Below are 72089 nucleotides of genomic sequence, written 5' to 3'. Positions count from 1 at the left end.
TCCAAACCTGGGGGAATGGCCATGGCTCAGTGATAGAGTATGTGCTTTGCATGCAGAAGGTCTCAGGTTCAATCCCTGATATCTCCAATTAAAAGGCCAGCTAGCAAGTGATGGGAAAAACATCTGTTAGAGAGCCTCTACCAGTTAGAACAGATAATACAGGATTGGGTGGGCTAAGGGCCTGATCCAGTATAAGGCAGCTTATGTCTATAAATGCATGGGCCATCTGTCACTGGAGTCCTGCATTTTCTGCTTTAACTGGTATTTTTCTGCTCGAAAATATATATTTCTTTTTACATTAAAGGCACAATCCTGTGCATGTTTAGACAGAACAAAGTCCTACAGCTCCCAGCACTCCCCAGCCAGCTGGTTGGGGAATGCTAGGAGCTGTAGGACTTTGTTCTGTCTAAACATGCACAGGATTTCACTCTAAAGCAGGTACCTGGGAAGGTGGGCTCTGAATTTGAGCAAGACCTGTGATGTGAGGAATGGATTACCCTTTTCCCTTCAAACCCCCAGTCTAAATCCCCCCCCCATTTCCCATTGCTATTTAGATTGGGAATATAGGTAGTGAGTTCAAATTAACCCTCCTCAGCACTAGTACCCCAATACAATGTGGAACCTCCCCAGTCACAGAACTCCCACATCTAGGGTTGTACAGATTTTGTGGAATCCATTCTGTTTGTGTTTGTCTCTGCTAGCGCCTGTTCACATTCACGCTAATGCACTCTTACACTCTTGTGCAAATGCACTAATGAACATTAGTTAATGTGAATTAGTGTCAACTCCCCTCCCCCCCCCCCGAAAAACTGGTTTGCAAGTTCATGGAATCTGGATGACTCGGAAAAAGCCGATCCACTATGGAATCCACAGGTTGGATTTATAGATATCTGAACTCATTTAAATGTGTTGCAGATTTCTCCGACATCCCTACCCAAGTTTGATAAATCCCAAATTGAATTTCACAGCCATGTTACATTCTTGCCCTTCCTTCTGATATCATGTCGAAACCTAGCTTTTCTATCAAAACTCTGCTTAACACCCTAGGTTTCATCCCCTGTTTTTCCCGTCATTCCCTTTACTGCATAACAATTCAGATTATTATCCCCATCATTGAGAAAGTTCTGCCAACTTCTCCTCCAGTCAGGTTGTAGGTGGCAATGGCAAAGGCATGCAGAAATGGACTTTTGTGAATCCTTCATCTCTGCCTGGGTTTCTTGGGAGGGGGCAGTTCTGGTGAAAGAGACCACACACTGGGATAGAGCAAAACTCCCAAATTCTCATACCTCAGAGAATGCCACCTCAGTCTGGCCAAAGCCTCCCAGCACCCACAATGTCAGGATTTCATGGACTCAGGTCAAGAATGTTCTGATGTCTCAGTGAGCGACTGATGATTTAAATAGTTTTTACCCCATTTTTCTTTCTAATGGTATACATTGCTCAAGACATCTTGCAATTGTTACAATCACAACAAAACTGTAATAAGATCAAACAAAACATAGTAAGATAATACCTTTAACTTGAAAATACTTGCTAGGTGGTATCTCACACCTGGAAAAGAAAAAGGAGCAGGATTATCCTGGCCATGTGTTGTATTCAGGCATTGTGAATGAACTGTGCATTATCCCCTTAAGAACAGCCCAGTCTCCAGATATCCCCCTCCCTCTCTTCCCTTGGGCTTGGAGAAATTCTGCTGCAGGCCTGTATTAGGAGACCTGCCAGGGAATAAGCCTATGTTATCTGCACCTGTGTGGAACCTGACTCAATAGTCAGGTTCTATTTATTTATTTATTTATTTATTTAATTTCTATACCGCCCAATAGACGAAGCTCTCTGGGCGGTTCACAAAAATTAAAACCAAACAACACACAATAAAACAATTTAAAATATATAGAACATTAAAACCACAATATAACAATGCAACCACAATAAAACCTAGTAGCAATGCAGGAGTTTAAAATAAAGATTTAAAACAGCAAAGATAAAAATTTAGAAAGCTAAAATGCTAAAATGCCTGGGAAAATAAAAAGGTCTTCACCTGGCGCCAAAAGGAATACAATGTAGATGCCAGGTGAACCTCACTAGGGAGCTCATTCCAGAGCCAGGGTGCCACAGCAGAAAAAGCCCTCCTCCTAGTAGCCACCCGCCTCACTTCCTTTGGCAGGGGCTCACGGAGAAGGGCCGCTGATGATGACCTTAAGGTCCGGGCAGGCACATATGGGAGGAGGCGATCCTTCAGGTAACCTGGCCCCAAGCCGTTAAGGGCTTTGAATGTTAACACCAGCACTTTGAATCGGGCCCGGAAATGGACTGGCAGCCAGTGCAAGAGACATCATAAGTTACTTACTAGGCAATCATCTTGGTTGTTGAGAAAACTGCTGCTGTGACTTCCAAAATCCAATTCTTAGTCCATGCATCACTTTATTTTTGGAGTCAGTAAGGGGAACAATAATCCAGTGTCTATGGCAGACAATGAGTTATTGGTTAATTAAAGAAGGGAACATCTGTATCGATGGAATACTTTCATTCATACACATCTAATTAAAGGAGGAGTTAATTGTTTTTAAGTCACACCATCCATCCACCCATAAATGAAAATATATTTTGCTAGCAAACCACCCCTCCTCCAGTTTAGCATTTTAATCGCAAGAGTCTCAACATGGGTTAATGTGTCCTTCCCACCACCCAGACATCAGCCTTCCAAGAAATCTATTGTGACAGCTTCCTTGAATACTTAACTGGCAGTGACAGCCAAGCTGAAGAATCAATAACTAACCCTTTGGTGCAAGAGGCAATCTCGGGCAATTATTTGCATGTCATGTTGAGCCACTTGGAGGCTGAAATATTGTTCCAAGCTATCATTGAACGAGACACCGGTAAATATGTATTTTCAATTGAGTCCCAGTGCCTTGGGATGTACTTGAATTATTCTCAAGTGAATATTCATGAAGTTTGACAGCAGCATTTACCACTCCATTATGACAAAATTTAAGAGCATTGCTGAACTGCTTGAAATGGATATTGCCATGACACTAAGAGAAAACAAAGCTACACCACATGATTGAAACCTTCATTTTATTGATTGATTCAGAAACCACACATAAGGTCAGGTATGGTTCCAGGAAGCAATTTTTTGAGATATATCTTCCTGCCTCCCCGCTTATGGAGCGTGAGGGAAGATAGACCTTGGTAGTTGCTTAGCAACCAGCCGCCAAGCTTCTTTCTGGTTCAGATATAGGAATACATGCACATAGCAAAAAGGAAAGGCTTTGAACTCCCTCTCCAACATCCTATCTGCCAATCATTCTATTGCCCTATGGCTTCTGCCCATGCCCAGTGAAGTTTATAATAGTGGAGAAGCCTTTAGCAACCTCCCAGAAGTTTTTTGGATCTCCAGAGGAATCCTCTAGATTCCAGAACATTTGGGTTCTTGTCCTGTTTAGTTTAGCAGCAGATGGAATCCCTAATCCTCCACCAAATTCCACTTTGAAAAAAAAACATATGGTGGCATTCCTAATTACACCACTGGGGCAATTAGAAGTGTGTGTGTGTGTGTGTGTGTGTAAATAGACAGACAGACAGACAGACAGACAGACAGATTAATAGATATAGATATAATAGATCCTGTTTTGTATCATTTATGCTCAAGACAGCCAACACTCTGGTTAAAAGTCAAAATAATATTTTAAAATTGAAAGCATTTATAAATTGCTTTTCTGCCCCAGAACCGTCAAAGCAATGTAAAATTTAAAACAATACAATAAAACCCACAAAACAATAAAAACAGAAGCAAACCATTCTTTAAAGCAGGCCCAAACAATATGAAGATTTGTCAACACCTTTGCGAAACAGTGCAGTTCTTAGTACCTGTCTAAAACTTAGGAGGGAAGAAGGCAGTGGAAGGCAATGGCCCCGATGTCAGTGTGGTGGTGAATCCACACCAGGTTTCAGTCAGAACCAATCAGAAGAACTCTCAGGGAGCTAGCCATGGTTTCAACGCCCCACTGACATCAGAGCCACCAACCTCTACTGGATCAAGCCAACTTGATGTCCTTTGGGAGGGAGTTGCAGAGTCAGGATTCTGCAACAGAAAAGGTCTTATCTCATGTACCCACCAACCTAGCCTCTCCAGGTGGTGAGATATACAATAAGGCCCCTGATAAAATCACAAATTATGAGCAGGAATATTGGGGAGGAAGGGGGCTTCCAGATATCCTGGCCTCAAGTTGGGGCATGCAGCTATCCAAAACAAATGAAATCTCACAGTTAATTTACAGGGCATGTTGACCTGGGAGTGAATATATTTATCTGAGAGTAAGGTTCATTGAACTTCATGGTGTTTACTTCTGAGTGCAAAGAATCATAGTCTGAAGGTACATGAGGCAGCCACCTTGCTGAAGCTAAGCAGGTTTGGGTCTGGTCAGAGCTTGGAGGGTAGACAACCTGGGAACCACAGGTAGCCACCTTGAGTTCCACAGTGGAAGAAAGGTGGGGTATAAATGTAATGAATGAATGAATGAATAAATAAATAAATAAATAAAAAAATCAACTTGCGAAGCCCCTTGGCCTTTAACAAAAGATCTTCAGCCAGCTGAAATGCAACCTTCAGCTTTCGATTAGAAACACAACCATCTTGCAATGACATGTCACCATTTAGACTGATAGCATAAGTAGGAAGCCCTTCAAATAAAGTAGTATCCATCCTCTGCTTGATTATTTGACTCATTCTATGACTCTGTGGAACTCCCTCCCTAGGGAACTCCGTCATGCCCCCTCTTTAATGAGCTTCCGTCATGCATTAAAAACGTGGTTGTTCAGGCAGGCATTTGGGGTGGGTTAGGTTTTTTTTTTAAAAAAGAATTATGGTAAAATTTTATTGTTTTAAATTGTTTTATGGTGGGTTGTACATCGCCCAGAGTGGCTGGGTGACCAGTCAGATGGGCGATTAATAAATTTAATAAATAAATAAATTTAATAAATAAATAAGACTTCCTCTATTCACTCTGGCCAGGGGTCAGGGGAAGCCTGTGTGCAGCAAAGCCAGCTCCCTGGTCAAAGTGCCAGGTGAATGATCCACCCAGCTCCTTGGCCGAATCAGCTTCACCTTCCCCATGCCTTCCCCAATGGGACAATGCACGAGGCAGACGAAGATGACATGCTGGATGGGTCATCCAATTGGCACTGCAGCTGAGACAGCTGCTTGCACAAACCCACCCACCCACAACAATGCCGGGTCACCAGCCAAAGTGCTGGGTGGATAATCCCTGCGGCCTTCTCCAGGGACCAAATGACATCACAGGCCTGGGCCATGATGTCATTCAGCCCATGGACAGCTGAGTGGGGGGGGTCATCTAGCCCCCACCCCAAACTACTTCTGCACCTCTTCTCTATGGCACCTGTCACAAACAATACCAAAACGTGACAGCCTCGTCACCACCTCATTCACTGGCTGGAACAAGGAGGACGCTGCCAACTACCTAGCTACTCCAGCAGATGATGTCATGACTCTTACTCTCCCCTGCATTCCCACTCCACTCCACCTCTGCTGTCTAGCATTGCACTCTTTTTCCAACAGCTGCCGCCAGGTAGATGCCTCTGGGAAGCCAGGTATGAAGGCCACAGCTCACCTCAGGTTCTTTCCAGAGTATATGATATTCCATGGGAACATAGGAAGCTGCCTTATACCAAGACAGACCATTGGTTCATCAAGCCCAATATTGTCAACATGGACTGGCATCAGCTTCCCAGGGTTTCAGGCAAGATGTTTTTCCTGCCCTTTCTGGAGATGCCAGGTTTTGAACCTGGGACCTTCTGCATGCAAAGCAGGGGTTCTACCACTGAGCTATGGCCCCAGGGGCAACTGAGGTTGACCTGGTATAAGGTGAGTTCCTATGTTCCAGAGAAAGAATAAGCAGTGCCAGCTTAATGGCTTCAGTGAACCTAGGAAGGTGCCTTATACTGAGTCAGACCCTGGGTCCATCCAGCCCAGTATTGTCAACACTGACTGGCAGTGGCTCTCCAGGGCTTCAGGCAGGAATTTTTCCAGCCCTATCTGGAGATGCGAGGGATTGAACCTGGGACTTCCTGCATGCAAAGCAAATGCTCTGCCACTGAGCTATGGCCCCTCCCGGCAATTTGAGCCAGATTGAACCAATATGTTTCCAAAGTAAATTGGCTCAGTCTGAACATGGGGGTTGTATTTAGCTGTTACTGTTAATTGGTGTGGATGGACAGATCCTCCATGGATTTGCTGGATCCTTTTAAAAAGCAATCTAGCTAGGGGCCATCACTACATCTTATGGTAGTGAATGCCATACATTCACAACTTCACAGCGTTATAACATTTGAGTTACAAGAGGAGAATACGCACTGAGCTGAGGGGAAGGAGGAGATAACATTTGAACATTTGAAAGCACACCCAGCCCCCTGCCGCCACCAAAAAAGGAGAGAGACTTGGAGTAACATATCTTTTGGCAGTCAATATGTCACTGAATCCATATGCATGCAGACAGGCAGGTCAAGGAAATGTTACCCAAAGGAGGACACCTGTAGGGTCTCATCCATCAAAAAACCTATTAATAATAGAACAGATTATTCACAGATAATGCAAATATAATTACAGTCACCCAGTAGCCCTGGTACAGAAAGAGTGTATATATGATGTACAAAATATACACTACATACTCCCTCTGACAAAGAGTCTGGGTCATTTTGGTTAAGGGTTTCAATATGGCCACAGCAACCTAGTATTCTTTGTACATACTGGAGAAATACTGGCTTAAATCTATAGCATAAGTATGTTTTGTTTGTATACTTCTGAATAGAATTATATTCAGTCATAAACTGCATGCCACAAATACCAGATATGTGGTAGGAATGTAAGCCTGGTGGTTGTCTTTTCCACTGCTATTATGCAAGGTCTTTAAGTGGAGGTTCTTGGGGTTGGAGCTTGGGTCCCTTATGCATGTTGAGAACCAGTGTGGTGTAGTGGTTAGAGTGCTGGAGATCCAGGTTCAAATCCCCACTCGGCCATGAATCTCACTGGGTGACTTTAGACCAGTTACTGACTTTCAGCCCAACCTACCTCACAGGGTTGTTGCGAGGATGAAATGGAGAGGAGGATCACGTACGCTGCCTTGGGTTCCTTGGAAGAAAATCAGGATATAAATGTAACAAATCAATCAAAGTGTGCAAAGCACTTGCATGCCACTGAGCTATGGGTCATCCCTGAGACTGTCAACAGAACCTATTGAATCTATATCTGGATAAGCAGTAAAGAGGTGCAGAGGGGAAATGCTGAAGGGTGAGGTGTTCAGGGGCTCTGAAGAGCTGCACTGTGAGAAATTTGAAATGGCAGCTTGTACCAGCCTGCCTCCCAGTGCAGAGACACTAGGCATCACTACCAGTTGGCTGGGTCCTGACTCCAGGCCTAATCATGGCTGAATCGCCATCCCCTCAGCACTGGTTAAGAACAATTGTTTATTACTGGTCCATCAGATTTTGAAAGTTGATCCAGGGGGATGATGGTCCTATTGTCCTGTTGGGATCACATAGCGGCTAAAGCTACAATCCTATACACAATTGCCTGAGAGTGAGCCTTCCTGAATTGAATGGGACATACTTCTGAGTAGACATGTATAGGATTGTGCTATAACACTGCAATCTTATACTCATTTACCTGGGAAAACGCCCCATTGAACTGGATGAATTTTACTTTTGAGTAGGCAAGTATAGGTCTGTGCAGTGTAATCCTATACACGAGGGGGCAGGGGGGAGTGTGCCCTAGACTTCACTGAATTTAGAAGCATTGAACATAGGAAGCTGCCTTATCCTGAGTCAGACTACTGATTCATCTAGCCCAACATTGTTGACACCGACTGGCAGTGGCTCTCCAGGGTTTCAGGCAGGGGTCTTTCCCAGCCCCCTTACCAAATAGGGATGTTGGAGAAATCTGTTCGTGGGGTGGAATTTGATGAGATATCATAGGCTTCGCTCCCGCCGCCCGCCCCCCAGACTTGGTTTCAGTTCTACCAAGAGAAATGGTGGCTTACAATCATAACAAAAAACTTGATTAAAACAATAGTAAATGTATTGGAGTGCATTGTCTTAGCCTTGGCTCAAGTTTCATTTCAGCCAGAAACTCTCCAAGTGGCCTTAGGAAAGCCACTGTTCTCTTGGCCTCAGCTTCCCTCCCCCATCTACAATTGTTGTTGTTCAGTTGTTCAGTCATGTCCAACTCTTCGTGACCCCATGGACCATAGCACGCCAGGCCTTCCTGTCCTCCACTTTCTCCCGGAGTGTGCTCAAATGCATATTCATTGCATCACTGATGCTATCTAGCCATCTCATCCTCTGCCATCCCCTTCTCCTTTTGCCTTCAGTCTTTCCCAGCATCAGGGTCTTTTCCAGAGAGTTTTCTCTTCGCATTAGGTGGCCAAAATATTTGAGCTTCAGCTTCAGTCTCTGTCCTTCCAATGAGCAGTCAGGGTTGATTTCCTTTAGGATTGACTGATTTGACCTCCTTGCAGTCCAGGGGACTCATAAGAGTCTTCTCCAGCACCACAGTTCGAAGGCATCACTTCTTCAGCGCTCGGCCTTCCTTATAGTCCAGCTCTCACAGCCCCCATCTACAATATGAGGCAATAATTTTAATAATTATCTATCTTACAGGGCTACTGTAAGGACTACATACACAAAGTCCTTTGAATACTCAAACAACGGGGCCATGGCTCAATGGTAGAGCAGCTCAATGGTAGAGCACCTTTGCATGCAGAAGGTCCTAGATTAGATACCCAGCATCTCCAGGTAGGGCTGGAAAAATTCCTGCCTGAAGCCCTGGAGAGCCACTGCCAGTCAGTGTTGACAATACTGGGCTAGATGGACCAAGGGCCTGATTCAAAATAAGGCAGCTTCCCAGTACCGGTTCCAGGTTTTTGAGGATCTTTGGGCAAAACACCCTCCATGGGCCCCTCCCTCTGTGACTCTATCTTCTCACCACCATTGTCACCAGCTGCGCTCGCTCCTCCTCCTCTTTCTCATCATGGCCACCACTTGCTGTCTTGAGAGGCAGAGAGCCAGCGAGCAAGGAGGCAGGGACATCTTCTGCTCCTCCTCCTCCTCACGACCACCATTGTGTGGGCCAGAATGAGAGGCAGGTGAACCAGCAGGTTGCCATGGTGAAGAGGAGGAGCAACTCCAAGGGGCTCTTGTCAGCAGGCCCCTGCCATACTGTGTGCCCTTGGCAGGTGCCCAACTATGCCTACTGTTGATGCTGTACCTGCAGCTTCCTATGTACTTCTTGTTACGATTATTTGAAGGGGGGATCTAACGTTTGGCATAAACAAAGAAGCAAAAAGCCCAGAGGGCAAACTTTACCATATAAATTGTTATGGCTTAAAAGAGGAATCAACACTTGTATTAGAAACATGGCATATAATTAAGATTTTGAGTGTTTCCTCTTTTACAGGATGTTTGTGTTTGATAAATTCTGTTGCTAGATTTGGTTCATTACCAACACAATATAAATATTCAAGAAGAAAATGTGTTCTTAATGAATTAGTCTGATTGCTTTAATTACATTTACAATCTGTTACTTCTCGTACAGTTTTAAGAAAAAGTAATGGCTTGCTTGATGCATGATTGTTTTCTGCAATGCTGAATATAGGGGACAAAAAAGCTCCCCGGTATCAACTGAATGAAATTAGAAATATGCACTCTAACACCATGGAGATTAGTGAGGGGTCTGCCACTGATTTCAGTAGGAGACAGATTGACCCTCTGGCCATCACGAGGTGTGCACAGCTACCAGTGGCTTCAGATAGGAAAGAAGACATCCCCAGCAAAAGAGGCAGAGCCATCCAGTTTGCTGGGACCTTGATGAGCACTGCATGGGGACCTTCTGTCCTTTCTGTTAGAAATGTGGCGGGTCTGATCCTTTGGAGGGGAAGTAGCATGTCTGATCGGTGGAGGGAACTTAGGATGACTGAAATGTCATGTCAATAGAATGGAAAACATAGAAGTTACATGAAGCAGAAGACAGCTTTGCACATTGCAGCTGGAGAAGAGCTAAAGATGGTCTGACAGAGGCAGGTTTTGCCATGGAGGACATGCATGTTATTTTTATCCCCCACCATTTCTGGTCAAACAGATTTTTGCAGGCTTTTGAAGCACTACAAAAATGGGCAGAACCAATTTACTGGAGAAGATAGTGGCATGCATATGCACACTATGGACAAAGATGCCCCTATCATATCACCTTCAATTTTCTGAGAAAAACAACTGTTGCCTGCCTCCAGTCTCCATCATGCTCTGCTCGTGGGAAGGCTCCACATATGACTTCAGGGATCTATGTTTGGAAGGTGCAGATGGCCTCCTAACAGAAGCGATGGCCAAGTTCATTGTGGTTTGCTTTGGCACTTCTCATGCCCAACCAAGGACACGTCTCTAATATACCCTATAGGGATCCTGTCGTCTATGTGTATGCATATTGAATTGTGCATGTGGGAGAGAATGGATCATGCTGATGGTGTTTAAGACTAACTTGTGAACTGTGCTGGGGGACCCTTGAGGGGCCAAAGTGTAGGGTGGCAATGAATAAATGGTGCTATTCTACCGAGAGTACAACCCTCTTCCCCATCCCTGACAGAAGGATCCATAGACATCAATAGACATCATAGCATCAGATCTACAAATCAATTTGTAGAGAACAACTCCTCTTTAGAAAAAGGAGGGGGCCCTTTTTGTAAGGTGCAGCTGTAGGTTGTAGAAGGCTTTCATGTCCCTTTTAAACTTTCCAAGTTGGCTCAGCCATAACCCTCCTAAGACAGCTAACGTGTTATGCAAACAATGCATGCAAATCCCTAAATATGTTTGATTAGGTATTTGCTTCCAAGGACTTTCCTACTTCTTTATTTTTATGTCTCCCATATCAGGGTGTGATCTGTGCTGGAGCAAGGGTAGGGGAAATTCGATATTGTCAAAGGAAAGACCAAGAAGACAGCCTACTGTGAAGTATGCAAAAACGCTCAGTGTAAGCAGACTGTGGCTTACCTGGGGTTCTATTAGTTTACATACACATATGCATGTGCGTGCACACACACACACACACAGAGTTGCACAGCAAATCAGAGAGGGGGAGAGAGCATCTGCTTTGAATTTATCAGCTGAGCAAATGCAGAAAGCAAGTGTGTTTAGTCTCTAGACCGCCGGCGAATGCTCCAAATTCTCCAGTGGTCTGCTGACTTTTGAACTGCTTGGCACATCTTCAGTAAGAAATTACATCAGTGATGCTCTGGAAATCCAGCCTCGTCCCAGAGATGTGAAGAAAATAAGCAATTCTTCAGTTAAAGCTTTGGCCAAAGCTACTATGCTCAGTTTCAAGCATAATAGCAGCCTAGGGGCACAGCGCATTAGGAAGTTGTCCCTCACAAGTCCTGATGAAATGAATGGAATGCAATGGCTGTTAAATCCCACACTGGGCTTACTGTTAGGGATGTATGCGAAATTAGTTTCAGTTCATTTTTTTACCAGAATTTAGCCAACGTGCACCTCCTGGGACTGAACACAGACCTGAACACAATCTGTGGTTGAAGTGCATGCATTCCTGAATTTGTGATGGTATTCATGCAACAACCAAAAATGCATTTGAAAAATGGGTACATTTGAAAAATGTGCATTAAAAATGCATACTTTGGGGGAAAAAATGTGCACAAACATGCTTTCATCAATGAGGGAAAATGTGTACATTTCAAAAGTGTGCACAATTGATGTGTGCATTTAAAAAAAATGTGCATGAAAGTACACATGATTTTTTGTGTGAGAAGAAAAAAAACAAAGTTTGCAATCTGGCGTGGACATGAGTTGCGAAAAGCTAAGAGATTTAAATAAGAGAACATCGACAAGCCCAAGGTTTGCTGATTCACATATTTCTACTCACTGTGGACCCACCCATTTGGAAGTTAGTCTTTGTGGGGCCAGAACTATATAACAAGAATAGGAATCCAGCTCCTGACGGGATCATACATGCGCTGGGACTGGAATGAAATAATTCCAGTCGTGGCTGGACACCTTTCACTGCCAAGCATTGGTTCATAATAACTGTTTGTTTGTTGAGAGAGTCAGATTTTTCATGCTTAATCCATGTCTTAAAAGGAAGGCATCACTTCCTCATTTTTGTCTAGGACTCCACAACGCTCAGAGCTCTCACTGAAAATGCTATATCAAGATGAAGATAGTTCAGGAGTGAGAATTCCCCCATCTTCCTCTTTAGAAATTCCTTCCTGAAGAAAGGGAAACATTTGTGGCAAAGACTGATCAGGGTTTGGGGTTCCTGCATTATTTATAGGGGTCCTGGCCATTCTGACATGCTAAATTACAGTCAGTGATAGATCCTGTGCAGCTTCGAGGCAACACCCTTGGACCATCTCTGTAATGAACACTGACATCCACTCTTGGAACAGCACCTGCTAGATGGTGACGTTACTGAAACTGCAACCCATCCATGTCTCCAATAAAATGTGAATGCAAACATAAATCTCTGCCTGTGTATCTGACTGACACAGGGTTAAACTAGATGCTACATTAAGGGAGCAATCCTATGGCCACTAGACAGTGGCCAGACAGTCATAGGATATGCTGTTTTCTGGGAACCGACCTCCCCCCACTTTTGCGCTGCCTCGGAGGCAGCGTGGAACAGCCCCATCCTCCGTGCACGCAAAAGGATCATGGAGCAGCTGGAAAGGGGTATGGCTGGGGGTGTTCCAGGGCGGGAAGAGCGTAGCTGCCTGTACAGCACATCCTATGTGTCATTCAGCAGCCTGCTTCCTCGCTCCATGCTCCTGCAGCTAGACAGCCGCAATCAGCTGTCTAGCTGAAAAAGCAGGGCAGGAGAAGTGAGGAGGTAATGATCCCTTCCATGTTTCTCCTGCCCTGCTTTGGATGGGTGGTCTCCTCTGAGTTCGGAGGCGGCCACCTATCTGGATAAGATTGGTCCCGAAATGTGTAGTATCTAGGTGATCCTAACTTTTTTTTTTACTCTAGTGTGTGGTTAAGACACTGAACTGCAGACCGGAAGGTCGGCAGGTCAGCAGTTCGAGACCTGAGTGCTGCGTGACGGAGTGAGCTCCCGTCTTCAGTCCCAGCTTCTGCCAACCTAGCAGTTCGAAAGCAAGAAATTGCAAGTAGATAAATAGGTACTGCTTCGGCAGGAAAGGTAACAGCGTTCCGTGCACCTCGGTGTTCAGTCATGCCGGCCACATGACCATGGAAGCATCTTCGGATAGCACTGGCTCTTCAGCTTAGAAATGGAGATGAGCACCACCGCCTAGAGTCGGACACGACTGGTTGGGGACACCTTTACCTTTTACCTTTTTAAGGGCAGGGAAGAATTTAAGTAGGAAAAGCTGGGTGGGAAGGTACACCGCTGCCCCGCTACTCATGGGTGGTGGTCCTGATTCAGATCAGAGAGCCTGTCTACATGAGTAAAAACAACATTAGGATCACCTAGATGCTATGCATTCACATAGCATCTTGTTTAGCGCACAGAAATACAAAAATCTTGGCCAGAGTCATGGCACACACACAGGAGATTATGTGCTATGCTAGATACAGTGTAGATATTAGCTGAGGAACAGAAGAGACCAATCTTAAGCCAGTGTGGTGTAGTGGTTAGAGTTTTAGACTGGGACTCAGGAGATCTGGGTTCTAGTCCCCACTTGGCTAGGAAGCTCACTAGGTGACTTTGGGCCGGTCACTGACTCTCAGCCTAACCTACCTTACAGGGTTGTTGTGAGGATAAAATGGAGAGGAGGAGGAGGATGAATGCTGCCTTGGGTTCCTTGGAGGAAGAAAAAAGGTGGGATGTAAATGTAATAATAAATAAATAAACATAAAGAAGCATAAAGAATATGAGTTTCATTTGATCCAAAAATATTTATAGAAAGGAAGTATAAGTTAGATTATCACCATTTAGGCAGCTTATTTCCTTATGAGTCCCAATAACAGCAATAGAACAAGAGAAAACTGAGGCAGAGGATGATAATTCGCCAGATAAGGAGTGGGAGGGGGGCTCTAGGTTAATGGTGGGGTGGTATTTGGAGGCCTAAAGACAACAGGAGAAATGTGAGTTTCAGTGGCACAGGGTTGGCCATGCAGGAGGCGAAACGGACAGATTCAGAGCAATATCAGGAGAAAGAGATGAAAAGAAAGCCAGAATGGGTATGTTCACCTGTTTCAAAGGAGGGGGGAAACAAAAGGGTTCACTTCCTGGTTGTTCACAATCACCTGGGAATTCAGAGGGCCATGGCTACTTTAGCCCCTACAGACTTCTGGTCATGAATTCAGAATGGGGTAATCACCCCAATCTTGTCCACAAGAGGATGTGCCACACTGTTGGCAAACCCACCCAAAAGGCAATGATGGGGGACTTACAGGAGAGTAAGCCATTATTAGGAAACCCAGAGCCCCACGTGGTGCAGCATGGGATTGCAAAAGTGGAAGTGGAGGTGGAGACCAATGAAGCAATGCCTCTCCTGAGATCCTAACTAACCTGAAGAAAACAACAGACGTGGAGAGGAGGCAAAGGAACGGGGAAGAGGAAGGAAGAGAGGGAAACTACTTAGGTGTTGGATGTGCCCAGTTCGAGACTTTGCGGAGCCTTAGCAAAATGTTCTTAGATTGGCCCCAGGAAGGGTGAATTATTGAGCTTAAAGCCAACAACTCATAACAGTCCTGGTACTCAGTTCCACTGCAAGATATGGGTCTCCCTGGATCTCTGAGGGGATCAACACTCAGAGGGCCTCAGACCTAATATTGTAGCTATGCAGACAGATACAAGTCAAGTATCTTGAGCAGGTAGCTGAGTTTCCAGTGTGGTTGGGCAGAAATAGGGGTTGCCTGGATGCAGCAATGGGCACTTCACACACTGCATCATTAAAATATGGAATGTGCTACCACAACTTGTAGTGATGGCCACCAATTTGGAAGGCTTTAAAAGGGGGTTAGACAAATTCCTAGAGGGGAAGACTATCAATGGCTACTAGTCCTGATGGTTATATGCTACCTCCAGTATCAGAGGCAGGATTCCTCTGCATACCAGTTGCTGCGGAACATGGGCAGGAGGGTGCTGCTGCACTCATGTTCTGCTTGTGAGTTTCCTGTGGGCAGCTGGTTGGTGAACAGAATGCTGGACTAGATGGACCCTTCGTCTGATCCAGCATGGCTCTTCTTATGTTCTTGTGTTCTTATTAATGAATCTCTATCTGGGTGTGGGGGGAGGTAGCACAAGGAGAGAGAATACGTTAGACCTGGAAATATGAATTTCATCTCCAAGGAGAGGGACAGTGGCACGAACAGATAACGAGTAATGGGCAGCATGCCATGAGTCATTTGGACAATTGCAGGTTCATGCAACAGACTGTCTGTGTACATTAGGTCCTATGATCACACTGAGAGGCTGCACTGATAGAGTACAGACAAAGAACATAAGGGAGGCAACAACTTCGGGCATACTCAGGTTGGGGTTAAACAAAAGATTCAGTAGCGTGGCTCCTGAGCTTCCTGGTTCTGTGGCCGAATTTAAGTTTCCTAAGTAGGTATGCCCCTTCATGGATCACTGCCTTGTTGTGGTGAAGGGGCTTGTGTAACTCACTGAAGCCATAAGCTATGCCATGCAGGGCCACCCAAGATGGACAGGTCATGGTGGAGAGTTCTGACAAAATGTGGTCCACTGGAGAAGGAAATGGCAACCCATTCTAGTATTCTTGCCAAGAAAACCCCATGGAATGTATCACAAGGCTAAAAGATATGACGCTGGAAGATGAGCCCCTCAGGTTGGAAGGTGTCCAATATACTTCTGGGGAAGAGAAGAGGGAATTTCCAAGTAGCACCAGAAAGAGTGAAGCAGCTGGGCCAAAGTCAAAAGGACACTCAGCTGTGGATGTGTCTGGTGGTGAAAAGAAAGTCCGCTACTGTAAAGAACAATATTGTTTAGGAACCTGGAATGTCAGATCAATGAATCAAGGTAAGCTGCAGGTGGTCAAACATGAGATGGGAAGATCGACATCTTGGGAATCAGCGAACTAAAATGGACAGGCATGGGCAAATTTAATTCAGGTGACCATTATATCTACTACTGTGGGCAAGAATCCCGTAGAAGAAATGGAGTAGCACTCATAGTCAACAAAAGGTGGGAAAAGCAGTACTGGGGTACAATCTCAAAAACGATAGAATGATCTCAGTATGAATCCAAGGCAAACCATACAACATCACAGTAATTCCAGTCTATGCCCCAACCACTGAGGCCAAAGAAGCTGAGGTTGATCGGTTCTAGGAAGACCTACAACACCTTCTAGAACTAACACCAAAAAAAGATGTCCTCTTCATCATAGGGGATTGGAATGCTAAAGTAGGAAGCCAAGAAATCACCGGGATAACAGGCAAGCATGGCCTTGGTGTACAAAATGAAGCAGGACAAAGGCTAATAGAGTTTTGCCCAGAGAACATGCTCATCATAGCAAACATTCTTTTCCAACAGCACAAATGGCAACTCTACACATGGACATCACCAGATGATCAATATCGAAATCAGATCGATTATGTACTTTGCAGCCAAAGATGGAGAAGCTCCATACAGTCAGTAAAAACAAGACCTGGAGCTGACTGTGGCTCAGATCATGAGCTGCTTCTTGCAAAATTTCAGCTGAAATTGAAGAATGTAGGGAAAACCACTAAACCATTCAGGTATGACCTAAATCATATCCCTTATGAATATACAGTGGAGGTGACGAATAGATTGAAGGGATTAGACCTGATAGACAGAGTGCCTGAGGAACTATGGACAGAGGTTCGTAACATTGTTCAGGAGGCAGCAACCAAATCCATCCCAAAGAAAAAGAAATGCAAAAAGCAAAGTGGCTGTCTGATGAGGCTTTACAAGTAGCTGAGGAAGGAAGGGAAGCAAAAAGCAAGGGAGAAAGGGATATTCATATATCCAACTGAATGCGGAGTTCCAGAGAAGAGCAAAGAGAGACAAGAAGCAAAGAGAGACACTGAGAGCCAGTGTAGTGTAGTGGTGAGAGTGACGGACTGGGAGCCGGGAGATCTGGGTTCTAGTCCCCACTTGGCCATGGAAGCTCACTGGGTGACTTTGGGCCAGTCACAGACTCTCAGCCCAACCTACCTCACAGGGTTGTTGTTGTGAGGATACAACGGTGAGGAGGAGGATAATGTAAGCCGCCTTGAGTTCCTTGCGAGAGGGAGAAAGGCGGGTATAAATGCAATAAATAAATAAATAAATAAATAAAGAAGGCCTTCTTAAATGAACAATGCAAAGAAATTGAGGAAAACAATAGAATGGGAAAGACTAGAGATCTCTTCAAGAAAATCGGAGATCTCAAGCGAACGTTTTGTGCAAAGACGGGCATGATAAAGGACAAAGAAGGCAGGGACCTAACAGAAGCAGATGAGATTAAGAAGAGGTGGAAAGAATACACAGAAAAACTATACAGGAAAGATCTTAATGTCCCTGATAGCCATGATAGTGCGGTCACTGAACTTGAGCCGGACATCCTTGAGAGTGAAGTCAAGTGGGCCTTAGGAAGCGTTAGTAACAACAAAGCTAGCGGAGATGACAGTTTTCCAGCTGAGCTATTTAAGATCCTAAAAGATGATGCTGTTAAAGTGCTGCACTCAATATGCCAACACATTTGGAACCCTCAGCAGTGGCCACAAGACTGGAAAAGGTCAGTTTACATTTAGGGATGTATGAAAGTCACTTACCTTTCTGCGGATTATGTTTATGGTGGGGGGGAGGCGTTCCGTCCCTCCCCCCGGAATCCTCAACGGGGGGGAGCGATCCGTTCCTCTCCCCCGGAATCCTTGACGGCTGGCTGTGCTCCGCGGCAGCTCTGCGGAGCAGCCGGCCAGGCCCAGCCCAGGCCAAAGCTGTCTGCAGCTGGATTTCTGGCTGCGGAGGGCTCTGGGTAAAAACAAAAAAAACAAAAACCGCGTACGGAAATGGCAAAATTATTTACGTAGGCTAAAATGGTGAATCAAAAAGGGATGCAAATAGCGCCCGCTACGCTATTTGCGTTCCCCTTTATTTTCGCTGTAATAGTCTACATAAATATTTATGTAGATTAAGACTGCCAAAAATAAGGAACGCAAATGGTGGCGGCCATAGCCGCCATTTGCGTACGTGTTTTTGTTTTTTTTTTAACCCAGCCATGATAGGCTACGTAAATCTGTACAAAAAAAAATGTCCCTGTTAAAAAAAAAAAAACAAAACCCTCCAGACTGCAAATGGCAGCAGTAGCAGCTGGGGCAGCCGGTCGGAAGACAAGCCACTGCAGCTGCCGCTGCCGCCGAAGCCACCGCCAGAGCTGCCGCCACCCGGAACATCTGCCCCAGGTAAGTCTCATCCCAGGGGGGATCCGCGGGGTGGCGGGGGGGTGGCAGGCCATTCCGCCACAGATTTTGGGGGGGCGAATGCACTGACATTCGGCCACACCGAGATCCGTGGCGGAATTCTCTGACATCCTTATTTACATTCCAGTTCCAAAGAAGGGCAATGCCAAAGAGTGTTCAGACTACCACACAATTGCGCTCACTTCACATGCGTGCAAGGTGATGCTCAAAATCCTACAAGCTAGGCTTCAGCAGTATGTGAACCGAGAACTACCGGAAGTACAAGCGGGGTTCCGGAGAGGCAGAGGAACTAGAGATCAAATCACCAACATTCGCTGGATCATGGAGAAAGCAAGAGAATTCCAGAAAAACGTCCATTTCTGCTTCATTGACTACACTAAAGCCTTTGATTGTGTGGATCACAACAAACTGTGGTAAATTCTTAAAGAGATGGGAGTACCAGACCACCTTACCTGTCCCCTGAGAAACCGGTATGAGGGTCAAGAAGCAACAGTAAGAACCAGACATGGAAAAACCGATTGGTTCAAAATTGGGAAAGGAGTACGACAAGGCTGCATATTGTCACCCTGCTTATTTAATTTATATGCAGAGTATATCATGAGAAATGCCGGGCTGGATGAATCACAGGTCAGAATTAAGATTGCCAGGAGAATTATCAACAACCTCAGATACGCAGACGATACCACCCTTATGGCAGAAAGTGAAGAGGATCTAAAGAGCCTCTTGTTGAGGGTGAAAGTGGAGAGTGCAAAAGCTGGTTTGAATGTCAACATTCAAAAAACGAAGATCATGGCATCTGGCCCCATCATTTCCTGGCATATAGAAGGGGAAGAAATGGAAGCAATGACAGATTTTATTTTCTTGGGCTCCAAGACCACTGCAGACGGTGACTGTAGCCATGAAATTAAAAGACGCTTGCTCCTTGGGAGGAAAGCTGTGGCAAACCTAGACAGCATAGTAAGAAGCCAGAGACATCGCCTTGTCAACAAAGGTCCATCTAATCAAAGCTATGGTTTTCCCAGTAGCAATGTATGGCTGTGAGAGCTGGACTATAAGGAAGGCTGAGCACCGAAGAATTGATGCCTTCGAACTGTGGTGCTGGAGAAGACTGTTACGAGTCCCCTGGACTGCAAGGAGGTCAAATCAGTCAATCCTAAAGGAAATCAACCCTGACTGCTCATTGGAAGGACAGATACTGAAGCTGAAGCTCAAATATTTTGGCCACCTAATGCAAAGAGAAAACTCCCTGGAAAAGACCCTGATGCTGGGAAAGACTGAAGGCAAAAGGAGAAGGGGATGGCAGAGGATGAAATGGCTAGACAGCATCACCGATGCAATGAATATGAACTTGAGCACGCTCCGGGAGAGAGTGGAGGACAGGAAGGCCTGGCGTGCTATGGTCCATGGGGTCACGAAGAGTCGGACACGACTGAACGACTGAACAACAACAACAAGTAGGTATGACAAAGGCCATGCTTCCCGGGGAAAGGGAAATCAAGCAGGGTTTGAACAAACAAATTCTATAAGTTTACATCTCCACCAGAAGAAGCAGGTCTTTTGTAAAGCAAATGGTTCTTAATTACCCATTAAAGACCAAGCCACCCCAGAATACTTTGCATAAGAACAGGGAACGATATAATGACCGGGTTGGCACGATCACCAGAGCCCACCATGGCTTCCTTAAGCTATTGTGGGTTGCAGTGCCCACAGGTGCAAGGTCATCAATTCCCCCCCCCCCCGCAAGCCTTCACATGCCATCCAAACCCAGAGAGGGTAACTTGTTGGGGTGAAACCACCCCAGAACCCTGCAACAGGCCATGGGTTCTGGGTGGTTTGTTAACCACCTCAAGAAGCCATCCTTGCCAGGTTCAGATGACACAAGAAGCCATGCCTGGTGAGGGTAATTATGTAAACTGGGCCAGCACATAACTGGCATGCACACTGTGGCATACTGACCACCTTGCATCATGCAAACCAGCCCATTATTTGCTGGGAAAGTTGATTTCCCCCAGAAACTGTGAGGATGGCAGCTAATTGCAGAGGGAACAGGGAATCTGGGGGTGGGGGCAGGGGGCAGATGATGTTTGCATCCCTGCTAATCAAAAAGTGTTAGTGCTGGGGGCTCAGATGTCAGTGGGGCAGGGAATCCTCTCCAGGTTTCAGTCAGAACCAGTCAGAACTCTAAAGGAGCTAACCAAGGTGTCTTCCACACCTTGGATAGTTCCTTTAGATTTCTGACTGGTTCTGACTGAAACCCGGTGTCAGAAGGCACCCTAGAGGCCTCTTTCAGTAGACTCCAATAGCCAACTCAAGACACAGATGAAAGGATTCTTTTCAAGGCTTTAATCCTTTTACAACTTAATGACTCTTTCAGATGCTAATCACCTGCGAATAGGCAAGCAATAGCAGAGTGGCCTATGCGCCGAGTAGGCAGTTGATCCCCATTTGAAGGAGAGTCACATGAAGACCCTGAACTTATGGGCTAGGGAGAGATCCTCCCTCTTTCCCTTGGGTCCACAGGAGGCGGCCGTTGCTTGCACGCCAAATGGGCGCTACGCCTCCTTTCTGCGCCCTCCATCGCTCATCGCTCTTTGCATCTGCATCGAGTGTCCAGCAAGCCCTCCTCCCACACTTTCTCACTGCCAGGATCACTATCTATCTCAGGAATGCCGGCAGGAGGAATCTCTGCCAGCTGCTGTGCCTGTCAGGGATGAGCTGGCTCCTCTCCCACGGATTGCTGATCCTCCTCAGAATCAGAACTGCTCTGGGGCTCTGTCGGCTCAGTTTCCGCCCTGACACTCGGAGTGGATTCCCTGCCCCACTGAGATTGGAACTAGCAGCCTGCACTGGTTAGTGCTGTATGCTCGCAAGCCCTTGCTCTACATCACTGCTCAGGAGATGAGGCTTCTGAGTCTAACTACTGTAAGTGTTCATTCAAGACACACACAGTGGCTCCTGTGAAGTATCAATTTGGTGGCAAATTTGAGCTTGCTGCTGCATAATGTGTGCAATGGACCACCAACACCACCAGACACCCTGCAAATATTCAGTGCAGCACTAATTTCTTCTCCTTGCAGGCACCCTCTGCCTAATCCATTTTGACCATCTGCATTGCCATAAAAATGGATGTCAATGTAGGAAGAGAGAACGTCTGTGGAACTGCATAGATGTTGGCTGTCTGAATCCAACCACTGTAAGGTATTGGTTAATTTTATTGCTTCCACAGCTTTGTAAGGAAAAGTGAACCAGCCCATTGGATTGGATATACTTTCTGCATGTAATTAACAAACTTATCCAGCAGTTGACACTTAAGACAGTCCACTCGTGCTTTCCTATCACGTCTGGGTTGGGACAGGATGGTCTGGAAAATAATTTGTGCAGGTCCAAATATTTTAGATTTACTGTGGCCTGCCAGAAAACTGACAGGACAAGTTAAAGATAAAGAATTGTAACTGAACACAGACATGACTGCTGTCCTTGAAAGGAGTTGTGCCAAACTGTTTCAACTCAAAGAAACAAAGACGTAAGATAATACTTTGGATTTTCTACTGATCTTTTCTTTCTCCCCAAAAGTTTACTTTTCGAATGTAAATGAATTTGTCTCTACCGCATCGGTGATGTGATGGGCAGTGACGTTTACAACAAGGCTGGAAAAAATGGATGCAGAAAGAGAAAGTTGGTCGACTTAAATGTGATAGCCATGGTTCAATGTTGAATGCATTGGTCTGGATGGCCAGCTCTGTGTTGCAGTTGCAGCAACTTTTAACTCCATGCACATTACGTGGAAAGCCACTCCTGCCAGGGAATCCCCACTTTCTAATGAAAGATATGACACCAACTACTTGCAGATAGGGATGCTGGAGAAATCCACTGCAAACCCAAATGAAGCTAAATTCCCAGGAATCTGACCTTCAGATTCTGCAGTGGACTGGCACCCCCTTATCTGGAGCACCTGCTGTAGTTTGCCGGGTGGCTCTCCAGCTGTCTAAAAGGCGCAATAGGCTAGTAGTGTCCACCATTAGCCTATCATGGGAAAACTGTAGCTGCAAATTGCGTAGTTTACAGCATTTGCAGCTGTAAAGCACTTCCTTCTATGTAAACTGCAGCACAAAGCTGCAATTTATATAGAAGGAAGTGCTTTACAGCTGCAAATGCCATAAGATACACGATAGGCTAATGGCAGCCCACGAACTAGGGTGGATGCGTCAGGGCTCTGGGGGAATCCACAGATCCCTAAGCAGCCCGGATTTTCCCAGGGTGGACACCCCCCCACCGGACCAGACATTGGGGGGTTCACCCATCCCTACTCACAGGTAACACCCAATGTCTTTACCATGTTCCAGAGATTATACTGGTCCACATTATCTTTATTTATTTATTTATTTATTTATTTATTTATTACATTTCTATACCCCCCAGAGTGTTGCTAGTTGCTACAGAAGATGTCAATGCAACCTATCCAGCACATTGACCAGATCTGCACAAAGCTCATATCCTCAACTTGTTGACTTGGCTGCATGAATTGGCTGTCAGCATACGAAGATAATTTTAGTGTTGTCTTTCCTGCACCATAGCTCAGTGGTAGAGACCTGCTTTGCATGCAGAAGCTCCCAGGTTTGATCTCCAGCATCTCCAGGTAGGGCAGGAAAAACCTCTGCCTGAAACCTGGTAGGTCTGCTGCCCGTCAGTGTTGACAATACTGGGCTAGATGGACCAATGGTCTCACTCAGTATAAGGCAGCTTCCTATGTTACTACCATCACTTTTTGTGTGTGGCTAATAGCAGCCAGGAAAGACACTAGAAACATCTCCAGATGCCAATGGTTCGCCAGTGGTTACTGAAATGTCTGGGTGTTGCAGAAATGGACATGCTATTGCATCATATTCATATAAGAAATGATATACCAACTGTTAATGTGGCAGATAAATGGGATGGCTTTATTATCTATTGGATTGCAGTCATATACTGCTTGATAGAGATTGATAGATTATAATTTGAGCTAGTATTGCAAAATCTATTTTTGTTTTGCGTTGCTTTGTTTTTAATCAAAATCAGGGAGTTTGTTGTGACATGTCCTTTTGGTGTGTTCTAGTTTTTGAATACTTACATAGTATATTTGAATGCAACTTTTTAAAGATCATTTAGGCTGCAATTCTAGGTCCCAGGGGTGGCCACTGGAAAGATCACAAATCCCCCTCTGAGGCTGGAGACAGACCTCTGGTTTGGAAGGAGGTGCTCTGATCACAGATCCCTGCTCCCTGCCCCCATGGAAAGATCCATGCTCTTGCCTCTCTGATGTCAAAGAGGGAGGAAGGGGGGAGGATCAAGGGCATGGTGTGGACAAAGTGGAGGAGGCTCTGGATGCATAAGACCTAAAACCTACCCAGTCCTTGACCACACTCCTGTCTTGGTAAAAACTAAACAAAAAATAGAGCTGGTTTAAATTCATTCTTTCCCATCGCTCAGTCACTGATCAGAGACAACAGCAGAAGAAGCTTGCTAGCCTTTAAATGCCCTCTTATCTCTGATCACTGATCAGAGATAACAGCAGCAGAAACTTGCAGGCAGATGGAGAACCCCTGTGAGCCATATCTGGCCCATGGACTGGAGGTTACCCTTTTCCTGATATGCAATATACACTCGTGTGCACTTCTTGGTTATGAAGATGCATTTTGTTGGATGACATTCCTAAGAAGATGCAACATTCAAAATCCACTCTGAGATGATGGAGGAATTCCCACTGATGCTCTCCTTCCAACGTATAAGGGGGTGGGGGACATACGTACATCTGTCCTACAGATGAACAAATTGGCTCAATGCAAGAAGAAAGCTTCACAAGGAGAAGCATGTTGGTGAGTGACACTAACATCTTTAGTCAACCATTTTTACTGAAATCACACATGTTGCTCAGCAAAATTCAAGATGCAACAAGCCCATTTTAAATTCACCCTGAGATGGAGGAGGAAGCTGCAGCAACTGTCTCTGTCAAATGCAGCAAAATAGACATGCCCCTCCATTGTCACTGGATGGGCATTTTTGCTTCATCCGTGAGGGTAAGTTAATAGCTGGAGGTGAAAGAGAGGCTTCAAAGGCAATTTAGGGTGAAATCCTGTGCATGTTTAGACAGAAAGAGTCCTACAGCTCCCAGCATTCCCTAGCCATCATGGCTGGCTGGGGAATGCTGGGAGTTGTAGGACTTATTTTTCTGTCTAAACATGCATAGGTTGCTGTTGTTTATTCGTTCAGTCGCTTCCGACTCTTTGTGACTTCATGGACCAGCCCATGCCAGAGCTTCCTGTCAGCTGTCACCACCCCCAGCTCCCCCAAGGTTGAGTCTGTCACCTCCAGAATATCATCCATCCACCTTGCCCTTGGTCGGCCCCTCTTCCTTTGGCCTTCCACTTTCCCTAGCATCAGTATCTTCTCCAGGGTATCCTGTCTTCTCATTATGTGGCCAAAGTACTTCAGTTTTGCCTTTAATATCCTTCCCTCAAGTAAGCAGTCTGGCTTTATTTCCTGGAGTATGGACTGGTTTGATCTTCTTGCAGTCCAAGACACTCTCAGAATTTTCCTCCAATGCCACAGTTCAAAAGCATCTATCTTCCTTCGCTCAGCCTTCCTTATGGTCCAGCTCTCGCAGCCAGAGGTTACTACGGGGAATACCATTGCTTGAACTATGCGGACCTTTGTTGTCAGTGTGATGTCTCTGCTCTTAACTATTTTATCAAGGTTTGTCATTGCTCTCCTCCTAAGAAGTAAACACCTTCTGATTTCCTGGCTGCAGCCAGCATCTGCAGTAATCTTTGCGCCTAGAAAGACAAAGTTTGTCACTGCCTCCACGTTTTCTCCCTCTATTTGCCAGTTATCAATCAAGCTGGTTGCCATAATCTTGTTTTTTTTGAGGTTTAACTGCAACCCAGCTTTTGCAGTTTCTTCTTTCACCTTCGCCATAAGGTTCCTCAGCTCCTCCTCGCTTTCAGCCATCAAAGTGGTATCATCTGCATATCTGATGCATAGGACTGCACCCTTAATGTTTAGCCTCCATCTAGTTTCCCTCAGCCATGAAGCAAAAAGTATCTGCAGAGGTTAGATGTGGGGAGCGAACTGGATTCTCTCACCCAAATAACAAGCATGATCAAGTTACCATTTCTGGGTGAAAGAATCCAGCACTCCTCTCTTTCCACATACACATACACGCACACACACACCCAGACCCTTTTAAAAAATATGTTTGGTTCTTACATCAGGGAAACCTAGCTGGAAGTCAGGGAAAGCTTTTCTTGGTGATCTGTTTTACAAGCATGATCAGATTACATTTACTGACAGAGCAGAAGAATCCAGCTCTCTTCCCGCACACTTGAGGCCCAGATGGTGCAGCGCCCGGGCTTTGGGAAACACATCCTCTCTCAGGACTATCTTCACCAGGGATAGATAGATAGATAGATAGATAGATAGATAATTTCAGGGCTTAGCTCTGAAAAAGCATGAGTATGGGGGCTTCCAGAGGAGGCTTTTATTGTGCAATTGTACTGCCTTATATATGGAATTTTAGGGGGGGGGGTGTTATTCAGACACTGATGTCCTCAATTTGTAGCCATTCTGCATTTTCCCACTGCTTTTCTGTCTTTTTTCTTATCAGGAAAAAAAAGAACTGTTTAAGGAAGAGAAGACAGAATAGCTGCACAACACCATTTGATTGCTGGCACAAGGAGCCCTCTGCCTGGAAGCACCCTATGCTTCCAAGCATAGGAAACTTGATTTCCCCTGAGCAGCAGCCCATCAGCCTGGGATTATGGAGGACACTGGAGAGATTGGCCTTGAAATAGTGTCTCACCACCTCACTAGGGGGCAGGTCTCCTTGCAGAAATTGGAACCAGGGCTGGTGCCAGCATCTGGCATCCTTGGGCAGTTGACAAGGCCCCGATGCCATCACAGGTCCCAGTGCTGGCAACTGCTTGGGGCGGGGCTTTTTTCCTGGTGTGATGCTCTGAGCAAAGGTGGCTGGATCAACCCCCCTTTTTAATTGCCCACAATGCGGCTGAACTAGCAGGGCTCTGGGGCATTGTGGATAATTAAAAGGCTAGCTAGACTGCATCCACCCGGCAGTGCCACTGGGTCCACTGACAAAGAAGGGGGGCCGCCAGAAGACACTTGACCCAGGGACCCTTCAAATCTGGCACCAGCCCTCTGCACATACAGTAGTCAGGCAAGGGGGCAAGCAAATTGTCTGCTGCCTGCCTAACAGCACTTGCAAATGGCCAGCCATGGGGCATAGACTTTCTCCCTCTCTGCTGCTGCCTAGCAAATCTCCTCCCCTGCTGGCAGCCATTCCTTATTCCAAGAGACAACAGCACACAGAAGGCCCCGAGCAACAGCAATCCACAGACTGCATCCGATCCCACACATGATTAAAATCTCCTTGAGGCCACAAATACTCAGGGGGGCTTGCATGATCAGCATGCAGGAAATTTAGGGCTGCTGTAGGCCGAGTTCCTCCACCCCCCTGTGGCCCCATCCTTTATCTGCCTACTTTCTTCCTGCCCACATGGTAAGTAGCCCCTTCTATCTTCTTCTGCATAGTTCTGCCCCAATACTTACCTTTTCCTTGCATCCTCCTTTCTGCAACTCCTTCTCACTGCTCAGCAATTTCCTGAATGCATATAGAGGTGAGACTGGGATCATGCCCACTGGCCCCACACCTGCCCCCTATGCATCTTGGGCACAATGTCTGAAAAAGCCTATATAGATATTCTACAAACTGAACATGCACATTCTCTGTCAGTGCTTTTGAGGACTTCTGAATAGGCAATGACTCTGCTCATACAGGCAGAGCTTCTGCAGATACAGTTTTTGTGCAGGATCTTCCAGACGTTACACCTGGGGTGAGGGTGAGACCAGCAGGCAAGAGCCAGCTGGAGCAGGCAAGGGTCTGTCCTCCCTCTAAGATGATCAGAAGATGTCTGAACAGTGGTCATGTCACCACCACCCATTGTTTCCTCAGGTTCTTCCTTTTCAGGCAGCTGCTCTCCTCTTGCTCTCCCCTTCTCCTCTTCAGAGCCCACTTCCTGATTACCCCCCCGTTACCTCAATTCCTTTTCTCTATGCCTTTCTTCTGCCCTTTTATTTGAACATCATCCTCCAACTACCCTTCTGCAGGTTCCTCTTTTTCATTCCATTGCCTACTCTGCATCCTTCATCTGAGCTCCTTGTCCTTTACCTTTCCTATCCTCTGGGACTTCTTCCTAGAGCGAAGTTTTAATCCTAGCCAAACTGTCAACTGTCCCAATCCCTTCCCTCACAGAACCTGGACTGCAGATTGAGCAACTGAACACTCCATGCTATCACACCAGCTCATCCAATCTGAATCAGAGGATACCCTCCTACAAACACCTCAGAACATTCAATACACGTATCCATCAAAACGTGAAAGTATTTGGCATAACACTGAGACTGAAACTACTTTTTCTTTAAACGTGGCATTAAAAAAAAAATCATTCCATGGTGTTTGAGAAAATATGACAAGCAAGTGAGGCAATGCCTTCCGTTCGCCTTAATATTAAAAGTGGTCCTTGAAAGAGTGGTTCATTTGGTGTTGGTTATTTAGAGTGAAACTGGGGAAAAGATAGATGTTACATGCTTAGGCTGAAATAGATGAGGCAAGTCAAGTGCTCTTTGAAAGAGAGAAGGGCTGTATAAGTGAAAAATATTAAGTTTTCAGAAGCACAGTGGATATGTGTCTTCCATCTAACAGTGCCCTGTGTTTCTCATTCTGCAGAACAAATGGAGGTGTTATTGCTTTGAACCACCAGGAGAAACATAAAAGAACCCCAAGGAAAAATAATACAATTAAATTACTCAGCTCCCTTTTCCCATTCACTAATGAATGCTTTTTGTATTTGGACACTTAATCCTGGCAACGGGTGGTAATGACATGGTAAGAAATGTCGTCAGTTTTTATCCTGGAGGAAATGGGGAGATTAGCGCAGCTGCCTATAGCCAACGCAAGTGGAGAGCAGCAATATCAACTCTAGGAAGTACCTTCTAGTATAATCAGCCTTTTCTCTCATAGTTCAAGGGCACAATGGAACAAATAAAAAATGCATCTGCCCCAAGGTCACAAAACATCTGGTGTAAAGAATACCCATCCTCCCGGCCCCCTTCAATAGTACATAATTTATCCTCTCTTGTTGACTTGACTTTTATCTCACCTGCTTCGGTAAATCTTGTGGGCATATCCCAAAATAAGTCTGTGTATGTATGTGGATTACCAGTGCCATAGAAATGCATTAAATCAGTGGAAGGTTTGCCATTCATTTCAATGGGATGTGCAGAGGAGGCTGGTGGCCCTGGCTTCGGAGGGGCTGTGAATCCATCCTGGGTTTCAGTCAGAAACAGCCAAAACTCTAAAGGAGCTATCTAAGGTGCTGAACCTATTGGAAGAAGTAGGGTACAGCACCTTGGATAGCTCCGTTAGAGTTCTGGCTGGTTTCTGACAGAAACCCAGAATGGATTCATAGCCCCACCGAAATCAGAGCCACCAGCCTCCACTGGGAATAAGGATTGCACTCTCAGCCCTGATCTTTTTTTTTGGGGGGGGGGATGGGGAGGGTTTGCACATGGAAAGAGGTGGCCGTGGGTGAGTTCCCCCTTTGCACCTGTGCCTATGAGTGCTGCAAGGGGGACTTTTGGATCCTGCAGACCTGGTTCCAGAGCAGCTGCAGCACAGTCACTTTGGTTAGCATCAGTCAATCACCAGGAATATACAAAACTGTCCCTTCCCATTCCATGGCTTTTTCTGCCTTGCTGAAAAATTGTATCATATGCTTGGGACTCTTATCTGCAAAAGTAGATATGGAATTCCTCCCCCATCCCTTCCCAAGGGAGGTTTTCCTGAATGGTTACTTGTTATTCTTGTTGCAGGTGTTATTTTGCATTCTGGCATAACTGCATCTTGTTTTCCCATTTAAAGGCACAAGTAGTGATGTTGGAGAAATCTACAGTAGAATCAAATGAGTTCAGATTTCTATGAATCTGACCCACAGATTCTGCAGCTGACTGGCTTTTCCCAATTCCCACAGATTCTGTGGACTTGTGGACATGTTTGTTTGTTTGTTTTAAACTTTTTGGAATTTTACACAAAGTTAATAATAGAAAAATATGTAAAATAAAAAAGCCAAAATTGTGCATTTCTCCCATAGCCTAAAGCATGAAATTGCACATTGTGTGTGTGTGTGGGGGGGGGGGTTGCACATTTTTGGAGTGAGTTTGCACATTTTTGCAAGTGCAAATTTGTGCCAGTTTGGGAAATTGGAAAAAAATCTGATTCTGTCAATGAGTGGACGACAGAACCAGGGGCACCTGACAATCTGTGAAATTGTCTGTTTCAATCTGTTCCACAAAATCTGTTCATCCCCAGGCACAGGCATTGTGCACCATCCCCTCTCCAAAAGTACAGTTCCCTTGCTATTGTGACACTTCTCCCCTTCAAGAGAACCTGTCAGGCCAGAGGTCCCCAACCTTTTTGGGCTGGTGGGCACATTTTGAATTCTGAGAGAATGTTATGGTGGGTGGTTTCACGAAATGGCAGCCATAAGAGGGCTTGCCCATTCACAAAATGGCCATCATGGTGGGTGTGGCCGATCGCAAAATACCCATTTTGTGGAAGGCAAAGTGATGAAGATCAGAGACAAGTAACTTGGCCAAGAAACTGAGTACAAGGCAGAGGTCTAGTCCCTCTGTCTCCAAACTCACATATTTGTCCCCACAATGGAAAACAGAGCACCCATTTCACAGAAGGCAAGCTAGTGATGCTCACACTTAAACGTTTTAATTAACAAATCTAGCATTTTGGTTTAAATCAAGAGGGGCAGGGAGCCTGGTGAGAACCAAGAGAGATGTCTCTGGGTGCCTTGGCGCCCATGGACACCACATTGGGGACCCCAGGGCAATTGCATTGTGCCCTGTTTAAAAGAACACAGGGACTAAGTGACATCCTTCCTCAACTGGGGTTTTTGCATCCTTCCCCAGTCAGAAGAAGTGACTGAACTATTGGGCAGCCTTCCCAATTTAGCGCAGTTAAATTAATTATATACATTTTGAGCTACTTGGATTTTTCCTCTTTCTTTCTTTTTGCAGATCCACAATGACTATATACCTATTGCTTCATTCAGGCCCATTTAACCCCAATTGAGAAATTGCCATTTTCACTTTGGGAGATGAAAACCACAGATATTTATGGCATCCCTACTGATGACTTGTTGGATGGTGGACTAAGAGAAGATCCCCCACAAATTTCTTGTCAAAGTGTTTCACTTATTGACTAACCATATTTTAAACACACTTTAACTATTTTTAAAACAATTTAAACACAAACATATAATGAAATATAAAGCTGACCCTCGGTTGTAGGGAAAAGTCACTTCATAATTATTTGTTTTCCCTGTAAAGAAATGACTGAATGCTCCCAAAGTTGCTGTAAGAAAATAGGAAGAGCTGGATTTAACATGGGTCCACTTAGCACAACACCCTGTTCCCAGCAGTGACCAGCCAGATGCCCACCTGCATGCCATGGGAACCCTAAAAGCAAGGCAGAAAGGCAACAGATCCTGCCCTACACCACCATTATTTGCTCACAAGAAACAGATATCCAGAGGTATACTGCCTCTGAAGATGGAGGTTCTATTACACTATCATGACTATAGCAGTTGATAGATGTGAGGACTTACCTTGCATGAATTTGCCTAATCCCCTTTTAAAGCATGTGGCAGAATGAGGTAGGAATGAGGGAGTAGAGTTCTGGGGTGGTCAAATGGACTTTCATTTCATTTATTACATTTCGATACCACCCCATACCCAAAGTTCTCAGGGCAGTTTACAAATCCTTAAAATACAATATTGTACATAATATATAAACAGTTTATATACACCCATGTAAACAGACAGCGCGCGCACACACACACACACACACACACACACACACACCCCCCTAACAATTTTAACAATCCACAATAAGACTTGTACTTAAAGGGGAGGAGCTATAGCTCAGTCCTAGAGCACCTGCTTTGCATGCAGAAGGTGCCAGGTTCAATCCCCAGTGTCTCCAGGTAGAGCTGGAAACACTCCTACCTAAAACCCTGGAGAGCTGCTGCCACTCATTGTTGACAATACCAGGTTTAGATGGACCAAAGTTCTGACTCAGTAGAAAGCAACTTCCTATGTTCCTATGTGCCATTCCTTGCAAGTAAAATGTGATCACAGCAGGGTTGGAACCTTTCTCTTTGGTATGCTAATTGTCTACTTCCAGGGGTGAAAAAATAAATAAAAAATAGAAGGGGGGTTCAGATGAAATCCCTACAACATGCATTGAATGAACACGTGAAAGGGGGTCACAGAGCTTTGGAAGCTAGCCCCACCCTCGCCACCGATGTGTGCAGTGGCCTTATCCCACTTCCACCGTGCATGTATTCAGCCAGTGTGTGAAAGGGCTCTACATGCACACTTTGGCACTTGCATAGAGTCCCTTCACAGGCCAGCCAAATGTGCAGATGGCGAGGAGTGCATGTCACAGCACATGCCAATGGTGGAGGCGGGGCTAGCTTGTGCACACATGGTTTCGACACATGGGTCTGAACTCCCTTATGGGCAAGCATTAAGAATGAGATCTTCTCCCCAGCTGCAGTCTGGCACGGCAAAATCTGCCCTACCGCTTTGGAGTGCTACCTCCACATTCTGTCGCATGCCTAGACATCAGTCGGAGGACGCCCTCTGGGGCTGATTGTTCTCAGCAGCCGTCACCCATGGGGAGCACAATGTGTACCAGGCTTCACTTTGGCATCACAGTTAAGCTTTTAAGTTCCAAGAAGCCCAAACATTCTGAGTGAGCTCCCGAGAGCCGAAACTCATCTGGTTTTGCAAGCAATCATAAATCAGGCCAGATTCCTGTAAAGGGTTCATGCAGCACAGTCAACATCCTGATGAACCCGAGGTCAATATCAGGAGCTCCCAGGACTTAAGATGCCATCGCTAATATTCATGGCTGCTCTGGGCAGAAGAACATCTTGACCAGAACATGCCCTTGGTGTAACTTCACTAGTGAGTGGGGGCGGGGGGGGGGAACTGTTTCTGTCACACGACTGCATTTTCACTGGCAAAAGGTTGTTTACCATTCAGCCTGAACGGCTCTCTGGGCTTACTTTCAAGTTAGTGCCACTATATTAAATGGGGCTTGCTCCTGAGCAAATGTGCATAAGGTTGCAGCCATGCAGCTTAATTCCATGCATGCTTTGCTTGAAATTAAGTCCCATTAAGGCAGTGATCTTCACTATTTGTCAAGCAGGAGCCACATTGGCTCCTGGAACCATCCGTCAGTCACCAGGCAGGCAAATTCTCACAGGCACACTTGGTCCTTGGATTGGGTGGATCCTATTCTCATTACTGAGAGAGTGCTCTGCTCTACTCAGTGCTGCAAAATCTCCCAGTGCAGGTCCATCTCTCTCTCTCTCTCTCTCTCTCTCACCCCTGCGCATTCAACCCCCCCCCCCAGTGCCTGTGAGAAGCATCACTGCAGCGAGCCAATCACATTGCTCTTTGCCTCTTGGGCTCCTTCTCCACTACAGCTAATTGGCTGACTGCTCCTGCATTGTCTTCTTCCTGCCCCCAGCCACCTTACAGTTGATGAGTGACAGGTCTCCTGGCTCCCCACCCCTGAAGCCTCCTCTGGTAGCCCAGATCACAGCAGCTGGCTCACCACTAAAGCAAACCACAAAGCTAGAGAGTGCAGAGGGAGCACCTATTGCAGAGAGAGAGATTGAGAGCGAGAGAGAGCAGCAGAGACTCGTACTTGAGGTCATTGGGAACTACCAGTGGCCCTCAGTTCTTGCAGTGAAGACAATTTGACTTGGATTCCTGCACTGAGCAAGGGGTTGAACTTGATGGTCTTATAGGCCCCTTCCAAACCTACTGTTCTGTGATTCTACGATTCTATGATTGCATTAATGCTTAAGCTCCGTGGGTTTGATCCAAAGGTTGTCTTCTTCCAGCAGAAGGAGTCTTTCTCTGATGTAAAGAGACTTCCTTCAACTGGGGGTAGGGGCTTGGGGCATGCGTGAATAATAACTTCACAGCAAGAAGTCCTCTGCAGCCCCGCACTCCAAGCCTGAGTTAACTGTAATGTATTGTTTATTTCAGAAGCTTCAACAGTTGGTGCTTCATCTTTCTGCCAACACATTCATCTTCTCCAAAAAAACATTATCAGTCTCTGTTAAAATGTGTGCACAGCTGTAGCGTTTGATGATACTGGATGGATTACTCGGTATTAAACATTTGTAATTGTTTTCCATTGGACTGTGACCTGAATTCTAAAACATCTTAATGATGGCTGACGCCAACAGGATATCCCACCAAATGAGACGAAGATCCTGCATGGGTAAATTAGGAATCTGCCAAAATACCATATTTTAAAGTCATATAATTGGAAGTCCCACTCATGCAGTATGAGAGGAGGAGTAAAAATGTTTGGGAGCATTGGATGAGATGCTCTCAGTCAGAGGAGCAGAACCTATTTCAGCCTCAGGGCTAAATTCCATTTTTGGTGAAGCTTTGTGGAGCAGTGGTGGGCAAAACCAAATGCAAAAATGCCAACATTTTATTTATTTATTTATTTAAAACATTTCTTGGCTGCCTTTCAGGGCAGAAGTCCTCCCAAGGTGGCTCACAACAATAAAATACATAAAAACAGTTAAAATACTAAAAGAGATAAAAACATAAAACAATAAACACAGCAATAAATGCCAACAATAAAACCAGCAGTCACAGCAACAGCAGCAGTCATATCAAGAGAAGGCCATGTTAAAATAATACGTTTTCAAGCCCTTCTTAAAAGGCTGCAATGACAGAGCATTATGGACCTCCAATGGCGGCTTGTTCCAAAGATGTGGGGCCACTGCAGAGAAGGCCCTCTCACGTGTGGTCACCCACCCGACTGCTCTTGTGGGTGGGCAAATGAGAAGGGCCTCTCTTTCTGATCTGAAAGTGTGGGCAGGCTGATATGGGTGAGGGTGTTCCTTCAAGTAACTTGGTCCCAAACCATTATGGTTTTAAAGGTCAAAACCAGCACTTTGAATTGGTCTCAGAAACACACCGGTAACCAGTGCAGCTGACGTGGTATAGGCATTATGTGATTGAATTGCCTCACCCCCACCAATACTCGGGCAGCCACATTCTACATGAGCTGGAGTTTTGGAACCATCTTCAAAGGCAGCCCCACATAGAGCGTATTATAGTAGTCCAGCCTGGACTTCACTAGTGCGTGGATAACTGAGGCAAGGTCCATCCTCTCCAGATAGGGCTGCAGCTGGTGTACCAGCCTGAGCTAGTAAAAAGCACTCCTGGACACCGCAGTCACCTGGGCTTCCCCAGTTAGCTCAGAGTCCAGGATCTAAAATATTAAACATATTTTAGTTTAAAGCTCCTGCTTCCCACTGCTCATTTGCTTGCTTTCTCCCTCTGGACCCAATTGGTACCACCTCTCATGGAGAAGGCCAGGTATGCAGGGGTTACTGCTCCTTCACCTTGCTCCTTTCACTGCTTGCTTATTCAGGGAGGGCCAATGAACAAATGGACAAGGGGGATGTGGAGCAAGTTCCAGGGACTGGAAGTGCCCCCTGCCCTTACTGGGATGTAGGCTTCAGCAGGTACCCAGTGATGCCAACTCCTGATGCCATCCCTGAGGAGGAGGATCTTGCTCTCAGCATATACTGGCTATTGATCAGTTATAGTAGGGATATGTTTCTCAAAGAATGAATCCTATTTTTAAAAGGACAGTAGTCTATATTTTTAAAAAAAGTGAGAGGAAATTATTTGTAAATTAGTCACTCAGTCGTTATAATGGGAGTAGCACTCATAGTTCCTGTTTATTACTTAGTTCACACCATTACATAAGAATGTAAGAACATAAGAAGAGCCCTGCTGGATCAGACCAAGGATCCATCGAGTCCAGCATTCTGTTCACACAGTGGCCAACCAGCTGCCAGAGAGAAACTTACAAGCAGGACATGAGTGCAAGAGCACCCTCCTGCCCATGTTCCCCAGCAACTGGTATTCTTTACTAGGCATACTGTCTCTGATACTGGAGGCAGCATATAGCCAGCCACCAGGACTAGTAGCCACTGAGAGCCTTCTCCTCCAGGAATTTGTCCAACCTCCTTTTAGAGCCACCCAACTCAGTGGCCATCACTACATCCTGTGGTAGCGAATTCCATAGTTTAACTAGCCGCTGTGTGAAGAAGCACTTCCTTTTAACTGCCCTGAAGCTCCCACCAATCAGCTTCATGGGATGACCCCACTGGGTTCTAGTATTGTGAGAAATTATTGTTCTTTACTGTAAGGTCCGAGTGTTCCTGGCAGCTCTGAGTAACCTCAAGTACAGCTCTCCACCTCTCCCTCTCTCATTGAGTCACTCACTTGTTCTCTCTTTACAGTAGCTGCTTTCTGGCTTGGCCTGGTTTGTTTTAGTGGGTTGGCTACTATGATCTGGGCTACTGGAGGAGGCTTCAGGGGTGTGGAGTCATAAAACCTGCTGTTTGTCAACTATAAGGTGGCTGAATGGGGTGAAGAGGGTAATGCAGGAGCGGTCAGCCAATTAGCTGTGCTGGGGGGAGAGCCCAAGAGGCAAAGAGCAACACGATTGGCCAGCTGTAAGTGAAAGGCCCCCACTAGGGGCCTATGGCCAAAGTAGCTCCTGCTTGAAAAATAGTGAAGAATGACTAATTTACATAGTCACATTTTGGGTTGAATTCCTGTTCTGTTGCCTCACATTCCATATGCCCAGCAGAATGGATTTTCTGGAGAATGGGCACACTCTGTTGGGAAGTCCAAGGAGGCTGAAATGCGCACTTTGCAGGATGTACTATATCTCTGGTTTGATCTCAGATTTCTGTCCATTTTCGTACATTTCCTTCACATTAGCCTTCTTGGCCAATGTAGACTTCTGGCTGCCATTTTAGGCAATATATAATAGGCACAACTGTGGTTGAAATGGAGCTGTAAGAACACACCTTGTAGCGGAATAGCATTATTTGGTGCAGTAACTGTGCTGCTGCTATTGATTTGGGAGCACGGCACCACCTGAAACTGTTACAGGGTCTGGTTTTCTATAACTCATTGGAACTCAGCCAATTAAACCAATCATTCAAGGCAAAGGAGGACAACTTTTGGAAAGGCAGGGTGTTTGTGCTTGGTTTATCCCATTATGACTGGTGATGTGGCAATTTCTCCAATGGGCAGCTGTTACCTGTTAGCCACAGCTGAGCAGTAAGTCTGCAGGCCAGCAGCACTTCAGTCAGGAATTATCAAGTTAGAGAACCAAGGAGGTTGTAGAACAGCAGAGGTCAAGTCCTTTGGGAAGTGAAGAGAAAAGGGTTCCGGGAAGAAATGTCAAAGCTCACCAATGCCAATTTCAAACTGTGAATGCTTATTCCCCTGTTTACTTGAATGAATGTTTGCACAAACTTTAAGACCACAAGTCCCATGAAACAGTGCAAATGTGTGTGTGAGAGAGAAATGTGTTGATGCTGCTTTAACACTACAAAACCAGTACTGCTTTGTGACTGTGAGCCAAACAGTTGGGGAGCATGAAAGTAAATCATTGAAAGCACACTGAAGGGTAGAAGTTGCATTTCAACTGGGGGCAATGGATGGATTTCCCCAGGAAATCTTTGTAGCTGAACCAGGACAATGGTATTACAAATGGAATTCCTTCAGCAGGTTTTGTACATTCCTAGTAATATCTTCCCAGAAAAATCATGGAAAGAAAACCCTACAGAATTATATTATGAGGTAAGGTTTTCCTAGACACACAAAAAGTGCCAATATCTTTATAGATCAGAAACAGGGCAAAGGCAAGCCCAGAATTTCTGTGATGAGACACTGGGGTATGATCTTCCAAAATCCCCATTAGTATCTACAACAATTATTTCATACTAAAGAAGAACTCAAAATTTGTGTCAATTCTGTTGACATCAGCCAGACTAATGACTGCCAAGTATGAGAAAGACAATAAATCACCTTCCTTAGAGGGATGGATATATATAAAGCCTCAGGTATTGCAATAATGGAACAGAGAATGTCACACTAATTGCCAGTTGACCAGGCAGAACTAAACATTCAGCAGAGACCTGGGTCTGGGAGGATGGGTGTCTGTCCAGCAGCTGAAAAGCCACAGGAGGAGGGTGTAGTCAGATGTGGAAAGTGGCAGATGGAAGGAGATTGCTTAAGATTTTCCTCTCCCACCACTTTTTTCCGGAAAATCCTCCCTGACACCCCCCACCGCGTTTTCCAAACATATGTTTGCTGCATCATGGGAGAAAATGGCTATCAGGGTTTGGGTCAAGCATCCCCTCCCACCTGCCTTGTTTCTGCTATAAATGTTGCCCTCCTCTGCCACTATGCAGTTGCTCAAACCCAAAATGTATCATTCCAGCCTTACTGTTGTTTTTGATTAGCTAATGTGTTGTATCAAGAGAAGCAAAATTATGATACTCTACTGGATACAGTTTTGGAGCCATAACTGAAAATACCACAAACTAGTTTTGCAGCATAGGAAGCCTATTCTGGAAGCCTTTACACTAATTCCTGAATTAATGCTTCCACTATAAAAAGCTTCTCCAGCTCTGTTTAATAGGTTATTTTGCCTGTTTTCTTCTCCCAATGTGTACTGTGTGCTGGTGTATTTTTGAAGCATATTCTTTGAACGCATGAGACTACACTCCTCTGCAGTGAATCATCACCTTATATACTGTGATCTCAGTTCTCTGAATGCAGATATCTATGTAGCCAAAATGCACCATCCATGCACAAGAGGGAGGCATCAACTGACTCTAGGAAACCCAGAAGTTTCCAGAAGGACAAAACAAACTTTAGGGGAACAAATATCAGAGAGGAACCACCTCAAATAGTCCCATGAGGACTGAGTACGCTGAGTGGGCATAGAACAGAGCCAGCCCTACCATTACGACAAGTGAGGCTGCCTTCTCAAGTGGCAGATACTGAGCAGGTGGTGGGCAGTGGTGAGGTGTTGGAGGTGTGTGCTACGTGGCCTCCCCCTGCAACCCTTAAGCTGTCTTGCTCAGTAGCAGCCCAAGACCCTTTGCTGTGTGAGGCGAAGGACAAGACAGCGCCCCCTCCCAGTCCATGTATAAAAGCCAGCTGCACTGGCAGATGGATCTGTCTTCAACACTGATAACAGGGACAGTATCCTCCACTGCCCCTGAAGGCTAATTTAGGGGGCTAACTTAGGGGGCGGGGCAGAGCAGGCCACATGGCCCACAGCTCTCTCCTCCAACACGTTGCCGCTGCCTCCCAGCATCTGCTGCCTGGAGCAACTGCTTCACTCGGGCTAATGGTAGGGCCGGCCCTGATCTTGCTGTATGGAAGTATGGTGGACAATGTTGTCCCATCACCACTGGTGAAATAAAATTTAACTGCCACTCCAGTCAGCTTCTGTATGTGGAATGGGGGGTGCCATTTTGTCCTTCACCTCAGGCAGCAAAATGTCTTGGGCCAGCCCTGGCAGGGACTGCTGATAGACTCCATTTTGGTGGGGGGAGCTAGAAACAGAAAACAGAGGTGGGAGTGGGTGGGGAGGCTGAATGGAATGGTGTCTTTGAAATTGTGATCAGAAGCACTTCATATGCCCCCATTTTGTTACAGATGCCCCTTGCAATAGCGTACTAATTTTCTTGACTTGTTCAGCCCTGTTCAGCAGTTAATTCGAGGCAGGGATGAACACACTGAGGGAGGTTGAGGCTGGGGATGCATTCCATAGTTTAACCATGCAACTACCAGGAATGAACAGGACTTTGATACACATTTTTCAATTGTATACACACACTTGCTTTTGAAATTCTAAACATGATAGTGTTATTTGACAACACAATTTGTACAATATGCCAAATAAACATTCAGATTTGTGTCATTCGAAGGGAAAAACGTGCATTTATAGCTGGTAGGGAAATGTACACTTTCAATAGGACCATCTCTCCCTGTATGAGTCTACCTGGTTCCTGAGGTCAGATTCAGAGGCTGTCCTCTGTGTGCCTCCTCCAAGAAATACTGGGGGAGGCAGTTTGGAATGGGCCTTTTCTGTGATAGCCCCATATATATTGAATGTTCTCCCCATGGAAGCTTGTCTGATGCCAACATGGTTTTGGTGCCAGGCAAAGAACTACATATTTTCCCAGGCCTTTGGACATTACTTACGGCCCCATTCTTGTGGGCTGCTTTTGTGCTGTTCATTCTAGGCTGTTACGGGGGGATGGAGGGGAGGTTTTGAGTCTTGAGGATGTACTCTTTCATACTGTATTATTTTTAGATTACATTTTTTGTGTGTGTGTGTTTTAATGTATTCTTGTACTGACTGGTTTTTGTTTTTGTTTTCCCTGTTATATTCACAATGGCTATCATGTTAGTGTGTGCAAGGGTGCAATCCTAAGCATGTTCAGACAGAAAAAAGTCCTAAGATTTCCAGCATTCTGGGAGCTGTAGGACTTTTTTATGTCTAAACATGCATAGGGTTGTGCGATCCTATCCAGATGCTCATCAGCCTCCGAACTCAGAGGCTAATGAGCATCCTATGCAAGGTGGGAGGAGTGCGGAGGCAATCGTCACCTCCATGTACCTCTCACCCTGCATTTTTGCTAGATGGGCAATTTTGCCCACCTAGCTGGGGTTCTGTGAGGTGGGAGGAAAGAGGGCTGGGGCAGCCAGAGGATTCTTCATAAGCTGGCCACCCTGGTCTCTTCCCCTCCCCACCCACAGAACCACCCCTTCTCTCCAAGCTTGCATTTGTGAACTTGTAGAGGCAACTGACGCAGTTCTCTCTATGCTGGCTGGGAAGGGGAGGGGGCAGGGATCTGGGACTCCTGGGTCCCAGCTCAGAGTGCTGTCTCTGGCCTCAGATCCAGGAAACCAAAAACTCTTATCTCCCCCTGCCCCAGATGCTAGGTGGTGCCATAAGATTGGTCTTCAAGATTGCTTTTTGTGCTGGGAAGTGACACATCATCATCATCATCACAGACGTCCAAAACATACATAAATACATACATATACATATATATATACATATATATGTACACACTATATGTATATATATGTATATGTATGTATTTATGTATGTTTTGGAGGTTTTTATGTATGTTTTGTATATATATGTACACACCCCCTTCATGGATCACTGCCTTGTTGTGGCGAAGGGGCTTGCGTAACTCAGTGAAGCCATAAGCTATGCCGTGCAGGGCCACCCAAGACGGACAGGGCATGGCAGAGAGTTCTGACAAAATGTGGTCCACTGGAGAAGGAAATGGCAACCCACTCCAGTATTCTTGCCAAGAAAACCCCATGGAACGTATCACAAGGCTAAAAGAGATGACGCCGGAAGATGAGCCCCTCAGGTCGGAAGGTGTCCAATATGCTACTGGGGAAGAGCAGAGGGTATTTCCAAGTAGCGCCAGAAAGAGTGAAGCGGCTGGGCAAAAGCCGAAAGGACACTCAGCTGTGGATGTGTCTGGTGGTGAAAAGAAAATCCGATGCTGTAAAGAACAATTTTGTTAGGAACCTGGAATGTCAGATCAATGAATCAAGGTAAGTTGGAGGTGGTCAAACATGAGATGGCAAGATTGAACAACATCTTGGGAATGTTGAACAACATCTTGGGAATCAGCGAACTCAAATGGATAGGCATGGGCGAATTTAATTCAGGTGACCATCATATCTACTATTGTGGGCAAGAATCCCTTAGAAGAAATGGAGTAGCACTCATAGTCAACAAAAGGGTGGGAACAGCAGTACTGGGGTACAATCCTAAAAATGATAGAATGATCTCAGTACGAATCCAAGGCAAACCATTCAACATCACAGTAATTCAAGTCTATGCCCCAACCACTGATGCCGAAGAAGTTGAGGTTGATCGGTTCTATGAAGACCTACAACACCTTCTAGAACTAACACCCAAAAAAGATGTCCTCTTCATCATAGGGGATTGGAATGCTAAAGTAGGAAGTCAAGAAATCACCAGGATAACAGGCAAGCATGGCCTTGGTGTACAAAATGAAGCAGGACAAAGGCTAATAGAGTTTTGCCAAGAGAACACGCTGATCATAGCAAACACTCTTTTCCAACAGCTCAAGGGACGACTCTACACATGGACATCACCAGATGGTCAATATCGAAATCAGATTGATTATGTCCTTTGCAGCCAAAGATGGAGAAGCTCTATACAGTCAGTCAAAACAAGACCGGGACCTGACTGTGGCTCAGATCATGAGCTTCTTGTTGCAAAATTTCAGCTGAAATTGAAGAATGTAGGGAAAACCACTAAACCATTCAGGTATGACCTAAATCATATCCCTTATTAATACACAGTGGAGGTGAGGAATAGATTTCAGGGATTAGACCTGATAGACAGAGTGCCTGAGGAACTATGGACGGAGGTCCATAACATTGTCCAGGAGGCAGCAACTCAATCCATCCCAAAGAAAAAGAAATGCAAGAAAGCCAAGTGGCTGTCTGAGGAGGCTTTACAAGTAGCTGAGGAAAGAAGGGAAGCGAAAAGCAAGGGAGAAAGGGGAAGATATATCCAACTGAATGCAGAGTTCCAGAGAATAGCAAGGAGAGACAAGAAGGCCTTCTTAAATGAACAATGCAAAGAAATCTTTGAAGAACCATGGGGCCTGGGCAGCTGTTTGCCTTGCCAGGTGTGGAGCTGGTCATGACAAACTAGCTCATTTGTGCACAGCACTTGCTCTCTGCCTTGCTGCTGTAACATGAAAGAAGAATTCAGGTGTGCCATTTTCCATTAATGCAGTTTGTGGTGAATTCAGAAAGGCTGGAGTTTGAATTTGCAGGGGCATGTTTGGAATTGGGCAAAACTCATTTATCTGAAGGGTATCAGCCGAACTGGTCAGCCAATGCTCATTGGGCTTGTTGGGGTTTTTTTCTTCTTCTTCTTGGCAGCATTGGCTATGGATGGAGTCCATTGTCATCAACTGTTGCCAAACCTAAAGGAAATACCTTTGGGCAGAGTAAAGATCAATGTCATTAGCCTTTTAGGGAAGCTGCTTTTCCTCCATGGGAAATCGCCATTGTAAGATGGGAGTGAGTGCATGCAGTGTGTATATCCTGTTCTCAGGCTCCTGTTCTCAGCAATGGAACAATGTGGAAGAGCAAGACCTTTGCATGAACTTTCTCGTTTGGATTATATCCACGGATTGAAAGATAGTTGCCACATCTCTTACAAAATGCGCAAGTGTGCCATTGGGGTTTGTCACAAAAGCCAGGAGGTTGTAGAAAGGAGCAGAGTTGCATTGACCAGCCACCAGACAGCCAAATCAATGCACATTCTTTTATTCACATTTCAAGTGCACTCCATTCCAATTCTTTGGGATAGGCAATGAGTTAAGTTTTCGAGTGATGAGGGTAACTGAGGCAGAGAAGAGCTTGGGAAAAACTGGGTGCCAATCTCTTCATTGGCTATACCCCCCCCGGGGGGGGGATGTGTTTGATTAAAGAACATCAAATGTCAGTTTTAAAAGAAAAATAGTCACCTCTTGCCTAAGCTTTCCAGCTCACAGGAAGATGGAGCAGACAGGATGTTTGAAAGCCACAAGGCGGGGGTGGGGGGGGGAAGAAAAGGCCCTGGCATGCCTTGCTTCCCCAGTTAAATGAACTTCTGTAATTTAAGCTCTATATGGATGTACATGGTAACAGGAAGGGGGTGGGCAGGTGTTTTTGTTTTGTTTTTTTGCTGCAGGGCACTCTATTTCTCCCTGCCTTTGCTCCTCAGAGTACCTGGCTCAAGTGGAATGCAGATGGTTGTAGCCCCCCTTCCCATGTTTGAGCTAGGCTGTCCACTTTTTTACTTGTTTTGCTTTCATTTGCTTGGTATGGTTATCTGCTGAATCATTCGGTGTTTTATGCACTTAGGTGTTGTTTTACAATCAAAAATTTGCTCTTAGAAGGGGCGGGGTGAATTTAGGCTTGACAGAAGGGCCAGCCAATCAGCACTGTGCACAGCCCAGGGAAATAGTTTCACAGAAGGGCTGGTGAACCAGCACGGTGCAAAGTCAGATTCTCTTGAAAACCAGAAAGACAGCTTTTCCGTATGCCTGATCTGGGGGCAATGATGATGCATGCATCTAAATGCAAAGAAGGTGCTTCCACAGTGGTCCCACCACTGAAACGATGCATGTCTGTACAAACCCAAAGGTTATTTTCTGGTAGATTTCTCCTGAAAACCATAAGAAAGGGAATCCATAAATATTTCCATTATGCATGTGACTCCCCGTCATGTATGTGATGATTCAAACAGCTGCTTCCAATAATTTTGTGTAACGTACTTATGGATAACATAGTTGACTAGGATCTGTAGAGCTGATTGTATTTTGCCAATAGTTAAAGAACTTCAGGGGCTTCCAGATTCTTTCTGAGCTCAATTCAAAGTGTTGATTTTGACCTATAAAGCTGTAAAACTTCTGGGACCTGGACAGGGCCAGCCTCAAAGGTAGCCATGATCAGGCACCTGCCAAGAGCCCACATGCCTGCAGGGGCCCGCTGACAGAGCTCCCCGGATGTGCTGTTCCTCTTCACCATTGCAACTGCTTGTTCATCTGCCTCTCACCCTGGCCCAGTCAACAGTGATGGTAAGGAGGAGGAGCAGTAGATGCCACTGGCTATTTGCTCCCTGGCTCTCTGCCTGTCAAGCAAGTGGTAGCAAGGATGAGAAAAGAGGTGAGGAGCTAGAGCAGCTGATGATGATGGCAGTGAGAAAGTGGACCCACTGAGGGAAGGGGCCCATTGAAAGTCTTGGCTGGTGGCCCTCAAAAACCTGAAGCAAGCACTGGTCCAGGATATCTGAAGGACAGCCTGCTGCCATATGAACTTGTCCAGTTCAGACCATCTGCTGTGGAGGTTCTGCTCCAACTGCTCTTGCCTTCAGAGGGGAGATGGATGGCTACCAAGAACAAGGTATTTGCCATGGTAGGTACCTATTTATGGAACTCTCTTCCAATATTTTATATTCCTCAGCCACCTTCTCTGTTAGCTTTTAGATGCCAAGAGAAAGCCACTTTGTTTCCCCAAATGTTTAACAGAAGTTTATTATTTCCTTCTTTGTTTATTAAAGTTAGATACCACATAACTGACAAATGACCTTGGGGAGGTTTAAAATCCTAAAACCCCCAAACAACAATAAAATAACAACTAGTATAATAATATAACTAATGAAAATATCAGAATATTGAAATATTAAGAACAGTTTAAAATATCAAAGAGCCAGCAAAAAAGTTAATAATCAGAGCAAATTAACTTATTAAAGTTAATAATCAGAGCATAATCGGAGTTGATTGCCTCTGTTGTTTTACACTATTTTTATCTGCTGTGTTCTGTTTTGCAGTTTCATTATAATGATTTTTAATGATGGTCTGTAAGCCATTCTAGGGAGCAGTTTAGTAAAAATAAAAAAGGATTTTTTAAAATGAATAAAGAAATGTATACACTGAAGAAGAACCCTAACCATAGGAAGATTTGCCAAGAAGGGGAGACCCCCTGGTATATTCTACATTACTTCCTAAGCTTTCTTGGCTTTATATTTCTAGATTCTGTAATTATATACTCTCTTTGTTGTTGTTCAGTCATTCAGTCATGTCCAACTCTTCATGACCCCATGGACCATAGCACGCTAGGCCTTCCTGTCCTGCGCTCTCTCCCGGAGCGTGCTCAGGTTCATATATACTCTCTTGAGCTCATACAAAGTTTTGTAAATATTCAAAATTCAGCAATATTTCAAGTTTTGCCCTTCTAGTTTGAGATTTCAAGTTTCGATTGGGACATCTTGCCTTAAAATCAGTATACATTCAATCTGTTATCATCTCTTGATTGTTTTGACTTGAAATTTCACAAGATGTCAGTTGTCAAATACTCGAAACCATTTCATGTCAGCTATCGAGCACTGTAAAATATCAAATATCAGGTGTCAGGTACCGATGTCCAATATTCAGCCAACATTTGGCAAATATTCAGAGAGTTGTCAAGCAGATATTCATATATTTTGTGGAGAAGGTGGCTAGGGAGAAGTTTCTCTCCAACTTTCACAGTGCTACAATTGGGAGGCATCCAATAAAGCTTAATGGTGGGAAATTCAGGACAGACAAAAGGAAATATATCTTCACACAGCACCTAGTTAAACAATGGAATTCACTTCCATGTGATGTAGTGATGGCTTCCAACTTGGACAGCTTTAAGAGGGGATTAGAGAATTTCTTCCAGCGGCAGGAAGAAGGAAACTGAATCCATTCTTGTACATGCCAGTATAGGTAGTGAGGGATGCAATCCTGTATAGTCCTGGTTAGCTGGCAGCAAGAGAAAGCTTCATACAGTGCAAAGGTAAACTTTGGAATTCATTATCAAAAGATGTAGTGATGGCCACCAACTTGGATGGCTTTTAAAGGGGATTGGACAAATCCATGGAGAATAAGTGTATCAATGGCTACAAATCATGATGACTATATATCATGGCCCTGGATATCAATTGCTGGGGAACATGAGAGGGAGGGTGCTATTGTGCTCATGTTCTGTTTGTGGGCTTCCCATAGATGTCTGTCTGGCCATTTTGGGAACAGAATATTGGTCTAGATGGGCCTTTGGTCTGATCCAACACAGCTCTTTTTATATTCTTAACATCAACATGTGAAGAGGAGAATTCTGAAGAGACATCTTTTGAAGCAACTGCCCTTTGGTCATTTGAATGGTGCCCTTGATTATCCAGTAGGTGTCTCTGTTCAGCAATTTTTAAAAGATGCTTTTCCTCTTCATGGGGTGATGGGCACTTTTGTGCTGGGGTTGAGCGTGTTCACTTGTTGAATGGCAAATGCTATGTCAACTGTATCCTGGCCTCCCACCTGGCAGAGCCCACCAAGCTGGGCTTTGCTCCATTTCAAATCTCGATTGATATAGACAAATTAGGCACCCTTGTCAAAAGGTAACATGCCTGCAGAAAACTGAAGCCATAAGCGGGCCATCTGTTAATAAATCAGGCTGTAATTTGACTATATATAGATCACTGAGTGTTCCAGGTCTTTTAGAGCATTTCTGTTCGCCAGCTTCAAGATGGTTTATGCTGATGTCTTGCAGTGTGATATTGTTTAATCTCCAACAGTTACTGGATTTTAGCCCTAGCTAAAGCCGGATGTAAAATATGAACCACTCTTGAAAATATAAGGAAGCTTTCAAATTAGGCTCTGGTTTATAAGACATTCAGTGACTTCCCTTCTATGAAGATAGGGGAACACATCTGCACTTCAAATTGAAAGCCCGCTTAAGACTACTTTAAATGTAGCAATTCCCTACAAAGCTATTTGTTTTAAGTATAATGATGTCCTACTAAGAACCCTGGGGATTGTAATCTTGCAAGACAAGAGTTCTGAGGCTGCTGTGGACCCCAAATGCAACCTGGGGTGGAGGTGGGGGATTTTTTTTCTGATCATGTGACTCCTATGTTTTACCAGCTCCATTTGTTTCCCAATTTCTTTCTGGGAATGATTCAAAGCGCTGGCTTTATTTATGACATTTATATCCTAGCCATCTTCCAGGAGGGGAGGGATGAGAAATTGGTTCAGTTCATAATTTAATGTGAAATTATGCCTTTAGTACCTTCCAACCAGACATGTACATGAGACAATTTGTGGTCAGAAATCCATGTTTCTGAGCTTGAGGTGCATGCCACAAAACAAAATGCATCAGGCAACACACACACGTTTGAAAATAGGTACATATCTAAAATGTGCACAGGCATGCGGGCATGCATACAAAAAGTGTACACTGGCAAAACACATACAAAAAATACACACATTTTGAGAAATGCACACAAAAATACACGTGTATTCCTGTGCGGGGAAAAAACCTTGCACAGAACTGGGACAGAAAAAGCTTGGCATTGAGGAAATAGGAATCTCAACAAGATCAAGATTGACAGATTTGCCCATTTGTACTTCTGAGACACTCTGGCAGCATACATGGTACTCCCCACCATTTTATCCTCACAACAACCCTGTGAGGTAGGGTAAGCCAGGAGATAGGGACTTCATGGCTTAGTGTGAATTTGAACCAATCTCTCCAGTCCTAAACTGACTGCACAAGTTTTTAAACATTTGCTATACTGGTTGCTTTTTGCTCTTCTTTTCTGTGCACCCCCCCTTTTTTTTTTTGCTTTAAAAATTGCATGTCTTTTAAATTGTTTTTATTAAGCTTGTTTGCCATCTTCAAGCTGAAAGGCAGGGTAAAAATATTTTAGTAAATAAAAGAATATAAAATAAGAAGATCAAGTAAAATAACCCCAGGCTGTGTCAGGACAATGTGATGGTATTTTCTGACATAGGGGACATAACCTCCCTTTTAGCCTCTCTCTTCTCTCCTAGTCTGTGATCGTGTGTAATAAAGAAACATTGTCACCCTTCCAACACAACATTAAAGCTCTCATCTGCGCGGCTCCAGTTTAATTCCAGCAAGCAAATGAGCAAAGCTATCGATTTTTAATGACTGCCTGGGCTTATTATTCAGCAAGCAAGTAGCTTTAATCGGTTGACAGGGGTGTCAGAGCTACAAAGAGGGAAAGTGTTTTCCATGCCTTCGGAGGGAGGGAGGGACACAGGAAATAAGAGTTTTTGAAACTCAAAATTACAGCCCGAGGTTGTCATGAGCATTGTTATGCAAATGAATGTGAAGTTTGCCGGGAATGCTTCCTCTGAATTTTTAGCAGCAATCCCCAAAGGCACCCACTTTAATTAAAGATGATCTGAAATACTCAAACGATCAGGTATTGTTGTCAAAGACACTTGCTTATATTAACATAGCCTTTGAAGTGATAAGGTGCAGTGTGATAGTGGCTTATCAAGTCCCACAAGCACTCAAATACCAGTAATTTGGGGACAATCCACTTCTCCCAATCTCGTGTAAAGCAGGGACCCAGGATGGGGGTATTGTTTTTAAGAATCACGGAATTATGGAGTTGCAAAAGTCTTTAGAGTTCATCTAGTCCAACCCCCTACTCCATGCAGGAAGCTTCCAACTTCTGAATCCCTGACAGATCGCTGTCCAGCCTCTGTTTAAATACTTCCAGTGAAGGAGATCCCTCCACCTCCTCAGGCAGTTTGCTCTGCTGTCAAACAGCATTTACCATTAGGAATACTCTCCTAATCTGCTTTGTTGCAGGCTGTGCCCATTAGGTCTCATTCTGCCTGGTGGAACAACAGAGAACAAGTCTGCTCTGCTCATCTCCTGCATGACAATTCCTCAGATATTTGAAGGAGGCTCTCATGTAAACCAAAGCCACATTCCTTTAAATGTGTGTCTAACAGCTATGTGTTTTCTTTTTTCACTATTATTCAGGAGTAAAGATTGCTCCCCCGTTTATGGATCACTGCCTTGTTGTGGCGAAGGGGCTTGCATAACTCAGTGAAGCCATAAGCTATGCTGTGCAGGGCCACCCAAGACGGACAGGTCATGGCAGAGAGTTCTGACAAAATGTGGTCCACTGGAGAAGGAAATGGCAACCCACTCCAGTATTCTTGCCAAGAAAACCCCATGGAACGTATCACAAGGCTAAAAGATATGACGCCGGAAGATGAGACCCTCAGGTCGGAAGGTGTCCAATATACTACTGGGGAAGAGCAGAGGGTATTTCCAAGTAGCGCCAGAAAGAGTGAAGTGGCTGGGCCAAAGCCAAAAGGACACTCAGCTGTGGATGTGTCTGGTGGTGAAAAGAAAATCCGATGCTGTAAAGAACAATGTTGTTTAGGAACCTGGAATATCAGATCAATGAATCAAGGTAAGTTGGAGGTGGTCAAACATGAGATGGCAAGATTGAACATCGACATCTTGGGAATCGGCGAACTCAAATGAACAGGCATGGGCGAATTTAATTCAGGTGACCATCATATCTACTATTGTGGGCAAGAATCCCTTAGAAGAAATGGAGTAGCACTCATAGTCAACAAAAGGGTGGGAAAAGCAGTACTGGGGTACAATCTCAAAAATGATAGAATGATCTCAGTACGAATCCAAGGCAAACCATTCAACTTCACAGTAATTCAAGTCTATGCCCCAACTACTGATGCTGAAGAAGCTGAGGTTGATCGATTCTATGAAGACCTACAACACCTTCTAGAACTCACACCAAAAAAAGATGTCCTCTTCATCATAGGGGATTGGAATGCTAAAGTAGGAAGTCAAGAAATCACCGGGATACCAGGCAGGCATGGGCTTGGTGTACAAAATGAAGCAGGACAAAAGCTAATAGAGTTTTGCCAAGAGAACATGCTGATCATAGCAAACACTTTTTTCCAACAGCACAAGAGACGACTCTACACATGGACATCACCAGATGGTCAATATCGAAATCAGATTGATTATGTCCTTTGCAGCCAAAGATGGAGAAGCTCCATTGTTGTTGTTGTTCAGTCGTTCAGTCGTGTCCGACTCTTCGTGACCCCATGGACCATAGCACGCCAGGCCTTCCTGTCCTGCGCTCTCTCCCGGAGCGTGCTCAAGTTCATATTCATTGCATCCATGATGCTATCTAGCCATCTCATCCTCTGCCGTCCCCTTCTCCTTTTGCCTTCAGTCTTTCCCAGCATCAGGGTCTTTTCCAGGGAGTTTTCTCTTCGCATTAGGTGGCCAAAATATTGGAGCTTCAGCTTCAGTATCTGTCCTTCCAATGAGCACTCAGGGAAGCACTTTTAGGATGGACTGATTTGACCACCTTGCAGTCCAGGGGACTCGTAAGAGTCTTCTCCAGCACCACAGTTCGAAAGCATCCATTCTTCGGCGCTCAGCCTTCCTTATAGTCCAGCTCTCACAGCCATACATTACTACTGGGAAAACCATAGCTTTGATTAGACGGACCTTTGTCGGCAAGGTGATGTCTCTGCTTCTTACTATGCTGTCTAGGTTTGCCATAGCTTTCCTCCCAAGGAGCAAGCGTCTTTTAATGTCATGGCTACAGTCACCGTCTGCGGTGATCTTGGAGCCCAAGAAAATAAAATCTGTCACTGCTTCCATTTCTTCCCCTTCCATATGCCAGGAAGTGATGGGGCCAGATGCCATGATCTTAGTTTTCTTAATGTTGAATTTCAAACCAGCTTTTGCACTCTCCTCTTTCACCCTCAACAAGAGGCTCTTTAGATCCTCTTCGCTTTCTGCCATTAGGGTGGTATCGTCTGCATATCGGAGGTTGTTGATAATTCTCCCAGCAATCTTAATTCCGACCTCTGATTCATCCAACCCAGCATTTCTCATGATGTACTCTGCATAGAAGTTAAATAAGCAGGGTGACAATATGCAGCCTTGTCGTACTCCTTTCCCAATTTTGAACCAATCGGTTGTTCCATGTCTGGTTCTGACTGTTGCTTCTTGACCCTCGTACAGGTTTCTCAGGAGACAGGTAAGGTGGTCTGGTACTCCCATCACTTTCAGAATTTGCCACAGTTTGTTGTGATCCACACAATCAAAGCCTTTAGCGTAGTCAATGAAGCAGAAATGGACGTTTTTCTGGAATTCTCTTGCTTTCTCCATGATACAGCGAATGTTGGCAATTTGATCTCTAGTTCCTCTGCCTCTTCTAAACCCAGCTTGTACTTCCGGTAGTTCTCGGTTCACATACTGCTGAAGCCTAGCTTGTAGGATTTTGAGCATCACCTTGCTGGCATGTGAAATGAGCGCAATTGTGCGGTAGTTTGAACACTCTTTGGTGTTGCCCTTCTTTGGAATTGGAATGTAAACTGACCTTTTCCAGTCTTGTGGCCACTGTTGAGTGTTCCAGATTTGTTGGCATATTGAATGCAGCACTTTAACAGCATCATCTTTTAGGATTTTAAATAGCTCGGCTGGAATACTGTCATCTCCGCTAGCTTTGTTGTTACTAATGCTTCCTAAGGCCCACTTGACTTCACTCTAGGATGTCCGGCTCAAGTTCAGTGACCGCACTATCATGGCTATCAGGGACATTCAGATCTTTCCTGTATAGTTCTTCTGTGTATTCTTGCCACCTCTTCTTAATCTCATCTGCTTCTGTTAGGTCCCTGCCTTCTTTGTCCTTTATCATGCCTGTCTTTGCACAAAACATTCCCTTGAGATCTCCAATTTTCTTGAAGAGATCTCTAGTCTTTCCCATTCTGTTGTTTTCCTTGATTTCTTTGCATTGTTCATTTAAGAAGGCCTTCTTGTCTCTCCTTGCTATTCTCTGGAACTCTGCATTCAGTTGGATATATCTTCCCCTTTCTCCCTTGCTTTTCGCTTCCCCTCTTTCGTGAGCTACTTGTAAAGCCTCATCAGACAGCCACTTGGCTTTCTTGCATTTCTTTTTCTTTGGGATGGATTTCGTTGCTGCCTCCTGAACAATGTTACGGACCTCCGTCCATAGTTCCTCAGGCACTCTGTCTATCAGGTCTAATCCCTGAAATCTATTCCTCACCTCCACTGTATATTCATCAGGGATATGATTTAGGTCATACCTGAACGGTTTAGTGGTTTTCCCTACGTTCTTCAATTTAAGCCGAAATTTTGCAAGAAGCAGCTCATGATCTGAGCCACAGTCAGCTCCAGGTCTTGTTTTTACTGACTGTATGGAGCTTCTCCATCTTTGGCTGCAAAGGACATAATCAATCTGATTTCAATATTGACCATCTGGTGACGTCCATGTGTAGAGTCGCCTCTTGTGCTGTTGGAAAAGAGTGTTTGCTATGATCAGCATGTTCTCTTGGCAAAACTCTATTAGCTTTTGTCCTGCTTCATTTTGTACACCAAGGCCATGCCTGCCTGTTATCCCGGTAATTTCTTGACTTCCTACTTTAGCATTCCAATCCCCTATGATGAAGAGGACATCTTTTTTTGGTGTGAGTTCTAGAAGGTGTTGTAGGTCTTCATAGAACCAATCAACCTCAGCTTCTTCAGCATCAGTGGTTGGGGCATAGACTTGAATTACTGTGATGTTGAATGGTTTGCCTTGGATTCGTACTGAGATCATTCTATCATTTTTAAGATTGTACCCCAATACTGCTTTTCCCACCCTTTTGTTGACTATGAGTGCTACTCCATTTCTTCTAAGGGATTCTTGCCCAAAATAGTAGATATGATGGTCACCTGAATTAAATTCGCCCATGCCTGTCCATTTGAGTTCGCTGATTCCCAAGATGTTGATGTTCAATCTTGCCATCTCATGTTTGACCACCTCCAGCTTACCTTGATTCATTGATCTGACATTCCAGGTTCCTAAACAATATTGTTCTTTACAGCATCGGATTTTCTTTTCACCACCAGACACATCCACAGCTGAGTGTCCTTTCGGGTTTGGCCCAGCCGCTTCACTCTTTCTGGCGCTACTTGGAAATACCCTCTGCTCTTCCCCAGTAGCATATTGGACACCTTCCGACCTGAGGGGCTCATCTTCCGGCATCATATCTTTTAGCCTTGTGATACGTTCCATGGGGTTTTCTTGGCAAGAATACTGGAGTGAGTTGCCATTTCCTTCTCCAGTGGATCACATTTTGTCAGAACTCTCTGCCATGCCCTGTCTGTCTTGGGTGGCCCTGCACGGCATAGCTTATGGCTTCACTGAGTTACGCAAGCCCCTTCGCCACAACAAGGCAGTGATCCATGAAGGGGGGAGAAGCTCCATACAGTCAGTAAAAACAAGACCTGGAGCTGACTGTGGCTCAGATCATGAGCTGCTTCTTGCAAAATTTCGGCTTAAATTGAAGAACGTAGGGAAAACCACTAAACCATTCAGGTATTACCTAAATCATATCCCTTATGAATATACAGTGGAGGTGAGGAATAGATTTCAGGGATTAGACCTGATAGACAGAGTGCCTGAGGAACTATGGACGGAGGTCCATAACATTGTTCAGGAGGCAGCAACTCAATCCATCCCAAAGAAAAAGAAATGCAAGAAAGCAAAGTGGCTGTCTGAGGAGGCTTTACAAGTAGCTGAGGAAAGAAGGGAAGCAAAAAGCAAGGGAGAAAGGGGAAGATATATCCAACTGAATGCAGAGTTCCAGAGAAGAGCAAGGAGAGACAAGAAGGCCTTCTTAAATGAACAATGCAAAGAAATCGAGGAAAACAACAGAATGGGAAAGACTAGAGATCTCTTCAAGAAATTCGGAGATCTCAAGGGAACGTTTTGTGCAAAGACGGGCATGATAAAGGACAAAGAAGGCAGGGACCTAACAGAAGCAGATGAGATTAAGAAGAGGTGGCAAGAATACACAGAAGAACTATACAGGAAAGATCTGAATGTCCCTGATAGCCATGATAGTGCGGTCACTGAACTTGAGCCAGACATCCTTGAGAGTGAAGTCAAGTGGGCCTTAGGAAGCATTAGTAACGACAAAGCTAGAGGAGATGACGGTCTTCCAGATGAGCTATTTAAAATCCTAAAAGATGATGCTGTTAAAGTGCTGCATTCAATTTGCCAACAAATTTGGAACACTCAACAATGGCCGCAAGACTGGAAAAGGTCAGTTTACATTCCAATTCCAAAGAAGGGCAACGCCAAAGAGTGTTCAAACTACCGCACAATTGCGCTCATTTCACATGCCAGCAAGGTGATGCTCAAAATCCTACAAGCTAGGCTTCAGCAGTATGCGAACCGAGAACTACCAGAAGTACAAGCTGGGTTTAGAAGAGGCAGAGGAACTAGAGATCAAATCGCCAACGTTCTCTGCATCATGGAGAAAGCAAGAGAATTCCAGAAAAACGTCTATTTCTGCTTCATTGACTACGCTAAAGCCTTTGATTGTGTGGATCACAACAAACTGTGGCAAATTCTGAAAGTGATGGGAGTACCAGACCACCTTACCTGTCTCCTGAGAAACCTGTACGAGGGTCAAGAAGCAACAGTAAGAACCAGACATGGAACAACTGAGTGGTTCCAAATTGGGAAAGGAGTACGACAAGGCTGCATATTGTCACCCTGCTTATTTAACTTATATGCAGAGTACATCATGAGAAATGCCGAGTTGGATGAATCAGAGGTCGGAATTAAGATTGCTGGGAGAATTATCAACAACCTCCGATATGCAGATGATACCACCCTAATGGCAGAAAGCGAAGAGGATCTCAAGAGCCTCTTGTTGAGGGTGAAAGAGGAGAGTGCAAAAGCTGGTTTGAAACTCAACATTAAGAAAACTAAGATCATGGCATCTGGCCCCATCACTTCCTGGCATATGGAAGGGGAAGAAATGGAAGCAGTGACAGATTTTACTTTCTTGGGCTCCAAGATCACCGCAGACGGTGACTGTAGCCATGAAATTAAAAGACACTTGCTCCTTGGGAGGAAAGCTATGGCCAACCTAGACAGCATAGTAAGAAGCAGAGACATCACCTTGCTGACAAAGGTCCATCTAATCAAAGCTATGGTTTTCCCAGTAGTAATGTATGGCTGTGAGAGCTGGACTATAAGGAAGGCTGAGCGCCGAAAAATTGATGCTTTCGAACTGTGGTGCTGGAGGAGACTCTTACGAGTTCCCTGGACTGCAAGGAGGTCAAATCAGTCCATCCTAAAGGAAATCAACCCTGACTGCTCATTGGAAGGACAGATACTGAAGCTGAAGCTCCAATATTTTGGCCACCTAATGCGAAGAGAAAACTCTCTGGAAAAGACCCTGATGCTGGGAAAGACTGAAGGCAAAAGGAGAAGGGGACGGCAGAGGATGAGATGGCTAGATAGCATCACCGATGCAATGAATATGAACTTGAGCATGCTCTGGGAGAGAGCGCAGGACAGGAAGGCCTGGCGTGCTATGGTCCATGGGGTCACGAAGAGTCGGACACGACTGAACGACTGAACAACAACAAAGATTGCTCCCTCTGTCAATGAGCAGATGATGAAATGAAAGACACCTGACGATCTGCAAAACACAGATGGAATGTATTTAACAAAATCTGTACATCTCTCCTTTGGACTACAACTCCAATCACCCAACCATTGGCAAATCTGGCCAGGCCTGATGGGGTTGGACTCTTACATCTGCAGGGCCAACCACATCTGCAGGGCCCCTGGCACCCCACCCCTGACAAAGGCAAAGGATGAGGTAGTGAGTAATGACAGCAAGGCAAAGAGCTGGCTGGACCCAAGGAAGCCTGTAATTGCCCAGATGGATGCAGGAGGGGCCCAGCTCTGGCCCCAGAAGACCTGTGGCTGATGACCACAAATTGACATCATCCCAGGATCATATTTGGGGCACAGCAAAGGTGACAGGCAGGCTTGGAGGGAAGGGGGACTTGGGATGGCAAGTTGCCCTTAGTAGAATAAATTTTAGACACTCCAAATCTAAGTGGAGCCATGGAGGGAAATGCAGAATAAAGGAACAGATATTTTCTTAAAGGTGATCTAATCTGACAGGGGCACCAAGACAGAATCGGCTACCTTTAGGCAATCCCTAACGGGTGAGGTCACAGATGTCTCAACCCACAGTTAGGGTTGGCAGAGAATTTCTCCACGAATCTTCGGGAGGCTGAGTGCCAATGCATTCGGCCCCTCGAAAGTGTTGGGGAAATTCTCCGCCGCCCCCCCGCCCCCCCCGGGATGGGACTTACCTTCGGCGAATGTCCCTCTCGGCGGCGGGTCCCGGCGGCGTTTCGGCAGCGTTTCAGCGGGGGCAGGGGCAGCGGCCGGTCTCCCAACCGTCTGCCGCCGCCGCCATTGCAAAAAAAAAAAGTAAAGTAAAGTAAAAAAAAAAAAAGCACACCCATGATAGGCTACATAGATTTACGTAGCCTATCACGGCTAGATTTCCAAAGTCAGCCGTGATAGGCTACGTAAATCATCACGTAGCCTATCACGGCTGACTTTGGGGGGAAAAAAAATCGCGTACGCAAATGGCGGCGTCCATGGGGACCGCCATTTGCGTTCCTTATTTTGGCACATCTAGTCTACGTAAAGATTTACGTAGACTACGGCGAAAATAAGGGCACGCTATTTGCGTTGCCCTTATTTTCAACGTGGTCTACGTAAATCTTTACATAGACTAGACGTGCCAAAATAAGGAATGCAAATGGCGGTCCCCATGGGAGCCGCCATTTGCGTACACACTTTTTTTTTTTTTCCAAAGTCACCCGTGATAGGCTACATGACGATTTACATAGCCTATCATGGCTGACTTTGGAAATCTAGCCGTGATAGGCTACGTAAATCGTTACGTAGCCTATCATGGGTGTGTGTGTGTGTGTTTCACTTTTTTTTTCGTGGCCGGGTAGACGGGGCGCTCCTACCCAGCCTGAATTTCACCGGCGAGGGATGGTGCGCCTCCCCCCCGGCCTGAATTTCGGCCGGGCAAGGCGGGCACCTCCCCCCCCTCGCCTGAACTTCGTGGGGAGAAGTGAAGCGCCTCCCCCCCACTACGAAGCAAGCTGAAGGATGAGGTAAGTCCCTTTCGTCCATCCCTACCCACAGTAGATAAGCAACAGTAGAGTAAGGGCGGCTGGGGGTAATGGGCATATAGACCACATATAGGCCTCTCTGTATGAGCTGCATTATATCAAGCCAGCATTACATGTAAGAAAGCTCACCAAACAGGCCACAGTGCCCAGGTTAAATAAGATCCCCGTGGAATTTGAGGTTTTTTTGTTGGCACTCATGCTGTTTTTGTTTATTAGACTCAGAATGGCAAAAGGAAGGATACGGTGGTTTCCGTGGGTTTGTTTATTATGATTGAGGGGGTGAACTGAGGTAGCTTGCTTGTGTTCTTTCAGGAAGATTTGATGCCCTTTGGTTCTATCCTTTACTAGTCCACCCAGGAGGCTTTGGGAGCATGAGTTATATAACAGACCATAAATCAATACCTGGGTAACAAGAAGGCGACCTGTCATGAGCCATCCGTCACGCTGTGTCCTCACAAGGGTGAGGTTCATCTGAGCAGAGCATCACCATCTGCTGCGAGCGCTTTCACTGAAGTTGCTACAGATTTTTGCAAGATTAGGTTACAGATTGGATCAGGCCTCACCCTTCCTTCAGAGAATGTGGGCTGTTATGTGTGTTTTGGGGGGTAGCAGAGCTTAGTAGTTACTGCACAGCCAGCAATGAGTACACCTGAAAAGGCAAACCAGGTAGTTCATGGCTCAAGACGAATAAGTTGTGTGGGCTTGCTCCATTATAATAATCACAGCTGTGAGAGTATGTTGCCCAGGAAAAGGTAGAGGGTTTTGCTTTCTGAGAATTGCTGGTTTCTAGTCCTTATCATTCTGAAGAGCTACCTGAAACACCTGCTGAAGGTTGCTGAGGTGTACAAAATGATGGCCTTATGGTAAATCAGAGGTAGGCAACCTCCAAGATGCTCTGGACTACAACTCCTATAAGGCAAAGCCAGTATGGCCAATGGTCAAGGGTGATGGGCATTGTAGTCCAAAACATCTGGAGGGCACCAGACTCCTCACCCCTGCCCTATATAAATGTCTAAAGCTGTGCAAGGATTTTCCGGCACTCATTTTCACTTTTAGAACTTAATTTGCTTGGTTTATCCATTGGTTAAAGTCATAATTGTTTTGTTATTTCCCCTGTAGTGAATTACTTAACCATTTGCCATGAGAAGAGAGAAGACAGTATCCTTTATGTACACTCTGACTGGGTTTGCACAGTCACAGAGGGGGAAATATGCCACTCAGACGCTGTGGGTCCTTGTGGGGTTCTGGGGTGGCTTGTTAACCACGAAAACAAGTCACTCTCAACAGGTTTGCACAACACGTCAAGCCGTGCTGGCAAGGGTAATTATGCACACCACCCCTAGCATGCAACTGGCACACACAGTGGAGGAAATAAGCCACCATGGCTTATTTCCCACTCTGGGATTGTACTAACAGTCCCCTTATCTCTTGCGTACACTCAGTCATCAGGGAACATGGGGGAGTTAAAATGAAAGTTTGCATAAATCTAAAATTCAGCTAAATCACATATTTTCATATGAAATTTTCAAATGTCATGTTTGAAATGTGAAGGACTTTTTTTTGTATTTATTTAAGTAAGGTTTTTCTGAATATTACACATTTTCTTAACTAGAGCTGAAACAAAATCTCACCACCCCCATATCCCAACTAATAACAAGATATGGCAAACATTCCAAATTAGTTTGTTTTAGGGTACAATCCTATGCATGTCTAGAAAGAAAGAAGTCCTACAACTCCCAGCTGGGGAATGCTGAGAGTTGAAGGACTTTTTTTCTGTTTAGACATGCATAAGATTGCATCCTTAATCTTTTTGAATTTTGTCTTTAGCATGAAGCTTTGAACAATACCTTTTGTAAAAAAAAAATCCTAAATTTTAATTCTCAATTAAGTTTAAAGCAACAAAAGTGGCAATTTGCAAATAGCATGGTTGATCCCTTTCTCCCATTTTATTGCAAAATCCAACAGCATCCATAAGTGAAATCTTGGGGGAAAACCCAAATTGAATTAAAAGAAAGTATACTTCAATTTTTGACAGAAAATTCAAGATAGGGGCTTCAGATGTAGAAGCACACTAACACCTGTGGGAAATATCGTTCACAGAGAAAGTTTAAAATAATACCACCTCCATAGGAACATCACAGTGCAGTTATTTTGGTTCCAACCACATCACAGGGCAGTTTGATTTATGTAAAGTACAGCTGACGTCAGGTAAGTCATCTCAGGTCTTTGGGCCTGGTTCTCTCATCTTGTTTACAGAAGAAGCATCCCTGCTAAATTTAGGAGAATATGAAACGTGTTCAGTGCAAGAACCGATGCTTTCCATACATAAGCAGGAACGGACTGATCTGTCAATCTCAGACTTGCCGAAACTGACAGATATTTTAGCTTGTCCCAATCTATTTTCTCACCGGCTTCTGATTCATTTATTTTTACTCTGTATGGAAATTCATACATTTTGTGTGTGCATTTTCCCTAATGTACGCATTTTGGTGCACATTTTTTAAGTGCACCCATTTCCCCCAGTACTTTATATTGCGGAAATAAGGGCTGTGCACAGCCTCATTACGACGCCCAAATAACGAGGCAAAGTGGGCAGATTCAGACCAGCCTCCTTGTGATACAAAGTGGATCAGAGTAGGATGGCGAAGAATTCCACCACGGACTCCAAAGAGGCCAGATTCTAAAGAATCTGGGCCCCAGGAGTCTGTGGCAGAACGGAAGACTTACCCCGGCCTCCACACGGAATCCTCTTCGGCCGGATCCTCCGGCTCCGGATTGCCAGTGATACGGCCGCCATGCTGTATCGCTGGCTGAAGGGGACTGACTGCATGGCGGCCGTATCACTGGCACTTCAGAGCCAGCCAGCGGCTCCGCAGAGTTGGAGCAGACCCCCCCTCCCGGACTGGCAGGTAGGGGATTCATACATCCCTAGATCAGAGCAGAACCGAGGTGCCCCAAGGCGCAGCACCTCCCCAACGAAGCGCCTCCTCCACCTCATATATTCAGAGTGCTACTTAATGCCTGAGCAGTCCAGACAGGCTGTCTCCAAAACATATCAACTTCTGAAGCTTACGCGGAGGGGCAGGAGGAGGAGAGGGAGGAGAGAGGAGGGAGGGGGAAGGCAAGCGGATGCAGGAAGGTGGGGGAGGCGGGAAGGAAGGGAGTGTGCTCTGGCGAATAGGAACTCTTGGCCAGAACCGACACCAGCAGTCTCCAATCAGGGAGAGTGGTGGAGGAGGGGGGTATATACTTCAGGGAAAGGCTGTGTTCGCTGATTGCGCTAGCTGTGTCTTTGGGAGAGGGCTGGTGCATAGTTAGATGATCTGATGTGTGTGAGCACACGTGCATTCCTTACAGCTCCTCCTTCTATTTCTTTGTGCACTATCACCATTAGGCTTTCCTCGATATTGAAAAGGAAATAAACAGATAGGTTGTAATGGGATCATTCCCTCCCTCCTTGTGCGAGCTGCCCCTCTGGGACTGTGTCTTTGAACCCGTTGCAGCTGCCTTCTTGTATGTCAAGAATCTTGTATCAATGCACCTACACTGTATTCTTTCCGGCTCCAGGTAAAGACCTTTTTATTTTCCCAGGCATTTTAACATTTTAGCTCTTTAGACTTTTAGCTTTACTGTTTTAAATCTGTATTTTAAATCGCTGCATTGCTGCTAGGTTTTATTCTGGTTGTATTGTTTTTGTTGTTCAGTCGTTCAGTCGTGTCCGACTCTTCATGACCCCATGGACCATAGCACGCCAGGCCTTCCTGTCCTGCGCTCTCTCCCGGAGCGTGCTCAAGTTCATATTCATTGCATCCGTGATGCTATCTAGCCATCTCATCCTCTGCCGTCCCCTTCTCCTTTTGCCTTCAGTCTTTCCCAGCATCAGGGTCTTTTCCAGGGAGTTTTCTCTTCGCATTAGGTGGCCAAAATATTGGAGCTTCAGCTTCATTATCTGTCCTTCCAATGAGCACTCAGGGTTGATTTCCTTTAGGATGGACTGATTTGACCTCCTTGCAGTCCAGGGGACTCGTAAGAGTCTTCTCCAGCACCACAGTTCGAAAGCATCAATTCTTCAGCGCTCAGCCTTCCTTATAGTCCAGCTCTCACAGCCATACATTACTACTGGGAAAACCATAGCTTTGATTAGACGGACCTTTGTCGGTAAGGTGATGTCTCTGCTTCTTACTATGCTGTCTAGGTTGGCCATAGCTTTCCTCCCAAGGAGCAAGTGTCTTTTAATTTCATGGCTACAGTCACCGTCTGCGGTGATCTTGGAGCCCAAGAAAGTAAAATCTGTCACTGCTTCCATTTCTTCCCCTTCTATATGCCAGGAAGTGATGGGGCCAGATGCCATGATCTTAGTTTTTTTAATGTTGAGTTTCAAACCAGCTTTGGCACTCTCCTCTTTCACCCTCAACAAGAGGCTCTTGAGATCCTCTTCGCTTTCTGCCATAAGGGTGGTATCATCTGCATATCGGAGGTTGTTGATAATTCTCCCAGCAATCTTAATTCCGACCTCTGATTCATCCAACCCAGCATTTCTCATGATGTACTCTGCATAGAAGTTAAATAAGCAGGGTGACAATATGCAGCCTTGTCGTACTCCTTTCCCAATTTTGAACCAATCGGTTGTTCCATGTCTGGTTCTGACTGTTGCTTCTTGACCCTCGTACAGGTTTCTCAGGAGACAGGTAAGGTGGTCTGGTACTCCCATCACTTTCAGAATTTGCCACAGTTTGTTGTGATCCACACAATCAAAGGCTTTAGCGTAGTCAATGAAGCAGAAATAGACGTTTTTCTGGAATTCTCTTGCTTTCTCCATGATGCAGCGAATGTTGGCGATTTGATCTCTAGTTCCTCTGCCTCTTCTAAACCCAGCTTGTACTTCCAGTAGTTCTCGGTTCGCATACTGCTGAAGCCTAGCTTGTAGGATTTTGAGTATCACCTTGCTGGCATGTGAAATGAGCGCAATTGTGCGGTAGTTTGAACACTCTTTGGCGTTGCCCTTCTTTGGAATTGGAATGTAAACTGACCTTTTCCAGTCCTGTGGCCACTGTTGAGTGTTCCAGATTTGTTGGCATATTGAATGCAGCACTTTAACAGCATAATCTTTTAGGATTTTAAATAGCTCGGCTGGAAGACTGTCATCTCCGCTAGCTTGTTGTTACTAATGCTTCCTAAGGCCCACTTGACTTCACTCTCTAGGATGTCCGGCTCAAGTTCAGTGACCGCACTATCATGGCTATCAGGGACATTCAGATCTTTCCTGTATAGTTCTTCTGTGTATTCTTGCCACCTCTTCTTAATCTCATCTGCTTCTGTTAGGTCCTTGCCTTCTTTGTCCTTTATCATGCCCGTCTTTGCACAAAACGTTCCCTTGAGATCTCCAGTTTTCTTGAAGAGATCTCTAGTCTTTCCCATTCTGTTGTTTTCCTCGATTTCTTTGCATTGTTCATTTAAGAAGGCCTTCTTGTCTCTCCTTGCTCTTCTCTGGAACTCTGCATTCAGTTGGGTATATCTTCCCCTTTCTCCCTTGCTTTTCACTGCCCTTCTTTCGTGAGCTACTTGTAAAGCCTCATCAGACAGCCACTTTGCTTTCTTGCATTTCTTTTTCTTTGGGATGGATTGAGTTGCTGCCTCCTGAACAATGTTACAGACCTCCGTCCATAGTTCCTCAGGCACTCTGTCTATCAGGTCTAATCCCTGAAATCTATTCCTCACCTCCACTGTATATTCATCAGGGATATGATTTAGGTCATACCTGAACGGTTTAGTGGTTTTCCCGACGTTCTTCAATTTAAGCCGAAATTTTGCAAGAAGCAGCTCATGATCTGAGCCACAGTCAGCTCCAGGTCTTGTTTTTACTGACTGTATTGTTTACTGTGGTTTTAATGTTTTATATATTTTGTATTGCTTTATTGTGTGCTCTTTGGTTTTAATTTTTGTGAACCGCCCAGAGAGCTCCGGCTATTGGGCAGTATAGAAATGAAATGAATGAATGAATAAATAAATAAATAAATAAATTTCTGCCGCCGACTCGTTTGTTCTGTGTATTATTCATATTCATCTCTCCTTTCAATATTTTTTCAAACAAACATAGCTTTTCTTTGCTCATTGCTGCTACGCTCCTCCTCCCCCACCTCCTCCTCCTCCTCCTCTCGTATTGTTCACGTCACTTGTGGACACTGGAAAAGGCTGCATTTGGTTTTTTAGGTTGATCCTCACTTCTGCTTTCTCCATTCGATTTCCTTGTTTTTGTCGTTCAACTCTGTCTCATCTGGATTTTTAAAAACCCAGTCTTATATTGATTTTTAAAAACAAACATTGACTTCTGGGCATGTTCCTCCCCCCGCCTCCTTAAAGTCATATTCAACCATTTAGTTTTTTCTTGCTTTCTAAAATCTTAAAGAAAGGCATATTGTAGCAGCCTTCATGTTTAGTGTTTGGTTGCCCCCCTCCCCATGCTGAAGTGAACCATCTGTTTCTTTTCTGTGTTGATCCTCCCAAAACAGAAATTAAGGAAGGGGTTTTATTGTAACTGTTTGCTTGCTCATGAGAGTGTGTGTGCTAGGTTGTTATTCCACCAGTGCTACACATCCCAATTTCAAGACAGTGTTGAAAAAGCATTAACACACTATTTATATTAATTACCTTCTTATTTCAGTAACACCCCACTGTGTGGCAGCGCAATATGAGCCATCTTCAGGGTGTTGGCAGGGGCAGAGGTGGGAGAGGTGCTGCTGTCACCAGCAGCACCGTTAGGCCAGCTGTCTGTCCCCTAGTCCAGATAGTGCGTCCCAGTGCAGTAGGGCAGCAGAGTGTAGAGGCCTGTTGCAGTGTGCCCGGAGGTCACTGTTGGGAGAGGCTGGCACAGGCAGCTGCAGTAGTCGCACTCTTGCCCAAAGCGGAGCAGCATCTCCTTCTGCAGTGGAAGAGGGGAGCCCGTTGATGGACATTCGGTCAGAGGTGTCTGACGTCCTCAGTGTGGTGGAGGGCGAAGAGGAGGAGATCCTCCAGGGTATGTTGGAGGAGGACCAGCAGGCAGAGACTCCAGCATCTGACCCTTCTTCCATTGTTCCATTGCTTATGTGGTGCCCCCCCCCCCAGACTCAAGGCAGGCAGTCTGGGTCTCCTCCTCCCCCAAAACGTCAGGACAGCATTGTGCGGGACCACTCTGAGTTGGGAGCCTATCCCAGCACTGCTGTCTGCCACCACTGCAAAGCATCTCTGAGCAGGGGAAGACAGCCAGGGCACGACAGCACCAGCAGCCTGCTCCTGCTCTTCAGGAGGCAGCACCAATCAGTCTTGCTCAGGGAAGAGGCCCCCACGTCCCAGCAGGCAGGCAGCAGGGGCAAGCAGCTGGCTGGTAGTGCTGCCAGAATTCCTGCATGCTCTCTGTCTCTCACCCCCAAGAGGCTTAGGCAGGCCACCATGGGGGAGATGGGGTGGGGGAAGTCTGGGTCAGGTGGAGGTTTCCAGCATTCAAAAACCAGCGGCCCTTCTGGGCTAGGCACTGACCGTGTTCATTCAAGATACATTCAGAATACTCATTTAGTGTGTGCTAGAAATAAACAAAAGCAGATTAAAAAAATAACCTCTTCCAGCCTACCTGCCAGGTAATGTGTGTATTCATCCATAAGGAGGCTGAGCCAAGGATTCTTCTGAATAAGGGTTGCTTTGTACTTCAAAGAAACCTGCAGCAGAGATTAAGGATAGTGACCTCTGCTTCAACACACTTTCCCATCTGAGTTTGGTCTGAGTTTCTGGGAATATCAAATTCAACCTGTGCCTAGCACAAAACCCAGTGGGCCAAATGGCCTGGAATTTGGCAAGAGGGGTGCTCTCAAGAGGGCCAAGGTGTCGTGTGAGTGTGTGGAAACAGAGAGAAGTTACAGCTTGTTGCTTTGAGAGTTTCTGTGGAAGACACCAGAATTTAACTCTGCCTGGCACAAAAACCACTGGGGCCAAGCTGTCTGAAATTTTGCAGGTGGCCTCCACGCCAGGGGATTGGAGAGGTCCCCAAATTCCATGTCTGTATCATAAACACTAAAAAAAGTTATGACCATTGTGTTTTCCCATGGAAAAACGCCCAAACCGGGCAATCTGGATATCTGAATCTCGCTTTGGATTCCGATCCGATTCAGAGTGGAGGGGGTCCGAATCGGTATGAGGCAGGTAGGGATCTTTGCTTTGGAGGATCCGAAGCAGCATCCGAAGGGGGGTCCTTGCACAGCCCTAGCAGAACTGCAGTTTTGTACATATTGCTTTTTTCTTTTTTCCAAATATACACACTTTGTCTGCACTTTTCCCAAACATGTGCATTTTTGTGCCCATTTCCCCCTACAATGAGCTACATCGGAAAGCTCCCAAAATCCAGATTTCAGTATGCAACTCTGTTTCAGCTCACTGGACATATCAGAAGGTGCGAATAGAGGAAATTGGGGGATGGGGGGAGTGATGAAGCAAACTTCTCACCAGTCCCTGGTATCTACCAATTAAAAAGAGATCCGGTAGCAGTGCTGGAGAATAGAAAGGACCATGCTAGAGAGACTAAAGCTCGCACTTCATCTGAATGTATGAACAGCTGGCGTGACTGAGAGCACCCTGATCCTTCAGACATCCTCTTCACACTCATATACACACATAGCCTGACCTGCAATGTGTGACCAGTCACCTAAATCTTTCCCACTAGCCAAAAGTGAGAGCCATAATCAGATGGAACTGACCCACACAACTGGCTCTGCTTGCGTAGCTGCTACATTCACACACACACACACACCCTCCCAAGCAAAGTGATACCCCACCACAGAGGAGCCTTGTGGCACATGCTAGAGTACCTTGATGCCAGGGACCATAAGCGGTAAGTATCCCAAACTGTGGGTATAGGATACTTACTTGGTCACTAAAACCCCATTGGTGTCCCCCACTAAGCTCAACATTCATTGCATCCTGAAACTAAGACCCTTTGAAAAATCCCATGAAAGTTCCAGGACTACAGCACTGGACTGGTGCCAGTCTCAGGGCACCCTTTCAACTCCAAGCCAGGTCCCAGAGCATGTGAAGGAATAATAAACATAAATCCCTCTGGGCAGATGCTGGGAGTGGCAGCAAGGTACTGGAGGAGAGAGCTGCATGTGCCACACTGTTTGCTCTGCTCCCCCTAAGCTAGCCTGCTGCCTTCATGGGTGGTGGAGGACCCTGTCCCATCATGAGAGTTGATGAAATATTCAACTGCTAGTCCTTTCGGCTTTTGGACATAGAATGGGAGGGGGCGCCATCTTGTTCTTCACCTCAGGTGGCAAAATGTCTTGGGCTGTCCCATGCATGATCTCCCGTTAAAACCTTGTTCCAATCAGGCAGGGGGTCAAACTTACCCCAAGGACACTTTTTGTTGCAGAATTTACCCAGAAGCAGACTGACAACATAGTCCTCCCATGACATAGTTGGGTACAGTCACTTGCACCGTGTCCCCAAATTGCAGCCTCCTACCACTTACTGTTTTCTTTTTGAAAACAAAACACACACCTGGGGCATAAAATCCCTCCAAAATCTACTGACTGTGCCATTCAGGTGTCTTTATGCCCCGAACGCAAACAACATACTGGGGTGTAAAAATGTCCCATGGGTTTTTCCAAAGAAAACTGGTCTAGGGAAGCCGGCTTAAGTATTCTGAATTTCAGTAGGTTGCCACAAGGCATGGGATTTCATCAGGGGAACATTTACCTCACCAGGACAGATTTCTCATGGGATTAGAAAAAATACCCCGTACGACACCAAAACATTAGTTTTTAGTAATAAGTAGGGATGGGCAAACCTCTTGACATCCAGGGGTCGGGGAGTGGGCAGTTCCCCACAAGGAAATCCCCAGAGCCCTGGCATATCTGCCAGAGTTTGTGAGGTGGCTTTCCGTCTTTCGAATGTATGTATTTATTTTCTTAATCGCCCATCTGGCCAGTCACCTGGCCCCTCTGGGTGATGTACAATAGTACAAATGAAAAGTCACTGGAAAAGACCCTGATGCTGGGAAAGACTGAAGGCAAAAGGAGAAAGGGATGGCAGAGGATGAGATGGCTAGTTAGCATCACCGATGCAATGAATATGAACTTGAGCACACTCCAGGAGAGAGCGGAGGACGGGAAGGCCTGGCGTGCTATGGTCCATGGGGTCACAAAGAGTCAGACATGACTTAACAACTGAACAAATTCTAAAAATACCCTAACCCACCCCAAATGCCTGCCTGAACAACCACGTTTTTAATGTGTGGCGGAAGCTTATTAAAGAGGGGGCATGGCGGAGTTCCCTAGGAAGGGAGTTCCACAGAATGGGGGCCACCACAGAGAAGTCTCTTTCTCATCCTCACCAGCCTAACTGTCCTGGCTGATGGGACAGAGAGAAGGCCATCTGAGGCTGATCTTGTTGAGGCCTGTCTGGTGTTGCTGGAGGTGCTCTTTGAGATAGGTGTGATAGACAAGTGGTGGCTGCCACAGGCAATTGCGGGAACATTATATCCATCATTGGCACATTTGACACCAGTAAAGCACTTACTTCTGCCTTCTACCAGCCACAATTTAAGTAGAAGTAGATGCTTTACAGCCACAAAAGGTGTAAAATGTGCCAATTATGGCTGTAATTTTCCCACGATAGGCTAATAGCAGCCACTATTAGCCTATCATGCCTTTTATAAAGACAGAGAGCTTCCCTTCGCAAAATCCGAGGATATGCAGGTAAGCGGGGGCACTCCACTTGGAGTCTGGAGGCTGGATTCTTGGGAATCCAGCCTCATTGGAGACTGTAGTGGATTTCTCCAGCATTCCTAGTGATAATACAGTTTTGTCTAAAGTTTTCCCTTGAGCATTTATGATTCTTTTCTAATATTTCTAGTATTTTGAGTTTAAAACGTGCTTCTTATGACAGCACAGACCCATTTGAGATGGTGCGGCATTTTGCCAGGATACATTAGGAAATGGCTTGGGGTAGCCAAATGACCCCCAAACACAGTTGTGTACATATATGCTTTAGGGTTGTTGGATGAGGAATCATCTAGCAGAGGATCAGCAGAGCTTCTACCTGGGACCTTGGAAAGCAGCTGATAGTCCGAAGAGAAAACTGTTTGGCGACATGGGCACTCAATATGCGATGGCTTCATATCATTATAAGAACAGGCATTTGGAAAGGAAAGGTGTGATGAAGCCAGAAGGACTACTGGAGACTGCTTTAATCGTCAGCGGCCAAGTTATCGAGCACATATTCCGTTAGGGAAATTACAGTCTTGGGGGGCACCAGGTTGTGCAAAGCCAGGCTAAGGGTAAAATTCGACATAAGTCCTAGTTAGAGTAGAGCCATTGAAATGAATGAGACTTCAGTTAGTCATGACTAACTTAAATACCATTCATTTCAATGGTTCTATTCAAAGTAGGACTTATGTTGGATTGTACCCTAAGAATTAGCAGCGTTATCTTTATCATTGCTATTTGATAAGGGACAGTCCCACCCCTCCGCATTTTGAAGTGGAATTGTCTTCTCCTTCCAAAATCCCCCCCCCACTGCCACCAAGTGAAGCCTGTTGACACATCTACATTTCAGAAGAAATGACAGGAAGCAACAAGTGTGTAGGCGCTCTACTGTGATCTGAAAGTACAAAGCGTAGAAGTGCCTCACAACACAGGAAAGAAGGTTCAAAGCCTTTCCGTTGAAAAGCAACTGCATTGTTTGAAGCATTGTTTCAGCCACCCAAATAGCCTGGGAGGAACCTGCCTCACCCACACTTTCGTTTTCCAAAAATGCCGAGCTCCCTTTTTGGTCAAATGGGCTGACTTTCCGCTGCTCAGAGGCATCAGGCCTTTCACTGACACATCGCCCTACCCATAGTATTAGAGCGTTCTGGGGAAAATCTTACCAGGTCACTAGGAAATTACATTTTGAATATTACATTGGCCTTTTTTTTCCAGTTGATTGGTTTTTAAATAATAATAATAATAATAATAATGCAGCACTTCCTAGAGGTCACAGAAAGTTCTGTTTGGGGTGGGGAGAAACTGGTTTTCAGCAAACCACAGCAGCCATGCCCACCTATTGTCGGCTCGAGTCTGGGCAAGACACCTTCAATAGGCTCCTGCCACTCAGTGGGCCTACTCCACCACCACCATTGCCATCAGCCTCTGCTGCTGCAGCTCCTCCTCCTCCTTCTCATTTCTACCATCTGCTTGCTCGCCAGGCAGACAGGCAGTGAGCGAGCAGACAGTGGCAACTACTGCTCCTTCTTCTCACCACCACTGCCTGCCTGCTTGATTGCTTACACCTATCTGGGCCAGAGCAAGAGATGGGTGGACAAGCAGGTTGCCAAGGTGAAGAGGAGGAGCGAGTCAAGAGGGATCTCATCAGTGGGCCCCCTGATGAGGCGTGGACCCTTGGCAGGTGCCCAACCAGGACAGCCCTTGATTCCTGGTCCTGCCCCTCCATTCCCACTGGAGGTGGGAGATGGTCCAAATACTTCCTTCCCTTCCCTCAGGTATGGATGGACGAGCCCATCTCTGTCTGAGGCTGGGGGAGCTTGGCAAACTGCCCCCCACAGCTCGCGCAGCCTGGGCCTGCTAGGCGAGCTTCCCTGCTCGACCGGCCTGTCCTGCACCATTACCACAGTAGCAAGGATGGGGGAAGGAGGAGAGGCACTGCCTTCTTCCCCTCTCCTTGCTGAGGGAGTGGGTGCCCAAGCTCTTGCCCGACTCGGCACGCCACGAGTCGGGCAAAGGCTCAGGTCTGCGAACTGGCATCCGGGGGCCCGAACCAGCAACTTCTTGCTGGGCTTCGAGCCCCAACTGAACGCTCACACCATCTCTACCCTCAAGACATATAATCAGGGGTGAAGGAAGAGGAGACTCTATGAGTTCTCATGGGCTCTTCCATCTTTGCATCAGGTAATTGAAGTATAGGGCAAAATTCAGCCAAAGTTTAGTGCTCTGACATCCCGTCGCTTTCAAATTTTCCATGAGAGCATTAAATATGTGCTTAACTTTTCTCCCTTTGAAATCATTGAACTGGTTCCAAACTAGGTTTGTTTCACTTAGATTGCACTGAAATCAATGGGACATAAATGAAGCCAAATGAAAAACTTGTTCCATTGATTTCAGCGGGACTGAAGTTCAGCTCACATAGTCCAGACCCAACCCAGTGACATTGTTCCACTTAACTGGGCCCTTGAGCTTTCTAAAAAAAAATTAGGGGTTCTTGCCAACTGCCGGACAATTACTAGAAGCAAAATGGATATTCTGGCTACTGTGCTATGAGAAGTTACATGCAGCCCAATTGTGTGCATAGTTACTCAGAAGTCAGTCCCAATGTGCTTAATAGGAATTGCTCACAAACACAGGATCGTCAACTATTTTTGTCAAAGATAAGTGTTCCAGGAGAGGCAGATATGTATTAGTACATAATTACAAAACAAAACAAAACAAAAAACACTGGACATGATCAAACCAAAGCTGAGCACATTTAAGTCCCACTGACTTCAGCAGAAGACTTAACCACATGGTTACGTCGCCTCCGCTGAAATCAATGAGACTTAACATTGATTAACTTTGGTTGGATTGTGTCCAGTTTGGTTGTTGTGGCATTATTTCTAATAATCCTAAGCACACATACTAGGGAATAAGCTCTATTGGAAATTGTGGGACTTACTTCCATGTAAGCATGCATAGACTGGCAATGCAAAGCATCTCTAACATAGAACATATCTTACCATTTCTCTGCCTCAAAAAAAGCATGGGGTGGGTCTAAAATTTAGACTGTAAATCAGTCCCTGTACATGATTTGTGGATTGGGCTGAGAGTTTGTAAAGAAATTGAGAACCTGTTGCATAAATAGCTGCATACCCCTAATCAGCCATTAAGACCCAATAAGCTGATCAGTCCTGAACACCTTTTTGCACTAAAGTCTCACAAATCTTGCTGATCTTCCATCAAGGCGTGGGGGGGATCATGTGCTCTAAAGTGTCTGGGGGGGCACACCATAATTTGCATTTCTATGCAGAAAACGCATGCAGCCTGCAAGTTGTGTGGGCAACACACAACTTGGAGGCTGCATGCAGCCCTTCATGGCCTTTTCTGCAGCCTTCCATGTTCTCCCTCACCAGCGCCGAATTGCCACCACCCTAAATAATGAGTAGATCAAGACAACTGTTTACCAAGTGATAACTCTGTGTGCATGGAACTACTTTGCAAGCCAGAAATTATGCCCATGAAGCTTTCCCCATCATTTACCTCCATGCCATGCCAGGGAAAATTTCACCTTCTAAATATATGGGTATGAGACTGCAGGAAAAGGCACATAAGCATGGCCAGGAATAAATGTGGCAGCCCTATTGGATTAGGGTGATGCGGATGTGTATCAAACTGTGTGTGTGTGGGGGTGGGGGAATCATAAGCAAGATTTGTCCCGGTCTAGAATCATAGAATCATAGAATAGTACGGTTGGAAGGGGCCTACAAGGCCATCGAGTCCAACTCCCTGCTCATTGCAGGAATCCAAGTCAGAACATCCCTGACAGATGGCTGTCCAGCCTCGTCTTGAACGCCTCCAGTGTGGGACAGCCCACCACCTCCCTAGGTCATTGGTTCCATTGTCCTATTGCTCTGACAGTCAGGAAGTTTTTCCTGATGTTCAGCTGGAATCTGGCTTCCTGTAACTTGAGCTCATTATTCCGTGTCCTGCACTCTGGGATGATGGAGAAGAGATCCTGGCCTTCCTCTCTGTGACAACCTTTCAAGTACTTGAAGAGTGCTATCATATCTCCCCTCAGTCTTCTCTTCTCAAGGCTAAACATGCCCAGTTCTTTCAGTCTCTCTTCATAGGGCTTTGCTTCCAGTCCCCTGATCATCTTTGTTGCCCTCCTCTGAACCCTCTCCAGCTTGTCTGCATCCTTCTTAAAGTGTGGTGCCCAGACCTGGACACAGTACTCCAGATGAGGCCTGACCAGTGCTGAGTAGAGGGGAACTAGTACTTCCCAGGATTTGGAAGCTTTGCTTCTAGTAATGCAGCCCAAAACAGCATTTGCCTTTTTTGCAGCCACATCACATTGTTGGCTCATATTCAGCTTGTGATCGACAATTCCAAGATCCTTCTCGCTCATAGTGTGGTTGAGCCACGTATCCCCCATCTTGTAACTGTGCATTTGGATTCTTTTTCCTAGGTGCA

Source organism: Heloderma suspectum, chromosome 4 (genome assembly GCF_057233095.1).
Source record: "Heloderma suspectum isolate Gila_16-S chromosome 4, 16-S_ref, whole genome shotgun sequence".
NCBI classification, from domain to species: domain Eukaryota; kingdom Metazoa; phylum Chordata; class Lepidosauria; order Squamata; family Helodermatidae; genus Heloderma; species Heloderma suspectum.
The sequence above is the reverse complement of the archived record's forward strand: the minus strand, read 5'-3'. Positions refer to the sequence as shown.